The 72,089-nt window shown below is 39.7% G+C and overlaps 1 protein-coding gene and 3 long non-coding RNA genes across 5 annotated transcripts; 3 read left to right on the top strand and 1 right to left on the bottom strand.

Moving 5' to 3' along the window:
- Positions 1 to 992: 992 nt before the first annotated feature.
- Positions 993 to 6,635, top strand: LOC105925161. Its single transcript, XM_036129411.1, has 5 exons — positions 993 to 1,009; positions 4,461 to 4,795; positions 4,919 to 5,077; positions 5,266 to 5,358; positions 5,851 to 6,635. The coding sequence occupies exons 2-5, from the start codon at positions 4,535 to 4,537 to the stop codon at positions 6,172 to 6,174; spliced, it is 837 nt and encodes a 278-aa protein (XP_035985304.1). The 5' UTR covers positions 993 to 1,009; positions 4,461 to 4,534; the 3' UTR covers positions 6,175 to 6,635.
- Positions 6,636 to 25,122: 18,487 nt separating this feature from the next.
- LOC118558851 lies at positions 25,123 to 32,899 on the top strand. The gene is made up of 2 exons (XR_004928517.1): positions 25,123 to 25,221; positions 32,282 to 32,899. It is a non-coding gene; the product is annotated as an uncharacterized LOC118558851 (long non-coding RNA).
- Positions 32,900 to 36,135: 3,236 nt separating this feature from the next.
- LOC118558853 lies at positions 36,136 to 48,742 on the bottom strand. Its single transcript, XR_004928520.1, has 3 exons — positions 48,610 to 48,742; positions 36,774 to 37,132; positions 36,136 to 36,301 (listed from the first exon to the last, which is right to left on the bottom strand). It is a non-coding gene; the product is annotated as an uncharacterized LOC118558853 (long non-coding RNA).
- Positions 48,743 to 63,652: 14,910 nt separating this feature from the next.
- LOC118558852 lies at positions 63,653 to 65,132 on the top strand. Of its 2 annotated transcripts, XR_004928519.1 has the most exons (4): positions 63,653 to 63,968; positions 64,455 to 64,548; positions 64,753 to 64,852; positions 65,099 to 65,132. It is a non-coding gene; the product is annotated as an uncharacterized LOC118558852 (long non-coding RNA). The 2 variants fall into 2 exon arrangements; XR_004928518.1 differs by having other exon boundaries at positions 64,455 to 64,852.
- Positions 65,133 to 72,089: the final 6,957 nt, after the last annotated feature.

Genomic DNA, 72,089 nt, shown 5'->3' with positions numbered 1-72,089 from the left:
AAGAAAATAAGCACTTTAGTTACATCCTCAGCAAACCTGAAACGGTACGTTGAACTGATAGCATTTCAAGGTATGTGCAAGCAAATCAAAATTATAAATATGCAATCTAACGCATAGTTTTTCAGTGTTAAAACTGATAAAATAATGTTTGCCTGTGGTTCTATAGGGGTAGTGGCAATAAAAAAAAAAAATAGCTCGCAGCAACATATGGAAAAAAAGAACTATGAACTAGTTAATTTTTGGAACTGTGAACTTAGTTAAAAATTTTGAAGTATGAACTAACTAGTTACTTTTAAAATGTAATAATATATTTTTTAAACTAGTTCATGCATAAAGTGAACTTTCCCAACACTGTTGGTTGGACATAGAAGAACATAAGTTACTTTACTGCTAGTTTCTGTTTAAATTGTTTGCAAAGCCAAAAACGTGGAAATTACATGACGGTTGGCAAAAAAAGGACATTTATATTTGCAGCTGAATATTAAGAAAGACCCTGTCAAACGTTTTAAATAAAAACAAGAAAAACATTGACAATTAAAATGTATATTGATGTTTCTTCTATCCCGCCTGTGTTCCCATCCGTCCAGCACGGACAGATGGACCAATGTACACCTTTTATTCAAAGTCAAATTAGACTGAAGTCGTTCCATATTTTTACAAGATAACACCTGCTATTGATGGAACACACACGTGAGTTGCATTGCCAATATTGTTGTAATTATACTTAAGTCAGGATTGTTTATACTCTTAATTTTTCGAAATGTTTTCATGACTCAATCTGAATCTTCAAATATTCATATCTATGTGGATTTATATTTATGTTGGGAAACAAGCATTCTCCTATAATGCTTGTAAAGTGTGTAAATATGTTTTTACTCTGCAAATCACATCACTTTAAGTGGAACTTTCTTTTAATTAAAACAGTATTTGTCCTTTACAGAAGTGCTTGTGGCAACTGCCTTGAGGGATCTTCACAGCTGCTTTGGCAGTTGGCCTCAGTACACGGGAGGTGAGATAAAGTAGACAATATATATACACACACACACACACACACACTTACAACTTATACCTAAAATTTCCACTTAAAATAATTTCTTGCAGATGCAGTGGACCTGTAAGCAGTGTATTTTTTCTACAGACAAAAGAGGACAGTTGTTAAAACACTATCGCCTAAAACATGGAGGCTTTACTCGGCAACAGCCTATACCATGTCTTTCATAACAATTGCTTGTGCACTTTCAAATCTTTTAATGCACTCAAAGTGCATTTATCGGTTTGGCACTGTCAATCAGACATTGGACAAGCGAGTAAACCCACAGTTGTATTTCACTGCCAATTATGTGAATACACAGAGCCATGCACTGAACAAGAGTTTTTCACACACTTGCGCAGCCATTTAAAACTTAAGCAAAGAGTTCTGTGTCCATACAACGGCTGTGATTTTCACAGCAATGTATATTCAACATTTAATGCACACAAAAGTAGGGTACACAGAGCGAGCGCTACAACACATTTTAAAACCGAAATAGTATCAAACATTGAACATAAAGATCAGTTGGCTGAAGTGGAGAATGATATTTCCTCACAGGATGACTCTGATTGTGAATTTGAAGAGTCTGTAGATGACATACAGGACTTGGAAAGTCAGCTGGAACGTAACCTTGCTGCTCTGTTTTTGAAAATGCAAACAATCCTGCATATATCAGAAAGTGCTACACAAGAAGTTATTCAGCAGATCAATCAGATCCACTTACTTTCACAGCCATTACTTCAAAGTAAAGTCCAGGAGATTATCAGTCAGCATTGTGGTGATGTGGATAATTCCATTGTGAGTGACGTTATAAATGCAGTTTCACAAAGTAATGTCTTGCTGAAATTCACCTCTACAGGAGGGTCCTTATCAACAGCTAGCAGGAGAGCATCTTATATACAGCAAGAATTTCCTCTCGTTAAGCCTGTTGAGTTTCGTCTTGACAGAGATAGTTCTGTTGTATATGTCCCCACACTGAAAATGTTGCAGGCTTTGTTGAGAAATAAGGATATTTTGGATAAGGTGCTGCATTTAGAATGTGGTCCTTCACCAGAAGGATACCACTCATTCAGAGATGGCTCTCATTTTAAAGAAAATGTCTTTTTGAATGTGGAAGAATTTAGGATTGCTCTTGGGCTATATATAGATGATTTTGAGGTTGCTAATCCACTGGGAACATCCAAGAAAAAACACAAACTATGTGCCGTATATTGGGTACTTGCTAATCTTGACTCCAAATATCGGTCAGCTCTTCACTCTATACAACTTGCACTTTTATGTAAGGTCAAGACTGTGAAGGAACATGGCTATGCAGAAGTTCTTGGTCCTCTCATTCAGGATCTTGTTACTCTTGAGGAACATGGTGTGTATGTTGAACAGCTAGCAGAAAGTGTTAAAGGCACTGTATTGTATGTAGCAGCAGACAACTTGGGGGCTCACAGTTTGGCAGGATTCCAGGAGAGTTTTTCAGCAGATCTCTTTTGTCGGTTTTGTATGTGTAAGCAAGATGACATACAGGATAAGGAGGTCAGATCAGGTCTACACCAGACAAGGACAAGAGAGGACCATGACAGACATGTGCAAGAGGTTATACAGGACCATACTATGGCTAGACATCTCGGTGTAAAAAGAGGGTGTCCGCTGAATGAAAACTTGAAACACTTTCATGTGGTGAATGGTTTTCCACCTGACATTCTGCATGACTTTTTAGAGGGTATAGTACCAGCAGAAATGTCACTGTGTCTTCAGGACTTTATGACCAAGAAGTATGTTTCTTTGGACTCTTTGAATAAGGCTATTAGGCAGTTTCGTTACACATTCTCAGATAAAGCTGACCAACCACAGATCATTCCAAAGACCTTCATTGCTAAAAGAACCATTGGGGGCAACGGCCACGAAAACTGGGCTCTCTTGAGACTTCTTCCATTGATGGTAGGCCATAAAATCCCAGAAGGAGACCATGCATGGGAGATACTGATGCTTCTAAAAGATATACTAGAAATAGTAATGTCATCGCACTTTACTGAAGAATTAATCCACTTTCTGGTTTGCAAAATCTCAGAACATAGAGAGTTACTGCAGCAAACCTTTCCGACCTACAAACTCCGTCCAAAACATCATTTCATTGAACATTACCCTCAAATGATAAAAACCTTTGGCCCACTAGTCGATGTGTGGACGATGCGTTTTGAAGGCAAGCACAAATTCTTCAAAAAGGTTGTGCGTGACAGTCATAATTTCAAGAATGTAGCACACACCTTGGCTGTAAGACACCAGAAGATGATGGCCTTCCATTTGGATTCTGCTTCGTTCTTTAAGCCTTCTGTGGAAATTGATAAAGTGAGATCAGTTATGATTTCATCTTTTCCTGACAATGTTCAGCGCTCACTACATCAGCGAAACGCCAAGCAAAGTACAGTGCTGGTTGCATCTTCTGCCTGTGTTCACGGTGTAAAGTACACTGCTGATATGATCATTTCAGTTGGCTGTTGCTCGGGTCTACCAGAGTTCCAGCAAATAACACGTATTGTTGTTATCAACACAGAACTCCTGCTAGTTTGCAAGGTTTTGAACTCATGGTATGTTGAACATTTACGTGCTTATGAGTTGTGCTTTAGTGGGGGAGGATCTCTCACAGTCACCCAGATGTCTGAACTGAATGATGTTTTCCCCTTATCATCCTATAGAGTGAAAGGCAATGTGTATGTGACACTGAAGCGTTACATATTATGCTGAATGATATTATGTGGAATGGGTACTAACGTGATCTTCACTCTGTCTAGGACCATGGGAAGCTATAAACTAAGAATTATCATTAATGAAGGGGACATACGGAAAGTGTCACTGGATGGGAAACCAGAAACGGTTGAAGAGCTGAAGATAAAAATCAAAGAAAAATGCAATCTGCAGGATGACTTCAATCTTATGTATGAAGACCCTGACTTTGGTTATTCCCTCTGCAACCTAGATGACATAGAAGACTTGCCAGCTACAAAAGCAACTGTGAAGGTCATTTCAATGGTGACACTGACACTGGTGCCTGCTTCCACCACCAGCATTTCTGATGTCTCAAATGTCTCAGATGATACAGAGATCCTGTCGACATACAGCTCATCGTCATCAACAAGACAAGAGCAGTGGCCAGAGTTTTTTGAGATTCCAAACTTCTCAGTTGATGTAGAATTCAGACTGAGACAGGCTAATCTTCAGTTTTTACGAGACCAAACTTACCTGAATGTACCAAGAGACATGAAGCATGGCATTTTGGAGAAGCTTGCTGAAGCGATCTACAAATTTGATGCCTATCCAAATGCAGAACGAATCCATTCTGTTGCATTGGCGCTCATAAGCAAAAATCCCTGCCTGAGAGAACCAGGCTCGCCAGATGGGTGTTCTGGCTGGAAGAATAGCTTGACATACAAAATGGGGAACTATCGCACTAAACTGAGAAAAGCTGGATGTGCAGAGGTTGCTATTAATCGGGGGGAAAAAGGCACCCCGGAAATGGCATCAAAAGGCCTCAAAAGACCAAAAAGATTTGAGGTCAATTACTTACCAGACCTCCCTGACGGGCAGAATGAAGATAGACTAGAGGTTGAAAGAAAGCTCCTGGTTGAAGAAATGAAGAAACGTAACCCCAGTGGAACTTTCATTGCATCTAAGATGGACCAGACTTTCCCACTGCGGAGACGGGAGATTGTGGAGGCTGAACCTCCAGTGAAAACCCTGAAAGAACGCTGGCCAGCTCTTTTTACAGAGAGACAAGTACGTACTGATATTCAAATGCTTTTTTTTTTGTATTCTGTTATGATTAAGTGTGCATTGATTGTTTTAGGACTGGTAACCAAAGCCAGTCTACTTACTCACATTTTTTTCTTTGTCTTGTAGGTGTTTGCTGAGTTCAACAGAATAGCTACAACAAACCTGGAGAATGACTTTTTTGGTGCTGTTGACCGCTACACACCACACTTTGTCACCATCTTCAAGTCCAAGAAAGGAAGTGTTGGAGAGAAACTGGCTGAGATTGTGCAGCAAATTGATTCAAGGGTCAGTCTACAGACTTACGTTTTTGCTGTGGATTAGATCTTCAAATAACTATTTCAGTCAGGAACTGTTCTCTGCACTGTTAAGCATAAATGGTGACACCTTTTTCATGTGCACTTTTAAAAATGTGTTTGTATTGTAACTTTTGAATGTTGCATAATCCTGAACTTTATGTGTTTATCCACTTCTAGAAACCAGATGTGACAGCAGTGCGTACCCTTGTTCTCCAAGGCATCCCTGTTCTGCTTGGTGATGACCCTAGTAACTTCTACAACACCTCCTTTGTAAGTTCTCATATCTTAAAAAAGCACTTACTGTATGAACTCTGAGTTCAGAACAAAGATGGGCTGCATGCTAACTGTGACAGTTCAGTGTATGCCAGCAGTGTGAGAAAAGAGATAAAACAACAAAAACTATAAACAAACGAGGAACCAGCCATTCAACTAACTCCATTTGTAGTCCATGTCACATTGTTGAACTGCTGAGTGCAACAATGCTAAGCCCACTTGCTCTGCTGTAATTGTGGGTTCTGCACAAGAGGTAGAACATTTCTCTCCCTCAAAAAGAATAGTGGTAACAGCAATAACATCTAAATACATTTTGTATTAGGATAGAGCTTAATTTCATTCATGTTTTTTAGTGGATGTCTGTCAGCTGGGTGTGAAGTGAAAACCTAATAGGCTGGAAGGAAGTGTTGATTTGACAGATGACTTGATAACAATTGATAATGCCAATCAACATTTACCTGAGTAATGTTTGTGTTTGGTTGGATAAAGGATTCTGACAGTCAGGAGGCCTGGGCCCAGGTATCTGTTGGGTTGCTGACTATCATCAGTGAAGATGCGCCTATCTCTCCAAATCATCTCCATCTTGACCCAGTCTCTACTGCCATCATTCTTGAAGGAGGTATTGTAATGGACAGTCTCCAGAACCTACCTCAAGCACTGTGCCTCTTGTTTGGGTTGTCCTATGCACTGCACTTGGACTACCCTAAAACCATGAAAAACACATTCAACTTCATTCAACGAGTGATGCTTGGCCTGGGAGGCAACAAACTCCCCCCCAAACTTCAAACTCTTAAAAATCTCCTGTTGAGTTAGGATGGTAAAAATCAATAGTGACATTTGGAATACAGTTTTGTTTATAAAAGTGAGTCCAGCTGCTTTTAATTGTTAAGTAAATAAAGGCACTCCTTTCATATTGTTTTATATCAGCCCCCGGGTCCATCAGCAAGTTACATTTAGAGGCTGCAGGTGTATGGTCATTCATACATGCGTTAAATTGGTTGCCATAGTTATAAACTAACTGGATGTCACCTGTACTTAGGGTTAGGCAGATTGATTCTGTCAGCACTTGATTCTTTACCAAGTTTGGTCTTTAAACTTTGTTATTACAAAAGTAAAGCACTTGTTCAGGATTATCTTAAAATAAAGGTCAGGGTTGGAATTTTCTTTCCAAAAATGACAAATTTATGTCTTTTTATAAAGCCAAATAAATTGGTTGCCTATTATTACTGGAATATTATTGAAGAACACTTTTGTTACCGATATGTCTATAGGTAGATAGGCAAACAGTCAGTCCAACAGAGTTCGTTGTTCACACCCCTTGGTGTTGCTTTCACTCTGTACTTGAAAAGAAAAAAGTTTTTATTTTTTATGTTGTATAGTTTTTATTGTATATGCAGTGAAATAGGCATGTGTGTGTTCTGGTTCTGTGAGAAGAGATATTCTGTGGTTGGCACTAATACCTTGACATTGATAATTTTAGTCTGAATGTTGTCTTCAAGTGGTACTGATCACTTATAGTAATGATTAACATTTTAATCTCCTCAAAACCAATTAGTATCTCTACCAGCTGTCTCAGGTGCAGATTCGACTGTGAGTATATTTCCCAAAATTCATACTCCTGTAAATAATCCGGTAAAAAAAACAATTACTTAGCAGTGAAGTCAAGAATTCATGGGCCAAAATTTGACTGAAATTACAGGGTGTATCTGGGCCAAGCACACGATAATAATATTTAAGATGATAAAATACATTCAGAATGAAATTACAAATGTCAAAGTAATGCATACTTCATACCAGATTCAAATGGTTTTAAGTCTTTGATTTTAACATTGTAAACTAAATGACAATGGTTGAGGTTTAAGGAATAAACCTGTTTCAACTAAATTGTGGTTGTGTGTTAATTATTTCTATTTTATGATACTTTATACTTCTTATCTGGTACATTTATGTGACAAGTGTATAGTGAGTTGGCAAAACAGAGTTAACATAGGTGAGCATTTGGTGTTTGAGATTGTTATTCTTCTTTAGAATAACAACCTCAATGTCTTTATTACTGTAAATGGGAAAAGTTAAAGTGATTGTTTGAAGTAATTCATTTACACAAGTAACAGTTACTTGGTCTTTTCAATAGGGGTTTGCATGGTTTAATCAAGTAAATCAGAATCCCTCTTCAAGTAACTAAAAACAAGATATTCTAAGTTGCGGGAATTGTCACATTAGTTAGTCAAACTTAAATAATTGTGTTTAGAGTACACACAAAGTAAAGTTCACATGACATTACTTGGTTGTCTGAAATAATAATTCTGAGTAGTCTATACTAAGTCAGGAGTACATCTAAAGTTAATTGTCAAGTACAGCGCACAAAATGTCTTTAGTTACTTAAACTGAAGAGTAAGTATACTATACTAAACTGGGATTTGTAAATACAACATGCAATACCTATTCCACTGTACTTAGTTTTTTAAGTGCAATCGGTTTGCATGCTTTTTTTAAGTAAGGTTAACTAATCGGATTTTACAGTGTACTTAAATGTATGTATTTTTTATGTTATCCTTGTAAGCTGTTCTTTTGACCATGGTCTCGGTTTGGAGGCACTGATCGGTGACAAAGGGCAACCTTGGCGGAGTCCAACTCTCACCGGAAACGAGTCCGACTTACTGCCGGCAACGCGGACCAGACTCTGACACCGGTCATACACAGACCTGACATTCCTTATTAAAGGGCCCAGTACTCCATACTCCTGGAGTACCCCCCACAGGATCCCTTGGGGGACACGGTCGAATGCCTTCTATAGATTCACAAAACAGATGTAGACTGGTTGGGCAAACTCCAATGCCCCCTCCAAGATCCTGCTGAGGGTGTAGAGGTGATGCAGTGTTCCACGGCCAGGACGAAAACCACACTGCTCTTCCTGAATCCGAGATTCGACTATCCGACGGACCCTCCTTTTCAGAACCCCTGAATAGACCTTACCAGGGAGGCTTAAGAGTGTGATTCCTCTGTAGTTGGAACACACCCTCCGGTCCCCCTTTTTAAATAGGGGGACCACCACCCCAGTCTGCCAATCCAGGTGAACTGCCCCCGATGTCCACGCAATGCTGCAGAGCCGCGTTAACCAACACAGCCCCACAACATCCAGAGCCTTAAGGTACTCAGGGCGAATCTCATCCACCCCTGGGGCCTTGCCACCGAGAAGCTTTTTAACAACCTCGGCAACCTCAGCACCAGAGATGGGAGAACCCAACCCAGAGTCCTCAGGCTCTGCCTCCGCAATGGAAGACGTGTTGGTGGGATTAAGGAGGTCTTCGAAGTATTCCGCCCACAACGTCCCGAGTCGGGGTCAGCAGCACACCACCCCCACTATAAACAGTGTTGGTACTGCACTGCTTCCCCTTCCTGAGACGCCGGATAGTGGAGCAGAATTGCTTTGAAGCCGTACAGAAGTCTTTCTCCATTGCCTCTCCGAACTCTTCCCACGCCCGAGTTTTTGCCTCAGCGACCAGCCGAGCCGCCTGCCGCTTCGACTGCCAGTACACATCAGCTGCTTCTGGAGTCCCACAGCCCAAAAAAGCTTGGTAGGACTCCTTCTTCAGCTTGACGGCTTCCCTCACCGCTGGTGTCCACCAGCGTGTTCGAGAGTTGCCACCACAACATGCACCGACAACCTTGCGGCCACAGGTATGACTAGCCGCCTCAACAATAGAGGCGCAGAACATGATCCATTCAGACTCGATGTCCCGCGCCTCCCTCGGGACGTGTTTAAAGTTCTCCCGGAGGTGGGAGTTAAAGCTCTATCTCACAGGGGACTCTGCCAGACGTTCCCAGCAAACCCTCACAATATGTTTGGGCCTGCCAGGTCTGACCGGCTTCCTCCCCCACCATCGGAGCCAACTCACTACCAGGTAGTGGTCGGTGGAGAGCTCCGCCCCTCACTTCACCCGAGTGTCCAAGACATGCGGCCGCAGATCAGATGAAACGACAACAAAGTCGATCATTGAACTGCGGCCTAGGGCGTCCTGGTGCCAAGAGCACATGTGGACACCCTTATGCTTGAACATGGTGTTCGTGATGGACAATCCATGATGAGCACAGAAGTCCAACAACAGAACACCACTCGAGTTGGGTAGTCAGCGGCTTGCCAGGTCTGGGGCTGACGCCTCCGCTCCCCCCAGGAGGGGCGGGGGGCAGGGGTGGCAAGGGTAAGGTGGGGGAGGGAGGGGGTTTATTAGGTATTTAGGGAGTGAGGGGGGCTCTGGCTGGGTGGCTCGTACGGGTCTTTGGGGGGCCCGGTCCAGGGGGCGTCTGGTCCAGGGGCGGGGCCGGGGGTCAGGCACAAGCAGTCGTATAGTCGATTTGGGGTGACCCCCCCTCTGGTCAGTGTTGGATGCGAGTGTTATGTGGGAATGTGTGTACAGCGTCTTTTTTTTTTTTGTTTTTTTTTTCTTTAAATCTGTGTGTGGTGAGTGGGGCACAAGGGAGGGATGGTGTGAATGAGTTTTCTTTTTTTTTTTTTCCCAGGTATGGGTGTGGTCCGCTCCCTCTCCCAAGAACATCTCAAGTCTCCGCTAGGTGCGGAGCCCATCCCCCCACGTCCTGCCCTCCTCCGCTTCGTTGGCAGGCGCCTTGGCCCTCTGGCGCGTTGGTTGGCTTCGGGTTTGGGGCGGGCTCCCGGGCATGCGCCGGCCCACTCCCGGCGGCCTCTTCGCGGGGCCTGGCCGGGAGTGGGCCGTCGCGGGGGCGGGGCGCCCCTGGGGCCTCTGGCACCCAGGGCCCATGGCCGGGACCACTTCAGCGGGGCTAGCTGCCGGCAGAGCCCACGGGCTCGTCCCTGCGGCTCTTGAGGGCGTCGGCATTGCGGTGGCTGGGGGATTTCCTCGGGGTCGTCTCTGCTCATTCCTTGGGGTGGGGGTTGCAGATATCCTGTGTCGGCCCCTCCTGGGTGACCTGCTTTAGGGACCCCTTTGGGAGTCCGGGGTTATGGGTCCCCTGACTCCTGCCTCTGTGCTCGGGGAAGGCGGGCCTTTGGTTCTCCACAACCACTATCAAGCTATTTCCTTCTGGATAATTTTCACCTAAACTAGTGCACTCTCACAAACTCCCACAGGTGCTGGGTCCCAGGTATTAAATGTTCACTTATATACAGTAATCTTTTTATTTATTTATTTATGTTCTTTCACTTTTTTTTCAAGTATCACATTACACATGTCAGCTTACATAATAATATATATGATTTAGCAATGGCATCTAGGTGTTATTCGATTGTATCTGTTGCTTTATGTCTGTTTGTTGTGCTGTTCTTTTTTGTATTTTGTATACTCTTTCCAGGTGACTGAGCAGACGGAGAAGGTTTTATCATTCTCTCCCTTTTGTCTCTTCTTTCTTTCACCTCTACTCTTTTTTTTCTTTTCTTTCTCTTTCACTTCTTGTTCTTCCTTTACTCTCCCATTGTAATGTCAATATAATTTGAAATTCTCCTTGCAGGAATCACAATAAAGCTATTTACAAGCATAAATTAAGTAGAGCACTATGGCGAAAGCTGTTCGCTCCACTTGTAAAAGCAAAATCTGTCGAGCTCTATCTGGCATTGAGACATCAATTCCTATTGCCACATTGCTAGACAGGACACTGGAAAAAAAAAAAAAAAAAGAACACCACTCGAGTTCAACAGTCAGAACCCGTCCCCCCACACGAATGCGGAGGGAGGCCACCCTCTCGTTCACCGGGGAGTACCCCAATGTACAGGCACCGAGATGGGGGGCAACAAGTATGCCCACCCCAGCCCGGCGCCTCTCATTGGGGGCAACTCCAGAGTGGAAGAATGTCCAGCCCCTCACAAGGAGACTGGTTCCAGAGCCAGAGCCATGCGTTGAGGTGAGCCCGTCTATCTCTAGTCGGAACCTCTCAACCTCGCGCACTAGCTCAGGCTCCTTCCCCACCAGAGAGGTGACATTCCACGTCCCAAGAGCCAGCTTCTGCAGCCAAGGATCAGAACGCCAAGGCCACCGCCCTCTACTGCCACCCGTTGCACCATGCACCCGACCCCTTTGGTCCCTCCCATAGGTGGTGAGCCCATGGAAAGGGGGACCCATGTCACCTCTTCGGGCTGAGCCTGGCCGGGCTCCATGGGCAAAAGCCCGGCCACCAGACGCTCGCCAACGTGCCCCACCTCCAGGCCTGGCTCCAGAGTGTGGCCCCGGTGACCCGCATCCGGGCGAGGGAACACGAAATCCATTTATGTTGCTCGTCATAAGGGGCTTTGGCTCCTCCAAAACACCCCAAAGTGGCTCAATAATATTTAGATCTGGTGACTGTGCAGGCCATGGGAGATGTTCAACTTCACTTTCATGTTCATCAAACCAATCTTTGACTAGTCTTGCTGTGTGTATTGGTGCATTGTCATCCTGATACATGGCACCTCCTTCAGGATACAATGTTTGAACCATTGGATGCACATGGTCCTCCAGAATGGTTCGGTAGTCCTTGGCAGTGTCGTGCCCATCTAGCACAAGTATGGGGCCAAGAGAATGCCATGATATGGCAGCCCAAACCATCACTGATCCACCCCCATGCCTCACTCTGGCTATGCAACAGTCTGGGTGGTACGCTTCTTTGGGGCTTCTCCACACCGTAACTCTCCCGGATGTGGGGAAAACAGTAAAGGTGGACTGATCAGAGAACAATACATGTTTCAAATTGTCCACAGCCCAAGATTTGCGCTCCTTGCACTATTAAAACTTATGTTTGGCATTGGCACGAGTGACCAAAGGTTTGGCTATAGCAGCCCGTCCGTGGATATTGACCCTGTGGAGCTCCCGACAGACAGTTTTGGTGGAAACAGGAGAGTTGAGGTGCACATTTAATTGTGCCATGATTTGGGGAGCCGTGGTTTTATGTTTTTTGGATACGATCCGGATTAGCACCCGAACATCCCTTTCAGACAGCTTCCTCTTGCGTCCACAGTTAATCCTGTTGGATGTGGTTCGTCCTTCTTGGTGGTATGCTGACATTACCCTGGATACCGTGGCTCTTGATACATAACAAAGACTTGCTGTCTTGGTCACAGATGCACCAGCAAGACGTGCACCAACAATTTGTCCTCTTTTGAACTCTGGCATGTCACCCATAATGTTGTGTGCATTGCAATATTTTGAGCAAAACTGTGATCTTACCCTGCTAATTGGACCTTCACACTCTGCTCTTATTGGTTCAATGTGCAAATATTGAAGATTGGCCACCAGGCTGGTCCAATTTAGCCATGAAACCTCCCATACTAAAATGAGAGGTGTTTCAGTTTCATTGTCCAACCCCTATATATATATATATATATATATATGGAAAGGCAAATGTCTGCAAACCCAAATCAACTGAAGCCTTGTAGGAACTATCCCTTAGTGATATGAATGAACTTAAAATTCCTTTGTTCACTGACTTAAGTGGATGATATCTGTAAATTTGACTGCAAAATTACTGTTGCTCCTCCTTCTGTACCATTGCTCTGTTAACTCAACAATGTTAAATATATCTTCTAATATCTGTAATTTGTTTCAGTCAGTCTTGCCATATACAATGGAATCACAATACAAAAACTTGAGTCTCATTACAGCAAAAAGGTTGATGGTCTGAATTTTGTTTCAAAAAGGGATTTCTGTGTGAAGTTTCAATGATATCTTTAAATGCATAGGTTTTCTCCAGAAAAATATAGGTATGTGCAAATGCTCACTCTAAATTGACTGTAGACGTAAACCAGACGTTCTGCATGATTGTATTCTTCATGCGTCTTTTTGAGCTGATCCAAAGAGCTCTTACATTGTCTTTTTTCTACATGAGTGGGGAAATATTTAACACAATCTGTTTCTTTTTACCTGCAGGATCTCTTCATAGGACTGTCTGATAGAGTCTTGGAGGGGAGTATTCCTTTCTTGAGCCTCCTCCACCTTCCTTTTTGCTTTTTTCACCTCCTCCTTCAGCTTTTTAAGCCTCCACCGAGCCCGGGCAAGTTCTCTCTCATATTCCTCCACCTGGCTCTCCTTTTGTGCTTCATCTGCTTGCAAAGATAGGATCTGGGAATAGAATAATTCACATATTAAAAAAAGTGGGGGAAAAAAATCCCATTTTTGCTTACAATCACTTTGTGAGGAAATTAACATTTGTTTCAAATTTATCTGCAAATTAAGCACTCTCCCAGAATGGAACCATCAGAAATGTATAAAAACATTAATCAACAAATGTGTAATAATCAGCAGTACTATCCTGAATTTATATTTAAATGACATTTTTTTAATTAAACAATTTTATACATAGAATAACAAACCACTTGTGTTGTTCCAAGCACCTGTTTTCATCCTATCATCCTATGTTGTAGTCTTTGTGGTTGATAGGCAGATAAACTATTATTTCAGTTTAGTGATTGGGTGGCCCTCTTTAGATTTACACTAGGCTTTGGAGAGTTAACCCGTACGAGATATCTCATAGCTGAAAGTAAAACTAATCAATCATATAGTTTCTCTAAGTGTGTGGAGTTTGGGATTATAACATTTCTGACAGGTTCCATTCACTGAATGGTCCACCAATCAATGTCATCTGAGGTGAGTCTGTGTGTTTTCATTATAGAGTTAGCAGAGTCTGTGAGTCTGAATGCTGACATGTCAGAGGTGTTAGCTACAATCAGGGATGAAACTAAAGGGGTGGTCAGGGAATAGCCTCCTCTGGAGTCTGAATTTACACCAGAGTGCTGTCAAAGGTGATTGACATGGTCAATACAATAGATACTAAAGAAACAATTATTCAAAGGTATTACTTTGGGCCTGAAGAGAAACTGACACATTTTCATCTTCCTAAGTTATTGTCGTTCTTCAAACAGTAGTACCTCCATAACACAGACAACCTCACCCCTTTGCTGCAGAGGTTCACTTGAGCGTTCATGGCTGAGAATCAAAACAATGAGGTAATGCTGGCAGTTCAAGGCTACATCCGAATATGTCTAATGCGTATGGACTCTTTAGCCAACACGGAAGCAGCGGTCGCCATGATAAATGATGTCTGAATAGTACAGTCAGTAGGGAAGGAGGTAGGAAAAGGAGCATGTATGCTCCTCTCACAGCTAATGTAGCATAGGAACCTCACGAGGTCCCTTATCAGCACAAACAAGCTATAAGTAATCTCACGATTCGCTACATGATGTACAAACACAGCCCACCTCACAGTGATTACGTATGAGTTAAAGATGTTCGAAATTGGCACAGGAGTCCTAAGCTCTTTTCCTATCGATGATAGAGTTGTTAGTATTAACCACATGAAAGGTCAAGGAACAGGAGCTGAGAGCTAGGAGCACAAAAGTGCTTCACATTGATCTTAATGCAAACACGGAACCTAAGCTCAAAGCTTCAACAGGAGTCACCACTGGTAGGACAAAACATATATATTAAAACGTACAGGATTTACATTAGTTCTATGTCTCAGTTATTTGGGTTCCAGACATTAATTTTGTGATGGAAAATTTTCTTGTCTGCTTCTAAGTTTAAACCTTGTGCAAAACATGTTGTCACCTTTAAGAGAATGGCATGTCTAGTCTACAGATTGTGTTTGCAGAGATAGACGTAAGGTTAATCAGAGTTCATTTTCCCTGCGTGTCCTTACATGGTCATAAAGCCTTCTTAGAACTTTATTACCTCTGTGTGTGTTTCAAAGTGTGAGGGTATGATGGTCATTTAGAGTGGGAGAGGAGAGCTGGGTCCTCCCAAGGCTCTAGAAGTGGTTAAAGGTCATGGGCCAAGATGGAGCTGTTATATGTCATATGAGGCTCTTTGTTTGCTCATCATAGAGGTGCCTCCTGTTTGTGTACATCTGTTCTCTATAAAAACACAGGGTTTGTCTTACTAGGTGTGCATTTGGAGAAGAATGCATCTTAAACTGCCTTCAATAAAGACCGCTCTCTGTATTAAACGAGTATCTTCCTTCTTGATAATCATTTTCCATGACAATATGTACTGTTCAATTTAGTTAATCTACTACCTCCAAGCTCTGTGTTTTTTATGCTTTTGTTCTGTATTTGTAGGATGACTCCTCCTGTTGTTTCATCTCCTGTTACTGATTGACAGGCTCCATCTGGTGGTGGACTCTCAGAAGGGCCTTCAATTTTACTTTTACAAATATGATTAGCTGGAGGCCGCTTGGACTGCACTACACCCCCAGAAACTGCAGTCAATGACAGCTGAGAGGGAGATTTAAACGCTGGCTCTACCATTCAATCAAAGCTGCTGATTGTGTGCAGTATGCCATTCTCTTGTCTGCTTGGCTTTGCGTCACCTCCGTGAATTTGTGACATTTGACCTTGTGACTTTTGCAGCCAAAAGAAACTTTCATTCTTGTGGTTTAAGCCAGTGATTTTTTTGTTTTTGCTCATTGCAAGATGTTTTCATGTAAAGCAGAATTTTTCTACACCATTTCTCCACACAGCTGCAGCCCACTGGCAATCTTAAACTTGAATGACAGTAGTGCTGTGCAAGTAGGGGTTGAGGGGTTTCTGCAAATGGTAGCAGTACCAATTGGAAGAGCCAGAGCAGCTTTATTTTTTCACAGATTATCTGTCTCATATTTCATTGCCATGATATAGACAGTTTTAACAAATATGTAAAATAAATATTTTCACAAAATTTGCTTACTGGAGCTTTAAAGGTAGAGTCACAGATATTTCTGGAAATATAAGTAAGAAACTGCCACATCCTTTTTTGAATAACGGTGCATGTGCAAGACCATCTTACCTGCTCTTCCACTCCTCGGGGGGGGGGGGGGGGGGGGGGGGCTTTCTCTTCTTTTCATAAACTTTTCAGAGTGTTGGCTTCTTATGACTGTTAGCCAATTTCAAATTATATGATGAGAACAGTGGCGCTAGAATAAATGGCTAACACAGAGGCTAACTGGATGCATAAACACTAGAAGTGCACAGCCAGTCCCATTTGCACTGCCTTTCCCTTTTCTTAATACATAATGAATGGACTACTCTCAGCATGGAAGGACTGTTTCACCCAGTATAACAAAAAGGGTTAGTGAACAGGATTACCAACAATAGCTTTAATGGAGACACAAATGACTTCCAAACAACCTTAAATGGAGACATAAATCAGCTTAAAAACATTAAATGGAGTCACAAATGAGGTCCAAAAAACACTAATTGAAGATCTCAGCGATATCACTCTGAAGTCCCAAGTATGGCTTCTGCCTATTTCTCCTAGTGAATTTTAGGAGAAACATGTATGAAACATTTGAGGTTAAACTGATACAAAAGTCAGCTTGGTGTTAGATCACAACTTTGTCTCGTGTTTGTCTTCTGAGACTAAAAACAGCAACATTTGAGCAACAAAAACATTCCTCTGGGATTGCTTTCCACTATACCAGGGGTGTCAAACTCATTTTGGTTGAGGGGCCGCATACAGCTTAATCTGATCTCAAGAGGGCCATACGAGTAAATTCATTTCAATATTAAATAGAACTAATAAATGTGGACTTGTTGATTTTTATATTAAGTTAATTTCACTTTTACACAATATATTATGAATAACCTCAGCGTTTTTAAGAAAAGTATGTGCAATTTCAACAATACTTTTACTCAGTTAAACATTTACTTGTGCATTATGCATAAGAACTGATCACAGTGATTATACAATGTTGAAAAACATTTATTCACATTTTTTGGAACTTAAAAACACTGTCCTGCATGACAAACTACATCAAACAGATAAAAATTAAGAAATGATTTGAATTGTTCCACACCTGAAGCTTAATCTGCTAATTAAAACACAGCGCCCCTCGTGGACAATATAGGAACTGCATATTTCCAATTAAACAAAGTACATGTTTTATCAGTATTTGTTTTATCATTCTCTTCCTTTTATCTTGTCCACTTGTGAAAGTGAAATCTGATGAGCTCTTTGTGGTATCTTATTGCCACATTGCCAGACAGGACACTGGAAAAAATATATATATATATATATATTTTTTTTTATAATGTTAATGCATTTAGCCACAGGGCCGGACTAAATTGTTCGGTGGGCTGGATCCGGCCGTATGTTTGACACCCCTGAACTATACAGTCCATCTGCTTAATTTATCGCAGCTGCTCCTCAATTCTGCCTTGATCATTTCCAATTGTGAATCTGCTCTCCTTACCCTGCTTATAAGCTCCAGGCTTTTATTTCCCTTGTGCTGGTTTCTCTGTATAACTTTCTGTTCAGTCTTCCCATTGTTCCCCACCAGTTTTCCTGCTCCCTTTATTCTTTTGGATTTTTTGCCTTCTCCCCTGCTAACTTCATTCTGTATTTTTCCATCAAAATATCATCCTACTCGTATCATGTGGCTTCTTAGTTCTTGTCTACATCTTGGTTCAACAAATGCTTCACAAATATTGACATTAGTTTATTAGTGAATATCACATAAAGCAATGTTATACCTGCTACAGTGGAAATTACTTACAACCATGTTGTCCTAGGTCTTCCTTCAAAAAGACTGTTTCCAAAATAGGCTAAATGGTTCCAGGTAAATGACTAGCTCTAGAAATAATTAATTGTTACCTTTTGACTTTCTTCATAGCAAAGCTGTCTGGTTGCTTTTATCTGCTGAATCAGTTTCTCTTTGTGTTTCTCTAATTTCACCAGGGTATCCTCTAAGTCCTTACAGTCTGATTGCTGCTCTTGAAGTTCCAAATTCTCCACTGCCAATGCATTTTCCAGTTCCTATGACAAAACATAAAGATACACAGACATTAACAAGTTAGTCCGACTTAAAGAATTTTCAGTATCAGGAAAACAGCAAAATATAATAAGACTAGACTCTAATCATGTATAGCCTAAAGATACCACTCTCCAGAGAACTTTATTTTTAGACTTTGGGGTTTACACCATACTCAACTCACAATGAAACAGGAACCATATTTCTAGGATTTGTCCTGCATTTATGTTAACTGAGCTGTTGTTCAAGTTTGAGGCGCTAGATCAAGAATAGGCCTCGTGGTATGAATTGATCGGAAGCCGTTCACTGGATTTAGGGAAGGCAAGGCAAGTTTATTTAAAAAGCACTTTTCAGTAATAAGTTGATTCAAAGTGCTACTGTGCTGTACATCAACAAAGTAAAAAAACAGCAGAGGAAATCAAGCATTAGAGAGACAGGGGACATTGCAGAAGAAAGCACATTGCATTGGAATAGTAGCAGATGGGCAGATACGATATAAGACAAGTTGGGCTACTTCGACATCGACATTTAAAGGCAGCTCTAAACAAATAGGTTTTTAACCTTTGTTTAAAGGAACTCAGGGTTTCAGCACTTATGCAGTCCTCTGGGAATTGGTTCCACATAAGTGGAGCATAAAAACTACATGCTGCTTCTCCGTGATTAATTGTAGTTCTAGGTATGCAGAGTAGGGTAGAGTAGAGCAAGAAGACCTTAATGGTCTGGAGGGTTGATATACTGATAACAAGTCTGTGATGTATTTAGGTGCTAAGACATTCATTGATTCATATACTAAAATAAGTATTTAAAGTCTATTCTCTGAGATATAGGGAGCCAGTGTAAGGACTTTAGGACAGGGTGATGTGCTCTACCTTCTTAGTCTTAATGAGGATGCAAGCAAAATATAGTAGGAGCATTCTGGATCAACTGCGGATGTCTGATAAACTCTTTTGGGAGACCTGTGAATACACCATTGCAGTAATCTATTTGATTAAAAATAAACTTGTGGATTCGTTTTTCCACCATACCCAACAGCATTTAATGTGTTAAAGTATTATCACATAAGTTTTGGTGTCTTAAGGATTATTAGAATTCTCTCAAAACCAAAAACGTGTGACTGAGAATGGATGGAAAACCTTTTAGAGACAGGGACGACAAATATAATAGCATGCTATCTACAAAAAAAAAGGTCAAACATCACCATGAACAATTTGATGAGTGGAGTAAAAAGATGAAAGAGGAAGAGGTGTTTGGTGAGCATAAGGGGCCTACAAAATAGATTAATTCAGGCTAAAGAAAAAAAATAGTTAGAAAGGAGGATAGTATGACTTGTGATCTGAGAAATTCTACAAGATTTAATTTCAATAACTGTTCTTTGAGTGAACTTACAGAAAGAGGGTCTTGCCAAAAAGTCGGAAATTTAAGGGGAAGGAAGCTCACAACTTCTATAAAAAAAACAGAAGATCCTAACATCTACCTGTGCTGCCTTCCCTCAGAGTGAAGTTCTGTACCAGTTAGATCAAAGCATTCTGCAACTGGTTTCTCTCTGTAGCAAAATTCTTTCATGGGTAAAGATACTGGGACAACACATTTAGACAATAACATGACAACTCTAATAAACTTGAAAAGGAAATTAGTCTTCATATTTGTAAATATGCAATTCTGTTGGGAAAAGAACAGAACTAGTTCACTAAAAGTTTTACCTTAGATCAATTGAAATATGTGTCACAATCCCCATGTCTTTTTTTAGGTTCCTGGGAATCATGCAGCTCTGTTTTTGTTTTCCACCTTTGAGTATTTGTCAGTCTATAGATTTGGTTTCTTTCTTCTTGCTTATTGTCATTAAAAATATTTTCATTATGCATTCAGTTAGTTACTGTTGTTTCAGTTTGATATTTATTTTCCTGCCTCAGTCTTTATTTCTGTTTAAGTGACTTTATTTGGTCATAGTCTATCCATTCACCATGGTTTCATATTTTTATTTTCTCCCACTGTCCCTGTCAGGTGAGTGCTCTCTCTCTCTTCTTCAGCTTAATTACCATTACACCTTTGACCAGTACTAATTGCTTTGCCTGCCTTCCCCTCTGTCTCCTCCTCTATTTATTCAGCCAAATCATGCCCTCTCATTATCAGGTCCTCCGTTATGCCAACCCCTGCACTGGTCAATTCTTTGTCATGTTTTTGATACCTGTTTTAACTGCCTGTAAGTTTTTGCTGTTTTACTCATAATACCTTTCAAAATAATTTTCAGCTCATATGTTTTTAATAGTTTTGTTTATCTGAAATAATGTTACATTTACTTTCACATAATGTAACTCTTAAGATCTTACCTGCATTTTGTTCCACCAAAAACAATTGAACAACACCTGACAATAGGAACAGTTGTATAAATTTAGAAGCAGACTTAGAGATTGTGTGGGTTCACTCAGTGAATATGACCAGAAATAAATAATACGACCAAAGATAACTTACTAATTCATTGTTGTTAAATAAATATTAATGCACTCTGCACAAGCCAGTATTTCTTTGATTATTTTACTCTTATTTCTGCTTTTATTTGTTTGTATTTGCTTTTAATTTAACATCTCCAATGCCATAAAATAACTACAATCAAAAAATTGTTATACAAACAAATTGGGAAAATTGAGATGTTTGTAACAAAATTATCAATAAACATATTTTGTTTTTTAATTTTCATTCTTTCCAAGTACCCAGAATCAGCTCACTGTTAAAATAACTAAAAAAAAAAAAAAAAACATCCTATGTACCGTAAATGACACAGATGGGATCAGGTTTTGATTGCATGCTTCTTGTATGCTGACAAAATTATGAACTATCTTGTTTCTGAGCTGTCCTTTTCCAAGTGCTGTCTTAAAACTCTACATCCTAAAAAGCCACCTTCTTCCAATGGAAGACTCTGGTATGTGCTCCATTACAATTTCTTTGTAATTTATTCCATTTTACTTTTATTTTGGACTCTTTGAAGCTACAATATTGATGGAAAGATTGACATTGTTTAAATTGGACAGTGTTACATAAGGGCTTTGTTTCCCAAGATCATGACCAATGTCTTGTCTATAAATAATTGTTTTATAAATTTTGGTCCAAAATATACAAACATTCACTTCTTGTTACGATGTCAATGTCAAAATGAAAGGATTCTGCAACAATAGAAATAGTGACATGAAGTCATGTGAAATGGAGCTCAGGCGTTGCCAGATCTTAGTAGTTCCATTCACTGAGAAATGATTTTAACACTGCATTACATTTCCTAGACTCAAAAAAGAAGCAAAACAAGTATGAACGTCGGTCAAGCTTTTGGGCATTGATACCAACTTAATGAAGCAAAATAGCTAAGAAGCCACACAATGGTAGTCGGCAGCTAAGATTTTGGTGCATCAGCTCCATAAATCCAAAACAACTAATTTAATTCCTGAAATTAGAACCCAATCTGGACAGGTCAGTACAAATCCACAAGAAATAAATGAGAGTATTTTACTCTGACCTCTATGAATCAGAATCTTCAAAAATTCCTGAGCTGTTTGAAACTTTTTTCGAAAGGATGCCTATTCCGACGTTAGATCCTACATTTAGTGAAGAACAAATGGAAGAACAAATTACTGCAATGCAGAATGGAAAGTCTCCAGGACCGGATGGCTATACAGTTTCATTTTTCAAGCTCTTTAAAGATAGTTTATCTCCGTTGTTATATGTTCATTGAATCATTTAATTCGGAATGTCTTCCCCCAACGCTCCTTCAAGCAACTATATCTTCATTATTGAAGCCAAATAAGGATCCACTTGAGTTCATAATATTGCTCTATTTCCCCCATTAAATTTGGACTTAAAGATACTGTTGAAAACCCTGGCTCTCAGGCTAGAATGATGTTTACCTCATATTATTTCTTCTGCTCAAACTGGATTCGTAAAGGGTAGCCATGGCTTTTTCAACTTGCGTAGGTTTTTCAACTTATTGCACATTGAGTAATCTACAACTCCTAAAACTACCTTATCACTTGATGCTAAAATGGCTTTTGACCGGGTGGAGTGGGATTATCTGTTTTACACTTTAAATAAATATGGATTTGGCCCTGAATTTATGTCTTGTCCACCACAGGATGAGACAGGGGTGTCCTCTGTCCCCTCTTCTATTTGTGTTGGCAATTGAACTGTTAGCAACCAAGCTAAGAGCAGAAGATAATGTTAAGGGTATTTACAGAGCTGATCAGGAGCACAAAATATCTTTATATGCTAATGACCTCCTGTTGTTTGCCTCGGATCCTTTGTGCTCTCTTCCTCATGCTCTTACCATTTTTTAACATATTGGTAGTATTTCGGGTTACAAGTTAAATTTACACGAGAGCAAATTACTTAGTGTGAACTCTATGTCCAGGACGATTTCATTTACAGACTTTCCTTTCAAAGTTAAATTAGATTATGTGAGTTACCTGGGTGTCAAGGTTATTCACAAATATAAACATCTCTTCAAAAATAATTTTGTACCTCTTTCTACCTCAAAAAACTAAGTCAGACCTTCAAAGATGGAATAATTTCCCATGATTGTTAATAGGCCATGTCAATTCTATAAAAACAAACATATTACCCAAGTTCCTTTATTTATTTCTCTGCATTCCATGTTATATCCCAAATAAATACTTTGATACATTAGGTAAATATGTTTCTACATTTATTTGGAATGGTAAATCTCCCAGAATATGTAAAGCTTTTATGTAAAGACCTAGACGAGTGGGCGGATTGGCTCTGCCAAATTTCCAGTGTTATTATTGGGCAGCAAATATCCGAAACATTCTATATTGGATAAATAACTTTTCTACAGAAACCCCAGCTTGGCTTCAGATTGAGTCGTCTGATTGTGTTGTCTGATTCTCCCTTTAGAAGTATGTATCTATAAATGAAACCCTCTACTATATAACTCTGAGAATCTGGGTGCAGTGTAGTAAAAGATTTGGGCTACATTCTATGTCAATCAAAACTCCTATTTGTTCAGATCACATCTTCCCACCTTCTATGTCTGATTCTGCTTTTAAGATCTGGAAAAGAAATGGATTACGTAATGTTAAACACTTTGTCATTGATGGGACATTCACATCATTTACGCAGTTTATGGAAAAGTTTAATATCCCATGCACACATGTTTTTCACTATTTGCAGCTGTGGCGTTTTGTGAAGAATATATATGCCTTATCTCCTGAACCACCCGAGGAAACAACTCTGGATAAAATCGTAGGTACAAACATTCAAATATTCTTATTCGTTAAAGAGATCTATTCTATATTATTAGGTCTACAATCTCCTTCCCTTTCCATTATTAAGTCACATTGGAAGAAAGATCTTGCAGTAACATTAACAGATGAACTCTAGCAATCTGTTCTTCGCAGGGTGCACTCTTCTTCTATATGCGTCAGACAAGGGCTCCTTGAATTCAAGGTCCTGCACCGGTTACATATTACAAAAGAAAAGCCATGGACTGAACTCCGCTGTTACCGATGCAAGTCAGAAATGTGTTCCCTTATTCACACTTTCTCGGCATGCTTGAAACTTAATCCTATTGTCCAATTGGACTTCTATATTCAACACACTTTCCCAAATATACAATGTTATATTTGGCTGCTCCACTCTAACTGCAATCTTTGGAGTTACACCTACAGATGTTTTACATTCCAAACATAATTGAAACACAGTAGCTTTTGCCACATTGATTGTGAGACGTGTTATACTTTTGAGGTGGGAACAGGATGCCCCTCCTACACATGAACAATGGCTTGCAGAGCTCATGAGGTTTTTGCATTTAGAAAAGATTAGATGTACATTGGGAGGTTCAACTGCTAAATTTGTCAAGACATGGCAGCCATTTTTACATTCAGGATGAGTACCTCATCACAACCAAATCACTGCTATATTGTTATAGTTAGCTGTGAAGTGAATAGATTTTTGTATTTTCCCTTATCATTATATTTTTTGTGCATGTTTGCTTGTTTGTTTGTTTTTGTATGTGTGTATGATTTTTTTTCTGATTTATGTAGGGGTTTTTAAACAATGTCCTGTTGAAAATTAATAAAGTTAAAAAAAATTGTCCAGAATGCGTAACTCACCGAAATACATGTTATTAGAAAATAACAAAAAGAACATTACAGAAAACTCCCAGCATTCTCTTCATCACACTGTCCTACAACTACAATGTCTTCAGTCAGAGACTACTTCAGATCCACTCTGAGACAAACCACTTCAGAAGATCCTTCCTGCCCACTGCTATTAGTTTCCACAACGCGTTGAAAAAATGTGTATAATGGGAGTTACAACCTTTAATTTCAACTTAATTTTAGTAAAGTACTTTTTGTACACTTTTACCTCCTAAGTTATTTTAGGTTTGTAATTATCAATTCAAATCCATTTCATATTTCCAAGCTTAAACATATTAAACATCCAGAACAGAGACCAATAAGAGCAGGACTGTCAGATTTAATCATTTATTCTAAAGTTAATTTTTATGTCCAATTATGTGAAATTGTTATCTGACATCATTTGGCAAAACAACAGTTTACAAACTGATATTAGATTTCATTCAAAATGAATTGAGCGCTGTTAAAAAAGGAAGATGGATGGATGGGTCTCTAAGAAAAAAAGCACCCAAATTCCCGAATAAGATAAAATGTTAAAAGGCCCTTTCTACATGATAGAGCTAAGAGTTTGAAGACTTAAACACATCTAATAAGGAGTATCAACATGTTATAGTTAAAATAATTTGTAAAATGAAATTTTCGTTAGATCCTACAACCCAAAGATAAATCTATGACATCACATAGGAGCACTGTTGGAAATGCAGTGATGGAACGGTCTCAAACTGAAAACACATTAAGCACACACTGATACACATCTGAACCATGTCATTTTGGCATTATTGATACGAATCATGCAAACATAAAAGCGTGCATATGCTCCAAAAGCCGACAGACGGGGAAAAATAAAGAAAAAAAAAACACAGACATGCGCACACACCAGAGGCAGGTGCTGCGGTCTTACTCTGATCTCGGCTGCCTTGGCCAGGACTCCGTCATCCATTTCTATGACGTCTGTGTCTCCAGGAGATGACCAACATATAAAGCAAGAATGCTTAAGCAGGTTCGAGAAAGAGCGTTCATTCTTCCAATATGCTTTTCCTCCATCATCCTCTGGTTCTTGTGTTTTTTCTAGTTTTTCTAGCTGCACTGCTGACTCCTCCATTGCTGCCCTCCCTGGTTGTTGCTTCACTGCAGAGGAGGCGGAGCTGCCTCTGTGCGCGCGCGCGCGTGTGTGTGTGTGTGTGTGTGTAAAAGAACATTTGAATCAGCGTATTCAGGCTAATTGCACTACTTGAAGAACAGAAACAGGAAAACGAGAGTCAGTTAGTCAGGGTTGGTGAAAATAGAACAGAACGCTTGTCCAAGCTATTGATTGCATTTGTTTGACTTTCATGCCTCACATGATTTTTCTTCCACCCCCTTTTCCCTCCAACCGTTAGGCTGTTCTGCACTGTCTCACACCTCAATCCAGTTCTCCCTCCCCCACCATTCATCGCTCTCACTGGCCTCTGCAGTATGCGTCAGTCTATACACTAGTGAGTCATTCATAAAAATCACACTGATCATTTAGAAAAATATAAATCACAATGGCCACCATAAACCAGCATCTTTTATCTTTCACTTATAGATTTTTAAGATAACTTTGTGGTTATTTTCTGTGAAAGATGGAACAGGATTCCTAATAGCTGATATTACTTGTCTTGTGTCCATGAGTGTCATAATACGTTGCTATAGGAGGGGAACAGCATGCTGCTGTACAGATTCATGACCTGATGGCAGTGGCGGTTCTACACTGAATTACTCCCTGGATTACCCCTCCGACACCCCCCCCCCCCCCCCCCAGAAGTTTTGTTTACTAAACTTTTCAGTTTACTAAGCAAGCAGCTTATCATATATATCAAAGCAAATATTGAATATAGGTATACTTTCAGATACAAGCTAGACCTAAAATGAATCAACCTTTTCACCCTATTAGCTTAAAGATGTCAACAAGCCTTGGTTTGGACTGAAATCCTTGAATGTTTTATATAATTCAATGCAAACACCTATTACCAACCCAGCCTTGTACCTGTACCTGGCACTGTCTTTTAGGTGGTTGCTGCTCCTCCATCACCTAATTCTTCTCCTTCTCTTTCTGCTGTCCCTCCTCATATGTCTCCTCCTCAGTCCTATGACTGGCATTATTCTGTTACTCTCCATAAACTCCATGCCATGACCTCAACCGAAACTGGCCTCCTCAGCTACAAATGATAACAGCAACAATAATGAACATTACGGAATGTAGTGTTAGAACACAAATACAATTAAAAAACACAAAATAAGGAAAGCACCAAGCAAACAAAAAAACTCAACTTATATCTACTTTTCTTGGGATTGTAAAAAATAGTAAATACAGGAACACTAGAAAACAGGATGTAGCCTACAATTATTAAAATATTATGCTTTGAACACAGACTCTGTAAGTGTGGATCGACAATGGGGATCAACATTCATTTTAATTAAAAAAGCATAGTAGGCTAATTATTTATACACATATAGCGTAACCTTTACTGTCCTGTGTGCCCTGAATATATCCTAAACACTCATAATATCACTCATAATTCAATAAAGGGCTGCGGCCCTACAGTTAAATAACAGTGGTGAAAACTTAACTGGTTAATTTTGCACACAGGCTGCATCCCGCAGACATTTTCTCTATCATTTCTTTCTCCTTTCTTTCCAGCATCTTTGCTACTGTAACTTGCTCCAGTTTCTTTCTTGTTTGTTTTCTTTGTTTAATTATGAGGGGCCGTTTGAATGCCGCAAAATATCAGATTGACTCAGAATGATGTCCTATTGTGGCACATGCCGCCTGCGGCTGCATTTTATTATTGGGTAGAAAGGGAAACAAAACAATAGTTCGACCACAGACCGGTTCGGCTTGAAACAGACTGGGTGGTTGGGAAGCCTCCCGAACCTGCCTGGCACCTTGGTGCGACTGCACCGTAGAGTGGATCCCCTGTTTAGCCTCCAGCCTGTCAACCTCTGTGTGCATGGTTGCAGCATCTTCTAACTGCAAGCAGGAGGTGCATGCAGCTGCGAGGGGCGCCAATTCCTCACACAATTCTATGCTAGATAATGGGAAACCGCTTTTGGAGCGCAGATTATTTTCAATTTTGTTTACATAAACAGATATGTTTGGTTCTCTGTTTGTGCGCTCTCATTCATTAGAGTAATTATATATATACATATATATGTGTATATGAAACAACTGAAAATATGTCTTATATTCTAGGTTCTTCAAAGTAGCCACCTTTTCCTTTGATTACTGCTTCGCACACTCTTGGCATTCTCTTGATGAGCTTCAAGAGGAAGTCACCTGAAATGGTTTTCACTTCACAGGTGTCCCCTGTCAGGTTTAATAAGTGGGATTTCTTGCCTTATAAACGGGGTTGGGACCATCAGTTGTGTTGTGCTTAAATCAGGTGGATACACAGCTGATAGTCCTACTGAATAGACTGTTAGAATTTGTATTATGGCAAGAAAAAAGCAGCTAAGTAAAGAAAAAGAAGTTAAATTCAATTCAATTTTATTTATATAGCGCCAAATCCTGAAACATGTCATCTCAAGGCACTTTACAAAATCAAGTTCAATCATATTATAAAGATTGGGTCAGATTAGACAGATTGGTCAAAAATGTCCTATATAAGGAAACCAGTTGATTGCATCAAAGTCCCGACAAGCAGCATTCACTCCTGGGGAACCGTAGAGCCACAGGGAGAGTCGTCTGCATTGTACATGGCTTTGCTGCAATCCCTCATACTGAGCAAGCATGAAGCGACAGTGGGAAGAAAAACTCCCCATTAACGGGATGGAAAACCTCCGGCAGAACCGGGCTCAGTATGAACGGTCATCTGCCTCGACCGACTGGGGTTACAGAAGACAGAGCAGAGACACAACAAGAGAGACAAAAAAGCACAGAAGCACACATTGATCTAGTAATCTGTTCTACATTAGATGGTAGTAGCGGGTGAGCCATCTTCTCTGGATGATGTCACAGTTAACAGAACGCCAGACCAGGTGTACCTACTATGAAGAAAAAGAGAGAGAGCAAAAAGTTAAAAGCTGAAATGACGACAGTCATTTCAATGTAATACAATGCAAAACTGGAGAACAGTAGACTGAAGAACAGTAGAAATCAGTAGCGTGAGCAAATTAGACCCTGATGTCCTCCAGCAGCCTAGGCCTATCACAGCACAACTATAGAGATAGCTCAGGGTATGAGCCACTCTAACTATAAGCTTTGTCAAAAAGGAAAGTTTTAACATTAGTCTTAAAAATAGATAGGGTGTCTGCCTCACGGACCAAAACTGGGAGTTGGTTCCACAGGAGAGGAGCCTGATAGCTAAAGGATCTGCCTCCCATTCTACTTTTAGAGACTCTAGGAACCACCAGCAGACCTGCAGTCTGAGAGCGAAGTGCTCTGTTAGGAACATACAGGGTAATCAGAGCTCTGATATATGATGGAGCTTGATTATTAAGGGCTTTATACGTTAGAAGGAGAATTTTAAATTCTATTCTTGATTTAACAGAAAGCCAATGAAGGGAAGCTAAAATTGGAGAAATATGATCCCTCTTGTTGATTCTCATCAGAACTCTTGCTGCAGCATTTTGAATCAGCTGAAGACTTCGAACTGCATTTTGTGGACTTCCTGATAGTAAAGAATTACAATAGTCCAGCCTTGAAGTAACAAATGCATGGACTAGTTTTTCAGCATCACTCCTGGACAGAATGTTTCTAATTTTGGCGATATTCCTGAGGTGAAAAAAGGAAACTCTGGAAATCTGTTTAATGTGGGACTTAAATGACATGTCTTGGTCGAAAACAACACCAAGATTTTTAACTTTATTACCTGAGGCCAAGTTAATGCCATCCAGATTAAGTGATTGATTAAGAACTTTATTTTTTGAAGACTCTGGCCCAAAGATTACAACTTCTGTCTTGTCAGAATTTAAATGCAGGAAATTTAAAGTCATCCAGCTTTTGATGTCATCAAGACATGACTGCAGTCGAAGTAACTGATTGGATTCATCAGGATTTATGGATAAATATAGCTGAGTGTCATCAGCATAACAGTGGAAATTAATCCCATGCTGTCTGATAATTTTGCCAATCGGAAGCATATATATAGTAAATAGAATTGGTCCAAGGACTGAACCCTGTGGTACTCCACAGGTGACCCTAGAGTTTGAGGAAGATTTATTATTAACATGAACAAACTGGAATCTGTCCGACAGATAAGATTTAAACCAGCCTAATGCTTTTCCCTTAATCCCTACAGTATGCTCAAGTCTTTGTAGGAGAATATTGTGATCAACTGTATCAAATGCAGCACTGAGATCTAACAGGACAAGTATAGACACAAGTCCATTATCTGAGGCCATGAGAATATCATTGGTGACCTTCACCAGAGCTGTTTCAGTGCTATGATGAGCTCTGAAGCCTGACTGAAACTCCTCAAGTAGGTCATTACTTTGTAAATGTTCACATAGTTGATTAGCAACTACTTTCTCAAGAATTTTAGATAAGAAAAGAAGATTAGATATAGGTCTGTAATTTACTAACTCATCTTGATCAAGAGATGGTTTCTTAAGTAAAGGTTTAATAACAGCTACTTTAAAGGCCTGTGGTACATATCCATTTACCAAGGATAGATTAATCATGTCTAAAATAGAACCACTGATCAGAGGGAATACCTCCTTAAACAACTTGGTTGGGATTGGGTCTAACATACAGGTAGAAGGTTTAGATGAAGCTAAAATTTTAGATAGCTCAGTGGCCATTATTACTTTAAGAAATGATGGTCCTTCATCAAGCGCTACAAAGAAACTGGCTCACGCGAGGACCGCCCCAGGATAGGAAGACCAAGAGTCACCTCGGAGGTTATTCACCTTAATGCGGCCCCAGTAACGCTGTGCCTCTTCTAGTTCCGTCACGTCACATAATCATCACAGTAACTTACTGTATTTTCCTCTTTTTTTAACTCTTTTGTGATGGCCAACACCTGTGACCACTTTTTCACTTTAAGTTTTCACATACATATACTGCAGCATAAATACATTGGTTTGTTTGTTATTATGACAATATTGAAAGAGATTAGTTCCAATTGTAGCGCGCACATTTGGTTAACTTTTGAACATTTAATTTTGTCAAATACTATTTTTTGTGCTTCCTTTTCTGGTGTTGTGGGGAGTACCTTCAACTGGGCTGAAGCAGAGGACTCTGGCTGGCACACTCCAAACACAGATTGACTGACTGATTGGGTGGTACCATCTGGAGTTCCACTAGGGGGGGGGCCATGGAGTCCTCATTCTAACTTTTTTGCATAATCTTTCTTTTGCTTTTGTGATTTGTTTGTTTTGTTAATTTTGTTTAATTATTAGTCATTTAAATTTAATCCTTAATCTAAGTGTTTAGTTATTTTTGTTGTATTGTAGATGTTCGCATTCCCTCTTCCTCAGTGTGTCAGTCTGGTCTGATCAGCCAGTATTTAAGCCCCCTTTTATGTTTGTTGAGTGTCAGGTCAGTTTGTTTGTTTGAACAGTTAGTTTTTTGTTTAACCTTGATATTTTTTGCCTTCAGTTAGTTTCTTCATTTGACCTCTTTTAAGGGCCCTATAATTATTTGGACTTTTGTTATTTTGGGGAAATAAAACCCATTTTCCTGAAAATGACCACTGTGTCCTCTTGCTCAGTCCCTCACCTCTTTATACGTTTTCATACTACTTTACTTTACTTTGTTTATATATTCGGTCTATTAATCGGATAAGCAGCTTTTAAGCTTCTTTATGAGAATACTAGGGAACCATCTAAACCCTATATCCGATTTAGCTAGGAGCTTTTTGAACATTTTAAGAAAGGTCAAGGACTTTAAACCAAAGCTAATATGTGTGCCTGTTTGTTAGAAAGGCAGCTTTAATATTGTATGCAGAAGAAGATGAGTCTTCCTCTGTATATAACAAAGCTTTTGAAAGCTACATTCTCAAGGCCACAATTTTTTGTGGGGGCTGGTGCCGGGCCCCCTGGACTGATCACCGATGTAAGCCATACGCAATTTTTACCGACACGTTTGTAAACAATTGTCCTGAAACAATCCTCTGCCCTTAAAAGTTACAGAAATTCTGCTCACATAGGATCTGACATCACAGCCCCCAGAGATTTAAAAAAGGAAATCTCACTTTATCTTCTTTACAGCTGCAGCTGTGATGTCATCTCCCTCTGTGGACCTTCTCAAAAACACCCATTCAGATTGGGTGGAATCACCATTTGTTAAAGAATTGACCTAGCTGCGGTCACCCCAGGTTCCTGAATAATGTGGTGTTTGTATAATAAACTTATGTAGTAATAAAAAGACTCTTGAAACCAAAACTATATTTTAACATATTTAATCTAAAAGGCAGATGTTTACATCTTCAGTACTGGACTCTCATACAATACAACGTGACGGGTAGATTTCCGGATGCCAGAGAGCCCCATTCATTACTCATACAGACATTAAGTAGAACCAACTTTGTACACCCATTCAAGGGTGGGCACAGTATGATGTCAGTGTTACGTTCATCACATTGGTGGAGAAGATCATACTATAATGTAGACATGTCCAAGCTGACACATCTTCCCCTAATCAGTCATACTGTCTAATCTAAGCATGTCAGGCTCTATGTCTCCAGAGTCTGTTGTCAATCTGTAATTTATATGGTAATTGCCTTTCGCAGCCCAGTCTCTGTAATTTTATAATCCGTAACAATAGGCTTGATCCATATAAGCATTGTGAGTGGTCCATAATCTAGCTGTTTTAAGCGAACAGGTCAAAGCATATGTGACATTTCAAATAGACAATTTGAAATGTCAATTTATTTTGTGGCTTGACATTGGGTTAAAGATGATCTTGATGTCACACAAGCTCATGTTTTTGTTGTAATTAGCAACCGCAGCGGGTCTGGGTAAAAGACTTTGGACCTCTTTTTTAGATGGTCACCGCTAGTTGGTAGATCAACCAACATTCTCCTCTAGAGAAAGCTCTCTTTTTTCAGACTCTGCTGTTTTTCTTCCACAAAGTAACCTTTGTTCTGTCTTCCTAGGATTCAGCTCCGCTCCAGCCACCAGCCACCTGCCACCGAGCCACACCACCCGCCTACCACTTCTCCAGCTGCTACCCTCGTGAGCCTTCCTTCCTCCTTGACCAGCCCCAGCTTCCAGAGACACCACCTCTCCCTGCTTCCCTAAAGGACTAAATAAACTGTTGATTGCACCTTTTTCCCACGCCTGGTTCTCTGCACTTGGGGTCCAGCTCCTTGCTCATAACACATCTTCTGCATCTGTCCTAGGGTTTCACCTAATGGACACCGAAGACTTAGACCTAGACTTAGACTTAGACAACTTTATTGTCATTTTGTATGTACAGAGTGCATACAGAACGAAATTCCGTTGCATACAGCTTACGACAGTGTATTGGGATTTCAAACACAATGTCAAGTGCAGCAGTGATCAGATGTAACAATGCAGGTGAAAAAAGTGTGCAAGAACAGTGTGCAGAGAATTGTTCAACCATTGTTTATGTGCAAAAATAATTTGTATGCAAAAGTGTTGCGCAGTGCACACAATATGTGCGAGAAAATGCAGTAAATGTTGAGTTGTGTACTATTTAAATAAATAAACGTTTGGCAACATTGGTAGTGCCAAATAAAGATGCAAATGTGGTGCAGAGTCCAGTTTAGAGTTCAACAGTTCAACAGTTCAACGCAGGGAAAAAGCTGCTGCAGAACCTCTTTCCAGATGGCAGCAGGGAGAACAGTCCATGGTGGGGGTCTCTGATGATGTTACGGGCTCGGTACACACAACGCTGAGATGAAATGTCCTTAATGGAGGGATGAGGAGCCCTGATGATCCCTTCTGCTGTCCTCACCACTCTCCTCACGTTCTTCCAGTCAGAGGCGCTGCAGCCTCCACACCACACAGAGAGACAGCTGGACAGAATGCTCTCTATGGTGCTTCTGTAGAAGGTCGTGAGGATGCACTGCAAAAACGGATCTAAAAATAAGTAAAATGTTCTTAAAGTTAGTGTATTTGTCCTTGATTTGAGCAGGTAAATAAGACTATTTGCCAATGGAATGAGTATTTTGACCCCTAATATAAGATAATTAGACATCCTGCACTTGAAATAAGATGATGGAGATGAGTTGTTCCTATTTTAAGTGCAAAAATCTTATTCCATTGGCAAATTACCTTATTTACCTGCTGAAATCAAGGACAAATGCATTCATTTTAAGAACATTTTACTTATTTTAAGTTCCGTTTTTGCAGTGTGGGCGGGGGCAGGTGGGCTCTCCTCATCCTCTGTAGGAAGTACAAGCGCTTCTGTGCCCTCTTCACCAGTGACATGGAGTTCACAGACCAGGTGAGGTTGTCTGTTATGTGCAGCCCCAGGAATTTGGGGGTCAAGCTTTATTTCTGCCTCTTCATCAGTAATTAATTAATTTATATTTGCAGATACTAATGTTAATAAATCCTGCCATCCTAACTTACACATTGCTATACATTCATATTGGCTGGTGAGGTTCTTTACTTTCTTGACAAAACTGTTATATCCTCCTCTGAGCTCCTCTGCTCTATTATCTAGACCTCATCCTTATAATCTTTGTTTGACTCCATTTCCATAATTTTAAGTAAATTGATTTCTCTCACACTAAATTATTTGCTTCCTGGAGTATAAAAAGTGGTTAAAAATGGACACTAGCAAGTCCCACTATCCCCTACAAAGGACATCGGGAAAACGTTGCATTCTGACATGGTTAAGATTATTGCACATTTCTTAAATTTCACTAATTTAAAATTAAGACTTTCACATTTGAGGGGGAATTATAAGAAACAGGTATGTAATTTGTTAAGATGACTGATCTGTCATGATTTGCTATTGAACCCGAACACACCACAACAAAGTAAATTTAACAGTTTATTGAAATAGTGGATTGTGGAGGATGGAACCAAGAGTCTGTACAGAGCTGAAGCAGGAGGATGGTGAAGGCAGGCACTGGCAAGCAGGTAGGAACCAGAGCAGACAGGAGACCTGGAACCAGGCTTGACCAGCAGCACAACAGAATGGAGGCTTGGAACAGACTTGACCAGCAGTATGACAGAATGGAGACTTGGAACCTGGTTAGACCATCAGCATGGCAGAGTGGAGACTGGAACCAGAACCACAACAGGATTAACAGCACGACTGGTGAATACTTGCAGGACCGGAGAGAGAGCAGGACCAGAACCACAGCAGGCGGGCGGAGATGAAAGGAACTCGGGCTGGACAAAAACAGGTGAGGTGAGCAGTTGTGAGCAGAAACCAACAGAACGAACCGACAGGGGAGGACTGAAAGCAGGGAGCTTAAATAGGGAGGCTGACAGGTGTGCTGAGTGCTGGCTGATAGTGGCTGACAGGTGTAGGTGATTAGTGGAGCATGGGATCTGGAGCTGTATGGGAGGCTGAGAGTGCCCTGAAATGTCCATGGTGCAGCAGGCAAGGCTGCACCATGACATGATCAGCATAGTAGCTATTGGGGGGTTTACTTGGTGCCGTCTCTCCTCTTCCCTTGGGTGGGGGAGGCAGATTTCATGTCTTGGCCCATCTTGGACTAACCTGACTCAAGCCAGACGCATGTCGCTCCGCCTAGCTTCACTCACATACATCTGGGACACCGCCATAGGAATTGCCTTTGTTGAAGGCTGGGCCTTATCAAAAATTCTTGCATATGATTGGATAAAAACTTGTCTGTCATTTTTATCGACATGCTATTTCAACCACTCACACCGAAGCTAACCCGTGACGCTGATGAGAGCGACGCAGGAAAAAAAACACTTTTTTTTATGTGTTTGCGGCTCTAGAGGCACGCGTTTTATTGACAGTGAGCTGACAGGAAGAGGGGGAAAGACAGGCGGCAAAGCGCCGCGGGTCGGAGTCGATCCCGGGCCGACCACGTTGAGGACTAAAGGCCTCCTAACATTGTTCATGCTAACCGCTCACCGCTCCGGGACGCGGACGCGGACACGCCCCGGAAAACAAAACTTGCCAAATCCAGTCGGGAGAAGGGCGAAAACATGGTTTCCACCAACAAAAGCCTTCAGAGCCGTTCTCTGATGTTCTTTTAATGAAACAATATTAGGTAGATTGGGCAACATGGAAGAAATAGCAGCATCAGTGTTAACGCTTGCTTCCTCGACGAGCCGCCATTGCTATCAAAACAGTCTCACGTCATGGTCGCGTCTCCACTACGTCACATCTATGAAATTCCAGCCCTGCGTCCTGATTGGCCAGACAATAAAATTGGTTGGAGAAATCACTTTCAATGGGCGATGTCCCAGTTGTATGTAAGTGGAGCTAGGCGGAGCAACATACGTCTGGCACAAGTCAGGTTAATCTTGGACACCTTTACTTTGAAAGTCCCTTTGGGCTTCTGGAGTTTTAGTTCCCCTGGCATCTGCCTCGGTGCTCTGGGGGACAGTTCTTTGGCTCTTCACAACCACTATTCAAGCATAAACCTAACTTGCACAAGCGCACTCTAACAAACACCTACAGGTGCTTGGATCCAGGTACTTACAGACTCACTTCCATACAGAAAACCCCCATTATTATCTTCAGCTGTCACCCCTGTGGGATGATGCCAAATAATGTAGAATCAACACGGTTCATGCAGAGGTTGGTCACGAGATTGACCTCTTCACTGGAGCTGAGAACTCCTCCCAGTTTTCTCGGTAATGCCTAGTACAGCTGCTGGAATTTATACACCTGTGGCCTTTTGTATTAACAGAAGTTTTGCTGTTGGGGAAAAACAAAACTAGTCTTTTTTGCTGTCTTTTTCAACTATGTATAGTGTATTTAAACACAATGCATAAAATCTGAACGTTTCTTTTGGAAGATTAGAGTTTGATTCTGTTTTTATATTTTTAGCCCGTGTTGTGAAATATTTTGCTAGCTCAAAACAATCACCCAGAACGTAAACCAAGTTAGGTATTCAGATCATTACTTACCACCCTGTTGAAACTAAGGATTCTTCCCCAGTCCAACCGCAGAGACCCGAGATCTGTGTCTGTCAAGTACAGCAGTCATCTTGCTGCAAAGAGACAGAAAAATCTATCTCATTTTCCCCTTTTCCCCCTTCCATCATCATCATCATCATCATCATCATCATCATCATCATCATCATCATCATCATCATCATCATCATCATCATCATCATTTAAACTGGATCTCAGTCCCTGTCCAATATAAACAACAATTACCACACATTTGAACACAGTCATAACCTTCTGCATTGATCTTTTTTGCTGTTCTGACTCCTTTTGTCCTTTTTTCTTTTTGTAACCGGAAGTTTGTCGTGGTAGTGAGATTATCTTTGCTGGTATTACCATGGAAAATGCAGGTGGAGAGGAATTAACCTTTTCTTATCATCAGATTTGTAATTTCTTCTTTCATTAAGAAGCATTTCTCCATTCAGGCAATCACTTTCATACTTCTTCCACTCCTACAAATATCTTTAATTTGAGCTTTTTTCAGAATCTTTGTTTGTGTGTGCTACACCTCACCTTTTCAAAACTGCTAAGAATATGATCATCCTTCACATCCATACCCCAGTCAGTGTTACTAGTTCGTATCATAAATGTCTCTTTTCCCGACAGTGGAAACACACATGAGGTCATGACTCCTCTTTCCTTTTCCTCGGCTACATCTCCTACCTCGCCCCATAGCTTTTGAATTGAATTAATGGTCCTGGGCTTGTTTTTTATTCAACGATCTTGAATAGGGGGGAAGGCAGAATCTCTCTGCAGTTTTTTTATCCAGAGTTCCACTCAGTTTTGTTGTTCACCGGGCACTGATGGCAGGGACTTTATCAGCCAGACTTAATCAGGTTGCTGTGCTTCTTCTCCCACTGCGTCCAGCGTCTCTGTGAAAGGGGAGGAATGGGCATTGAGCTCAGAATTAATCAGGACTCCGGTCAGGGTAAAAATAGAATAAAAACAGAATAGTGCAAAAAAGCTTAGTCTATGTTTCAGTTCTTTAAAAGTACGTTTTTTGATAATTTTAAAAACAAAAACATAAAACTTTTCAGAAGCAGGAAATATCTTGTCGTCCCCCTCCCCTCCATCTCTTAATTGTGTGCCTTAGAGGAATTACCTCTAAGTCAGAGAGGCTCAGCTCTGTCCTGTTCCTCGTTACCACTCACCTGATTCACCTGCATCTGTCAGTATTTAACCAGCCTGCAGACCAGTCATCAGTGCCAGATTATTACGAGCCATAGGTTAGACTTATTCCAGCGTTTTTCTGATTTTGATTACCTGATCCTGACCAGTTGCGCCTTTCAACCTCTGAGCATGCCTGACCCCTCCTTGACCTGTTTGCCTGTCTCTGACCTTCTGATCTCCGCCTGACCTGACCGCCTGCCTGTGTACCAAACCAGACCTGCGACCTGACTTCCGAGCTTGCCTGTCTGTCCGCTTGACCATGTACCGAACCTGGAACTGTGCCCCGAACTCATCCTGGATCTTCCGGATGGACAGAACTGTGAATGGATCATCCGCAGCCCAGATGGGCTTAGTATATTTTTTATTTATTTGGCACAAAGATTTACTTGCCATGTGGCAGCTAGCCCTCTGAAATTCACTCGCCAAACGGGAAATTTACTTGCATTTGGCGTCTGGCGAGTGTTAATTTTGGACCCTGGGTACAGCGTTCTAATTCTTCCAGTCTATTAGCAGCTTCCCTTAAGAGGTCGGACACTGAATGTCTGCCTACTGAGTTTGACATTACTAAACAATGCTTCATGTCGGGGAAAAGCCATGTAGATTTGACCGATACAGTAAAATGCTAAACAACCAATGGGCAGAAGTTGAGCCCTTAAGACACAGCCCCTCCTCATTTGCATAATGAGGCAGAAATGCATACAGAAATGTAAAAAGGACAGGCAGAAATAAATAGCATCATAGAAATATATAGGGTAAAAAATGCAAAGGAAGAATAAAACAGACAACAATATTATAACATGCACATAAATAAATACTTAAAAAAAAGTAATTAACAAATAAAGTTGAAGATTATAACGGACAATAAATAAATAAGGTAATTATTACAAAGGCGAATAAATAAAGATGCTAATTAAAAGAGATATATACATTTTAGGGCTGTCAAACGATTACAAATTTTAATTGTGATTAATCGCATAATGTCAATAGTTAACTCGAGATTAATCGCAAATTAATCACATATTTTATTCTTTTATTTCTGAAAGTGTAATAGCCTGTTTGTGTCATGATTTGGGTTTTTATTATTTGCTTATGTTCTGTTTTGTCTTTATGGTGATTTTGGTTCTGGATTAGTTTAAGTTCTGTTTTGGTTTAGTGATTCTTTTATGTAATCAATTCTGTCTTAGGTTTAGGTTCTGTACTAGTTTTGGTTAATGGAATAGTTTGGGTTTTAATGTGGTTTGATTTTGTACTTTTCTTCTGGCCTGCTCTGATCACTTGTCACCAGCCTTTATTCAGTTCACCTGCCAGCATTCTTTTGTCTTGCTCTCACTCCCCTTCACCAGTTACCATTCAATCAGCTTCAGTTTAGTTGCAGCCATTTTGTCTTCCCTGATCAGCTCCACCCATTCTTGTAATTAGTTTCACTCTGTTCACCTGCTCACTCCCCTACTTATATCTGCCTCTGTCTCCTGCACTCGGCCAGATCATTGTCTTTACAAGCCTTTGGTGAGTTTTGTCCAGCATCCATAATGTCTGTTGATATTACCCAGTTGCCTTTTTGACATCTGAGCCATCCTGAACCTGTTTTTCCCTGCCCTGTCTGACTGCTCACTCGTTTTGCCGACCTGATTCTGCCCTTGTATTATCAGAGCTTGCCTTATCCCTGTTTGTATTCCTGCCTGTTCTGGACTGCCATTTTGTGTACCGTTTTTGGACTGTCATTCCGACACTTGAGTTCTGCCTGCCCCTGTATTGTCTAGATCGCCTTAATTAAACCAGTTTTTTTTCATTCATCTCCTTATCCGGCCTGAATACTGGGTCCCTCTGTCTCTGGTTCATGACAGAATGATCTGGCCCTAACATGGACCCATCGGCCGACAAACAGCGGCGGTCTGTTGTGCAGAATTCGATTTCTCAGTTCGAGTCAGGCGTGCGGGAGTTGCTTTTCCGCCTAGGTTGCCAGGTCCCCTCTGAAGCCTGTAGGCCGGGGCCTCCTGAAGCCTGTAGGCCGGGGCCTCCTGAAGCCTGTAGCCCGGGGCCTCCTGAAGCCTGTAGCCCGGGGCCTCCTGAAGCCTGTAGCCCGAGGCCTCCTGAAGCCTGTAGCCCGGGGCCTCCTGAAGCCTGTAGCCCGGGGCCTGCATCCCCTGAACTCTGTTACCAGGCGCCTCCTGAACTCTGTAGCCAGGCGCCTCTTCTAGCTCGTAGTCCGGCACCGGGTTATGCTCTCTCTCTCTCCAGGCGTCGGGTCCGGTTCCGCCGCCGGCCTCCGAGAGACCTGCTCCGCCGCCGGCCTCCGAGAGACCTGCTCCGCCGCCGGCCTCCGAGAGACCTGCTCCGACGCCGGCCTCCGAAAGACCTGCTCCGACGCCGGCCTCCGAAAGACCTTGAAGGGCCATGCTTGCTTCGTCGACTCCGCCCTCGAAGGGCCCTGCTTGCTTCGTCGTCTCCGCCCTCGAAGGGCACTGCTTGCTTCGTCGACTCCGCCCTCGAAGGGCCCTGCTTGCTTCGTCGACTCCGCCCTCGAAGGGCCCTGCTTGCTTCGTTGTCTCCGCCCTCGAAGGGCCCTGCTTGCTTCGTCGACTCCGCCCTCGAAGGGCACTGCTTGCTTCGTCGACTCCGCCCTCGAAGGGCACTGCTTGCTTCGTCGACTCCGCCCTCGAAGGGCACTGCTTGCTTCGTCGACTCCGCCCTCGAAGGGCACTGCTTGCTTCGTCGACTCCGCCCTCGAAGGGCACTGCTTGCTTCGTCGACTCCGCCCTCGAAGGGCCCTGCTCTGTAGCCAGGCACCGGACATACCGACACGCCGGGGCCATTTCTTTGGGACTCCCTCCAGACTTATTGGGGTCTGTCCATTGGACAGATCGCCCTGTTTGGGTTGTTTTTGTTTGGATTTTGGTTTGGATTCTTGCTTAGACAGTTTTCTTTTTTTTGACTCTGACCCTCCGTCCTGTACCTCCCTCCACCCGCCCGGTCTGGTTTGTTTTTTTGATTCTGATTTATTTATTTTTTTCTTTAGGGCGTCTGGAATCCGCCCTTGAGGGAGGGGCTCTGTCATGATTTGGGTTTTTATTATTTGCTTATGTTCTGTTTGGTCTTTATGGTGATTTTGGTTCTGGATTAGTTTAAGTTCTGTTTTGGTTTAGTGATTCTTTTATGTAATCAATTCTGTCTTAGGTTTAGGTTCTGTACTAGTTTTGGTTAATGGAATAGTTTGGGTTTTAATGTGGTTTGATTTTGTACTTTTCTTCTGGCCTGCTCTGATCACTTGTCACCAGCCTTTATTCAGTTCACCTGCCAGCATTCTTTTGTCTTGCTCTCACTACCCTTCACCAGTTACCATTCAATCAGCTTCAGTTTAGTTGCAGCCATTTTGTCTTCCCTGATCAGCTCCACCCATTCTTTTAATTAGTTTCACTCTGTTCACCTGCTCACTCCCCTACTTATATCTGCCTCTGTCTCCTGCACTCGGCCAGATCATTGTCTTTACAAGCCTTTGGTGAGTTTTGTCCAGCATCCATAATGTCTGTTGATATTACCCAATTGCCTTTTTGACGTCTGAGCCATCCTGAACCTGTTTTTCCCTGCCCTGTCTGACTGCTCACTCGTTTTGCCGACCTGATTCTGCCCTTGTATTATCAGAGCTTGCCTTATCCCTGTTTGTATTCCTGCCTGTTCTGGACTGCCATTTTGTGTACCGTTTTTGGACTGTCATTCCGACCACTGAGTTCTGCCTGCCCCTGTATTGTCTAGATCGCCTTAATTAAACCAGTTTTTTTTTCATTCATCTCCTTGTCCGGCCTGAATACTGGGTCCCTCTGTCTCTGGTTCATGACAGTTTGGGCATTTTAATATGCAATTTTGCAATAAATAACACTAATAAAATACATGCTTGTACAAAAAATATTTTTATTTTATTTTTCAAGCACTTTTCAGAATTGAAATGAAAATATCCTAGTGCCAAATGTTAAAACTCTGGACTATAATGGCTAATAGACTAATCATGACGCCCTGATGTTTACACAATGTGCAAACAAATGTGTAAATAAATACCTGCTTTCATGCCGATATATTTTTTTGCCTATTAAACAAAGATAGACATGGTATTATGCATAAACATACAAATTATTAATAAATTGTACATTTCATTACAAGTTTTGTTAATTTTTTTTACTCTCTCACACACATCTAATTCTCAGCTTTCACACCAACAACAATAATTTCTTTGAATATTTTTGCTTGCTGTTTATATCCATATTCAGAGTTTAAGCCTGGAAAAAGGTTTAAAATTTCCAGGTCATTCCAGTCTTACACTTTGCTTGCAACTGGGCCAGGAGCTTAATACTGAAATATTGCCAGCGGCTGAAAGAGACTGTTTAGCAGCTGTTAAGTAACTCCAGGTACTTAATTTGGCAACGTGATTCAGCCTTAGTTTGTCAAATACAGAAACAACAAATTAATAAGCATTAAAGTACGGTTTATGGGTTGGGGTTTCTGCAATGTTATCAACGTGCAAAAACTCATCTTCAGAAACAATCTCTGCTTAAAATGGTGATCTGCACCGCCTAATCTACTTTCTGTAGTTATCCCCGGTTATTGCTCCGTAAACTGCAGAAAATACGTGCAGAGTTGCTCTGTCTGCCTTTACTACCGTCGGCTCCTATGGCGGAGGGATATTTCAGCTGGATACACTCAAGGTGTCTAGTGCAGGCAGGTCTCATAATAACCCCTATTTCGTCACTTATTTTAGAGCCCAATTAAGCGATTTCACTTTTAGAAACCTGCCCAAAAAAAACGCAACCCGTGATTCGTGAAATTTAGAAGCGCTTTTAGAAAAAAGAAGCCCAAAGTCGCATGAAATAAACGGTATTTGGCAAAAGTGAGCACGGGTCTCTTTCGCTACAGTTCTCTAGCACTCTTGAAACTACGGAAAGCGCAGAGGGTAAAAGAAACACAGTCCGGAGAGCACGGCGGGGGGAAAAACATTAGGAAACGGTGTGTGTGTTTTGACGCGCGATTAACGGCGACAAAAAAAATTGTCTGCATTATGGTCTAACAAAGTTAACGCGTTAATAATGCGTTAAAACTGACAGCTCTAATACATTTATGTCTCACTGTATAATTTAATTTCTACCTATTAGTAATTATTATTAATTAATTATTAATTTGGTGGCAATTAATTGTATGCTTATTTATTTATTGAGAATTTATTTATTTCTGTATTTATTTTTAAATATGGAAGACTTGGTCCTCCATACCCGTCGTCCTCTAAATGGTAAATGGACTGAACTTATATAGCACTTTTCCAGTCATGCTGACCACTCAAAGCGCTGTACACTATAGCCAAATTCATCCAATCGCATTCACTAATGTGCACACATTCAAACACCAATATGCAGCTCAGTAGGCAAGTTGGGGTTAAGTGCTTTGCCCAGGGGCACATCAACATGTGGCAAGGAGAAGCTGGAATTAAACCCACATCCTTCCAATTGCAAGACAGCTACTCAAGCCACAGTCGTTCTCTAAGTGCCCCCCTGTTGAGAAACCCTAGCTAGGCTGGGGTTAGGTATGCACTTGTAATGGTTAGGTTTAGAGTTAAGGTCAATGTAAGGCCATAGAAAGGGCTATGAATAGAAGTCCAAGTAAGTCAGTGCAAAGTCCTGAATAAGTATGTACGTGTGTGTGTGTTTGTGTTATGCATTTAATTTCATATTTAGCTTAATTTCATTTTACTCTCTCTACCACAGGGACAATGTCCTATGGAGAATAGCAGCATATTTGTACAGCACTGTAACCCATGGTAGCTGAGGCATTGTTTCTACTCACAGATGGTCTTTTGTTTTCACCAAGTGAGGCCTGAAAGTATTTCTTGACAACATGGCCCTACAATAACAAATATCAAACACGACTACATATTCACACACAAAGATATGTTCAGCATTCATCTCTTTGAACAGTGCATTATGAGAATGAAAGGTAAACATGCCAAACAACAAATTTTACCTTAAGTGAGATTTAGTTAATATTATGAAAATGACCAAACTTTTAGAAATTTATAGTCTCAAATAACTATAAATGTATATATGTATATATGTATATATATATATATATATATATATATATATATATATATATATATATATATATATATATATATATATATATATACATCTCCACTTTACTCAAGAGCTATGCAGTGTTAAAAGGTACACAATTAAACAGATAAGTATATCATTAAATAAATGAATAACTGTGAAATTACAATGAAATATATAAAAAACATTAAATCATTGTAAAATTAAATGTCCCATTATTAAATGTATAATTTATTTAATACACCAGTAAAAAAGTAAATGTGCCATTAAATATACTTTTTTAAAACTGACATTAAATAATTGTCATTTTCTAAAATAAATTAATTTATACACACATATTTCATGGCTTTAATAAAGCACTGTGATAATTAAATTATTTATACTGTCCACTACATCCATCAGAGTCAGTGGGCGGGATTAAGGTGGCTTCTATAGAGATCATGAAGTCTGATTGGCTGCTTTACATAGCAAGTCAAGACAACTTATTCCAAGTTTTTTATGAATGTGAGGTTAATATTTACGCTGGGACATGCAGACATAACTTCAGTAATTTATCAATTTATTTACAACAAATTCTGGGCGGGCAACTCTAACCTTTTACAATCCATAGATCAGTCAACATATTCTAATACATTCAGAGAAAGCATTAGACAGTGTTAGTCAGTCGATGGGGCTAACATTGATCCTGTCTGAAGGTTGTGAAAATATTGACCTCCGAGTCATACCAAACTTAGAAGAAGTTGTCTTGCCGTGTAAAGTGGCCAATCAGACGTTAGGGTCTCTATAGAAGCCCTCCCTCCCCCAATCCCAACCACTGAGTTTGATTTAATTTGACACTTTAAATAATTATATGATGAGTCTACTGCATGGAAGCCATAAAATCAATAAATACAGAGTGTAATAATTGCATGTGTATTCAAATAAATTTATGATTAAAAATTACATTTAATTTTTAATGTGATCAGTGAAAAAGTTTATTATTTAGTGGTTAATTCCATTATTTAACTATCAATTTTATAAATTGATGGTATATTTAATTATTTAATGATGTATTAAACAAATAAATGGTACATTTAATTATTTAAATATATATTTATTTATTTCATGATGAATTTAGATGATATATTTATCATCTAAAGACGCTTTTCTTTAAATATGTCAGCAGAGGGCGGTCAAACTGCAGGTAATGCAAAATGCTGAGCGTCTCAAGAATGATAGAGGCTCGGCTGACCCTGGTTCGACTCCGGTCTGCAGTCCTCTGCCGCATTAAAAAAAAAGCAGTTGCAACCCCCACCCCCACCTCCTACAAATCAGGACGGTCTGTTGACGTGCTATTGATCCTCTATTCATTGTCAACCAGACCAGCTGTCAGTCACTTCCATGTCACTGCATCTCTAACGGCTGTATTTTAGCAGCAAAGTTCCACTCTGTCTGAGCTCACTAATGACATTTGGTAGCTCATTGCTACATCCAAGTCTGGGAATAAAAAAATACAGAACATTTGTCAGTTCATGATGGTCTTCAATTTGGTTCGAGAAGGAGGAAATGATAAAAAAAAAAAAATAACAGCTTGGATGTGGACATTGGAAAAGTAAAAAAAACAGCCAAATATAGGGAAGAACATTTCAGAAAAAAGTGAGAACAGGCAATAGTGAAAACATAGAGATGAAAAATAAAATGGAGAGAAAATGAAGCAACACCATCATTACTCATTTCAGACAGACAATGCAGCTCTGCTTTCAGAGACAGATTTTAGTTTTAAATAACTAAAAATACGACCATATTGTTTAGCCCCCAGGGCAGACTCATACAGTACAGAAGCTACGCCAGAAGGGAGGGGGGTCACACATCCAGCAGCCAACAGGGATCCAATAAAGGTGGAGGGGCTAGGATTATGCAGCTCAGTCAGACTAGGGAAGATTATGTCTGACCACAACAGACTCCACTGGAGAAGCAGATTAACAACTATTTTGAAATAGTTTTATTGGGTGAAAACAATCAGCTTTTTGATTAAGGGCTGGGCATTAAATGGCTCACAGATGTAAAAGCGATGGGACCAAAGGATAATTCTTTTCTGTAAATCCCCTTAAATAAATGGGTTTAAACTGCTATCTATTAGTGGTTTCATTTTAATTGGCTTATTTTTTACTTATTAGGAAAGGGTTTCATTGAATAATAAGATAAATTAAACATATTGCCCAACACATAACCAAACATTGTGAAAGTGTCATAACCACTAATCCATCACTGAGAGACAATTTAATAATTTACAGGAATAATATGATTTATTCTAATGGGTGTTGAAACAGTTGTTAATCTACCTAACACTTGAGACAGTGTGACTCTCCATAGACATAAATAAATGACAGAAATGTCAACAAAGCTGCATAATTATTTGTTCTTCAAATATATTCAAAAGCCATGTTTTGCACTAGGTCTAAGTGTAATTCTCTTAGATATTGAATAAAAATATGTGACCAAGTATTTCTCTACAACAGTAAAAAGTTATAGTTTAAATGTTATACTTAGTTTTTACATTTAAACTAGTTATAGTTACAGTTATAGTTTAAATGTCCTCGGTTTGAATTAGACAAAGTCACTTTTTATATGTTATTTAACATGTCCTTTTCTCCTCTATCTATGTTTGCTTTGATCAAATATATGACTGAATTTTTTTCTTGGCTCCCCAGAGTTCTGCTGCCTTTTTTCTTCACACCTAAATGTTTCAGATTATAAAATAAATGTTAATGAAAAACTAAAATAACCTGTGTAAACATATGTTATCAAAAGCAGTTAAGTGTTTTAGCACACTCTGCTTTGTGGAGTTATTTTAATTCAGCAACATTGTAGGATATTAGTGCATAACTGGCATGTTTAAGGTTATTAAACAGCATTTCAACCCGATTCTGAGTAGGTCTCTCCAAAACATTATTTTCTTATTTCAGCCATAAGAGGTAGCCTGTGTGCTTGGGATCATTGTCCTACTCCATAAACCAAATCAGCATAAGGTCACACACTGATTGCTGAACTTTCTCCTTCTGGTAGACATCAAGTCCTTCCATTCATACATCCATACACACCACCACTTTCATGTTTGACTGTCAGCATGATGCAATTTTTGTAAAATAATGTATTAAGTTATGCCAGACGTAACAGGATGCACACCTTCCAGAGAGTTCCACCTTGGTCTGGTGTGGTAAGTCTTGAGAATCAAGGCTTTGATGCGAACAGAGAGGCATATGTTTCGGTTTTACCTGGGTAGTCTCCCATAGATATACATTTTGCCCTATGGTGGAATTTAGAACAATTCAATTTTATTTATATAGACCCAATTCACAACAAATGTCATCTCAAGGCACTTCACAAAATCAAATTTAATCATATCATTCAGACAGATTGGTCAAAATGTTTCCTAAGGAAACCCAATAGATTGCATTGTGTCTTGACAAGCAGCACTCACTCCTCCTGAAAGAGCGTAGAGCTACAGTGGCTTTGCAGCAAACTCTCATACTGAGCAAGCATGAAGCAGCAGTGGAGAGGAAAACTCCCCTTTAACAGGAAGGAAAACCTCCAGCATAACTAGAGAAATAGCTCATAGTACCCTAAGCCACTGTAACTATAAGCTTTGTCAAAAAGGAAAGTTTAAGCCAGTCTTAAAAGTAGACAGGGTGTCTGCCTCACAGAGCAAAACTGGGAGTTGGTTCCACAGGAGAGGAACCTGATAGCTAAAGGATCTGCCTCCCATTCTACTTTTAGAGACTCTAGGAACCACCAGCAGACCTGCAGTCTGAGAGCGAAGTGCTCTGTTAGGAACATACGGGGTAATCAGACCTCTGATATATGATGGAGCTTGATGCTCCTTCTCACATATAAAGGGCGGCTTTATATGTGAGAAGGAGCATTTATAAATGCTATTCTTGATTTAACAGGAAGCCAATGAAGGGAAGCTAAAATAGGAGAAATATGATTTCTCCTGCTAATTTGCATCAGGACTCTTGCTGCAGCATTTAGAATCAGTGGAAGGCTTTGAGCATTTCCTGGACTTCCTAATAGTAAAGAATTACATTAGTCCAGTCTTGAAGTAACAAATGTATGAACTAGTTTTTCAGTGTCACTCCTAGAAAAGCAAGGTTTGAAATAGGCCTGTAGTTTGCTAGGTCGTCTGGGTCCATGGAGGGTTTCTTCAGGAGGGGACGTATGACCACAGCTTTGAGGGCAGGTAGAACATGGGTGGTTTGAAGTGAATGGTTAACAACCTGAGTGGTGATTAGGCTGAAGATGGAGGTGTGTGATGTAAGCAAAGTAGTTGGGAAGGGGTGTCTGCAGCAGGCTGTTGGCTTTATTTCTCTTATGATCTTCTCAATGTAACTCTGCTGGACCTCAGACAAGCAAGGGAGGGATGGCAGACTCCCCAACAAGGTTGGTCGGAGCAGGGGAAGAGGGAGAGGAGGAGCTGGGAAACATAGAGCAGATGTTGTTGACTTTAGATCTAAAGAAGTTGTAATGTTCTGTTTTGGTTTATTGTTTGGTTAAGTTACTTCTCTCCTTCATTTGGGTTTATTTCCTTTGTAGATTCTGTCTTGTTTTAGGTTCTTGTTTAGTCTGTGTATTGTTTTAAGTAATCCGGTCTTTGTATTAGTTCTTATTCTGTGCTTTGCGTAATTCTCGGTCTTAGGTTTATCCTTCTGTCAGTGTCGTTATTGTTTCCACCTGCCTGTGGTTAATTAGTTCCCTACGCTCACCTTTTTGTCTGTTTATTTAAGCCTCACTCCCTCCTCAGTTATCTGTCGGTTCGTCACACTCACATTCCCATGCTCCTGTTCCTCCTCGTCTGCACTCTCTGTTTTTGGTAAGAGCCCCAGCACCTTGATTCTGTTTTGGTTAACCTGTTTCTGTTTATTCTGCCCAGTCTGTTCGCCCATTACCGATCAAGTGTGTTTGGATTTCTGCCTTACCCCTTTTGGATCCCGTTTCTGTTCCCCTTTCCTTCAATAAATCCTGTTAAAAGTATTACTGTTTCGGCTGAATATTGGGTTCGGCTCCACACCATTCATCACAGAAGTCAATGAAGCTATTGCATTGCTCACCTGTAGCTTCAGTTAGTGAGAGTGCTTGTGGCTTCAGGAAGTGATTTATTGTGGAGAAGAGCTTCTTGGAATTCCCAGTGTTCTTATTATTGAGGTTGGAGTAGAAGGTCGACAGTGCAGCCCATAGGGCCTGGCAATAGACTTCAAATATAAACAGACATGGTGACATCCAGCGACAGTATCGCAGAACTATCACAATTCCGGTTAATTGCTTAATTTAATTTCTGTTTTAATTCATGCAAAAATACTCACCTTTCAAAAGGTCCCTGAACTCTGTGGATCACCTGAAATATAAAAAATATCCTCCATTAGTAAACTGTGTATGACTTGGAAAAGGAAGAACTTAATTTTTTATAGATAAAGAATTTTTTTGTTAAAATTCCCAGTTTGCACGCATCCTTTACTTCCAGCGTCTAAGGAATGACACTGAAAGTTGGATCTCTTGACATAACAAGTGCATTTTTAAAATAAAGCAGAATAATTAAAGGCTACCATTTTGTAGAATATTCTTGTATTTCACTTTTACTTGTCCCCATGTTCTAGTGGGTCCCGTGTAGGCTCTGATATAAAAGAACAAAGTAAATATAAAATTATAAAAATGCAAAAATACATACTGTAGAAAGTGATAGAACAATCTAACATGGACAGCACTTATGCATTTAATTTGTCTGCTACTTTTTGCCAGCCCTCTCTCCTGGCTTAAGCAGACTTTGAGGTGTTCCCTGTCATTTTAATTAATGACTCAAATCCGGCATAACCTTCCATTAAAAGCTCGTGTTGTGCTTGGGAGAAAAACTGTGGGCGTTCTTTGGCCATGCTGAACAGCCAACAGCAGCGTTGCTGATCATTGTTTCTACTATCGATACATTTCCCCTTTTAAACAAACGCATGAATGCTCAGTTGTTTCAGATAACTCAATCCAGCCATACTAATCGTAAACAACAGGTGTGTTGGAAGAACCCAATTAGCTGGATCATGATTAGCCGGATGAAATCATCTTGGATGTGTCATTTGATCTCGGATGTTTTAAGCATGATTGTATAGTGGTTTTGATAATCCATCTTCAACATGAATTGAATACAATCTGGTCTTTCTTTTACGAATGAAATAAATTAGAAAAATAAATACATAGAGCAGTCAAAATTAATTAATTCATTAATTCATTAACAGCATTCACTGGTGGTTCACAGAAAATAAAGCTAGCCATGTCATGTCGTCATAGAAACAACTAACAAACAAACTGACCAACTGACGAACCTAACTGACAACACAAATTACTGACATTTATTGTAACATAATTACCCGAAAGGGGTGGTCAACAACACACAAATAGCGCAGTTAGCTCCACCACTGGTCCACTAGTATCTCTGTGTACTGTAACCTAATTCTAAGCTAGCCTTTGAACATAACCACCAATACTACTGAGAAGAGAACCGAATCTGATAGCTTACCATAGCAGAGCACTGAACAGACTGTGTGGAATTTTCGGCTTCCCTTCAGATGCTTGAATCAATCAAGGTATCTGGTATAACCAAGTCTCAGAGTGGATTTAACTGTAAAGTTAATCTTACTGACTGAACCAAATTTTGTCACACATCTGTTTCCAGATGCTGTGACTTATCCTCATGTTTGCTTAAACCAGATTTCTTGAACGAAAAGTCCACAGTTATGCGCTTTCAAAACTAACTTTCAGTCCAGGAAAGTTGGAGGCTCAAATATTTAACCTAAGATGCTTTGCATATTCGTCTAATAAGACATTTTAAAAGCTTATTTTGTGTTGTGTAGAACAAAATTGTCTCCAGATTTAACTCCTAGTTAATCTGAGGTGTCACCCTATTTATGTGGAAAGGGGGGTGATGCTCTTAAAGCCAAAAGTGCTAATTTCCCTTAAAAGAAAGGTGAGAAGCACAAGCTAAAAAAGCTAGTAATTCCTTAAAAAGGTGAAGCCTTGCGCAAAAGCTAGTAATTCCTAAAGAAAGGTAAGCAGTCGCTACAGAGCTCGTAAGTCCTAAAGGTTTGTGATTTGTGGCGGAGTGTTGCACCGAGAAGACAGGTGTGGATGAAATGTCATATGGGGTAAAGATTTTTCTCTGTGGATGCTGTATTGGCAAAGCAAAAGTACACAAAAGGTACAGAAGCTTCACAGTTACATGTCGATAAGAGTTTAGCATATTGAAAACCAGTAACTTTAAAAATATAGCTCTCTAAGTACTATTAGCCATTAAAACAACTTATTTTATAGTAATTTTCACCATATTACCATAATTTCTACTTGTGATCGATCCTACAGCAACACTGCCATCAAGTCAGCTACTGTTGCCAAAAATGTCAAGAAAATCCTTAAATTAGTACTTTCGTTCTGTGTTTAACCCTCTCTTTCCCAAATAAAGCCTTTTAAGGTAATTAGGTAACGTCTGATACTAAATATTTAGGTTTTTTTCATCCTATATATAGTACCATTGACTTAGCTTCTTTGTCTTGCAATTTCTCTCCTTGACAAAACCACTACTGGAATTATGGCAAAAATATCTTGTGTACTCAATCTGTCTTTGACATAAAACGTTATCCTGTACCACTGCTTCTGTGTATTTTCAGTATTCTCTTCCTGTTCTCTCAATCTACAATCTTCAAGGCAGATGGCATCTCAAACTGACCCAGATACTGCTGGGGTGTCTTCCAGGTGAACGATTGCTGCAGAGTTGACTGGGGTCAATTAGTATTATTGTTGTTGTTATTATTATTATTATTATTATTATTATTATTATTATTATTATTATTATTATTATTATTGCAGAAAACACGTGACCTTTTCTGTAAATAGGATTTGTACCATATAGACATTTACTTGTTGGATGAGTTAGGTCCCACTTACAAGAAATGTCTGTCTGTAGGCCTTTTTGGATCATCAGGATTGCATGATGAATAAGAATTACACCAAGATTCAGTTCACTGACATTAGGCCTTTCATTCTATTAGCTCTAAATTCCTTAACTTGGTCTCTAAATACATGGGCCCCATATCAGGGCTAGCCCCTGCTGGGAGGGCATATGGGCTGCTTTGTTAGAAAGAAGGGAGTGTGTGTGCAGAGTTCACCATTCCCTCACTTGCCCATGGAGTTAAACAAATTGATTGGCAGGCTAGTGATTCTCTTGGCACTGTGGTCCTCATTCTTCTACAATAAAAACTTAAAATGTTCTGTGGAGTTCAAACTAAGACGTCTGCATAAGGCATGTACTAGTTAGTATATTCTAAAAACGTCTAATTCTAAACTAAATTTACACCATTGTTAGCATGTCAAGACGCACATATGCTGCTTTGCTGCGCTTTGCAACACGTCCAGTGTGTTTCCTCCTTAACGCTGCTCTCTGCTGAGAGGGAGAGCTATCCGTCAGTGCCGGAAGAACAGAGTAGTTGGACGACACTGCCCTGTTTCTAACCCATCCATCCATTCATCCATCCATCAATCCATCCATCGTCTTCCACTTATCCGGGGTCGGGTCGCGGGGGTAGCAGCATCAGTAGTGAGGCCCAGATGTCCCTCTCCCCGGCGAAAACTAATTTCGGACGCTTGTATCCGGGATCTCGTTCTTTCGGTCATGAACTAAAGCTTATGACCATAGATGAGTGTAGGAACGTAGATCGACTGATAAATCGAGAGCTTTGCCTTTTGGCTCAGCTCTTTCTTCACCACAACGGATCGGTACAGCGCCCGCTTCACAACAGACACCGCACCAATCTGCCTGTCGATCTCCCGCTCCACCTTCCCCTCATTCGTGAACCAGACCCTGAGATACTTAAACTCCTCCACTAGGGACAGCACATCCTCCCCAACCTGGAGAAGGCCCTGTACCCTTTCCCTTGGTGCTAATATACAGCAGTTCAAAAAAGGCCATATTTTGGCTGCAGTGCTTGCTGTTCTCCTATGAAGAAAAGATCAACTAGTACACTAAATTCAATAGATGGGTTGAAAATATCCAATATAAAATACAAAGATTTCCAGGGCATGAAGTATAGTTAAGTTGACTTTTTCTTGGTGTGTGTGTGTGTGTGTTTGTGTGTGGCAGCAGGTGTAGAGGGGGGGCCCAAAAAGACTGCGTTGTACCAGGCACTAGCAAAGCTTTCAGCTGGCCTTCTCCTTGTCATAGACTTTTATAAACGTAGACGCCTCGTTGGGCAGGTTCTGCCAATAGACCAGTTCACGCGTGAGACATCACGAGCTACATCCACGCTACATCCGGGTCACGCTGGTAGGCGAAAACAGTACTGTTTTACAGTACTAGTCATTGTTCTACTTAAATAATTGTCTGAATTAAAATTAGGATATATACTTAAGTCAAGATGTAAACGTTCGTTTCGTAATAATAAACGTACATGTACAATGTATGTAAACCCTCTGGCATGAGTCTGTGAAAAGTGATTAATAAGACAAAAACACCAAAATAATCCTTTATGAACAATGTTTTTTTTAACCTAACGGTGGCGGGTCTTCCTCTTTGCTGAGGCGCCGTCTGTGTCCGACTCCGCTTTCGTATGTTACACAAACATGTCTGAATATGTCCCGATATGGAATAATTGTAGCCGTCAAGTGATTTTATAGCTTTCATGCTCTCTCATGTGTACTGGCTGGGCGTGTTGATAAGGTAGGTGTATATGTCGCGGTACGGAACACTTGCCAGGCATTTCACAAACTCGCTCCATCCCTTCCGGCTTTTGCTGTGAGGATCTGGCAATCTGATACCATCAACCATCAACTTATTCTTATAACGATCTTGTGATACGTTATCTAAAGAACAAAAATATGTCGAGAACTCCTCAGTTTCTTTGTTTGCGTCTGCCATTTGCCTACCAGTCCGGCGTGCATGTGCAAAAAACCAGGATCAAAACAATAACAATGAATTGGTCTATGCTGTGGATGCATCAGAGCGTCCGCCATGCTGAATGTGGCAAATCTGCAGTTAAACTCAGTCACTTAAACAGTATCAGAGTGACTTTAATCTCAGAATATACTTTATATTCGTAATATTTTTATTTTTGTAATCTTACAAGTTTATTTTCATATACCTTTTGTTGTGTTCAAGGTGCTGGACCCAAAGGGCAGACAACCAGGCATGGGGAAAGGAGCAGTTGACAGTTTATTTAGTTCTTAAGGGAACAGGTACAGGTGGCTTCTCCAGAAGCGGGGCAGGTTGAGGAGGATGGAAAGCTCATAGGAGTGGCAGCTGAATAGGTGGAGGGTGGATGGTGTGGCTCGGTAGCAGGAGACTGGTTTGGAATGAGATCCTAGGAAGACAGAGCACAGGTTAGGTTGCAGCAGGAAATAGCTAAAGGCAAAATAAGATTGCTTTCACTGGAGAGGAAGGCTGGCCGATCTACCAACTAAACGGTGACCATCTGGCAGCGAGCACACAGGAGGCCAGGCTCTAAATACTGCTTCTGATGAAGATAGGTCACAGGTGTGTGCAGCCAGCTCCTCCCCGAGCCACACCTATCAAAGAGAGAGAACACACCCAAACCACACCCACACAATCTCACACACCACACCTTTGGCTTCATTCTCCTGATTTTATTCTTGTAAATAATAAAAATAATTAAAAGAATCTAACCTGGCCCTATTACTCCAGGACTAAGATAGTTCTGCAAACTGTGACTATTCTGGAAATGTTCCCTCTTAATTGTCATAATATGACGTTTTTCCCATAATATTACCCATTTCTCATTATATTTGTCTTTTTTCTTTACTTTATTCTCCTATGCCTTTTTCTCATATTAGTAATTGTATCTCTTTAATACTCCCCTTTAAAAGTCTGTTGCTAATCTTTGTCTATACCAGCTCTTAAAAGGTTCACACGGTTTTATGAAATAATGAAGACCACAATGTTTAGATTTAACCGATTGATTTTTTATATTCATAACACATACGCGCGCGCACACACACACACACACATATATATATATATATATATATATATATATATATATATATATATATATATATATATATATATATATATATATATATATATCAGTGACGTGCAGTCAGGGGAGGCGAGTGAGGCCAGGCCTCACTTGTCATCATGGAAAAAAAGAAATTATATAATAACATAATATACATTTTTATTCACTCAGTCATTTGTAATAAGTAATTTTTTTAATCTAATTTCGTCATTTTTTATCATATTCTCTTTAAAATCGCAGACTTTTTGCTATTTTTCATCTAAATCCTTGGTGGCGCTTGATAGCGAAGCCGGTGAGGCCACAGCTATCTTGGCCTCCCCTGGGATTGCGCAATCCCATGTTAACTGCGCTGGCTTCCATTCTGTGAATGCATCTTCCTGTCTCTAGATCATAAATTCAATTGTTCAAACAGTTAAGAACTGATTTTCCATAATTAATGTATGTGGATTATGAATTGTGTTTTGGTCATCATACTGTGTGCAGGTAACATGTTTTCGTGTGCTGCTGGGCAATCATACACGGCAAAGAACAGGTTGTAGGCGCAGGGCAGTCAAACGTTTTTACAGTAGCAGGCCACACACTATCAGGTAGGAGGGTGCACTTATGCCAGTGCCCGAGCCCCGGAGTGGAGAATTTTGAAAAATAGAGTCTCCCTGATGTATTTTGGAAGCTTTCAAGACAGGTGATTATTTAAACAATAGAGTCAGAGTGCATGTTTCAAATTGAATAAAAGGCAAAAATGTGAATGATCAATTCTTCAAAAACAACCTTTTTTTATTATTATTCCTAAAACATTAGTTTTTCACATGATGTTATCATCATGTTTTGGTAATCTCCATTTGCATAAAATTAGTTTAATTTGAATTACTAGCACCACATAAAACAGATCAGATTAGGTGAGGTCTATTCATCTTATTATTATTCACCGTTCTGTTCTAAAAACGATCGTAACATTTCGTCACGAACAAAGTGGAAATTTTATGATAAAAATACAGGGTTGGAATTTGAAATTGATTTTACATGTTGAATTTATTTCAGTCATATCACTCTTTCGAAATCTCTCATCTCAGTTTAATTTCACTTGCACTCATCACACACACGATATCATATCATCGGCGAGGATTCTAGAGACGAACACAAAATGCATCCCCTGAAAAACTTTGATAATTTGCTGCTGTAATATTATATTATATTGTATGTAAAATTATAGATTTTTCAGAATAAAAAGCTAACAGATGTGCATAATTAAAAAATATCAGAAATACAATTATAGAGCATTCAGTATTGTAAGAAAGCCCAAGCTGTTTCTGGATAAATACATTACTGTATGAGTTAAGTTCTATTCCATTTTATGCCTCTTTCCCTGTAAGTTTTAAATGTCCCATGCTCCTGAATGCACCATAGCTTTCTGACGCTAGCCAAGGCATCACACTGGTCTGTGCACTGTGCTGTGTAGATGCACGTTTGATCTTCCGCTTAAGACAAAGCTTTGTTGACTCACGTCGGCTCTCACGGTTTTTTGCTGTGTGTGAATGACAAGAGACCACAACAAATAAATCAGCGGTACCTCGGATAAAAACTTTGGATTTAATGTTGTTCATTACACCCGTAGCGCTGCGACAGACTGGCGACCTGTCCAGGGTGAACCACGCCTCTCGCCCGGTGAACGCTGGAGATAGGCACCAGCAACCCCCGCGACCCCATGAGGGATTAAGCAGATCAGAAAATGGATGGATGGATGGATAACACCCGTAATTTTGTAAACAAATCTGCCAAATAACAACAGTTTTTTTTTCCCCACAAGAGGTTTAATAAAACGTTTTGATATCATTAGTTTAAGAACAAGAAACTGCGTGGGTCACATTTTAATCCGTTTTCTTCGTTGATATTCAGTTGTACAGAGCGAGGCGCGCTCCCGCGACAGTGGATGCATATCTCAGCAGGGATGCACTTTTCGGCATAACACCGGTCTGTGTTTTGATCGGAAAAGTAGCATCTCGGTTGGAACAAGGAACCCAATCACTCCTTAATGTTGCTCTCAGTGGAGACAGATGCAAATTTTTGGGATGTATAATCGGGGAAATGCAGGCGGCGGCAAGAGCTGCTATAGACGGCGATTTGCCGCCGTTGACCGGCTACTGCCCTGTAGGCAAGGCTGGCAGTTCCTTGGCCTCTGGGTAGGGGGCGCTCAAGGGGCACCGCTTGTGATCCCAAGACTGTAGACCAATTGACTTATATATTCATAACACACACACACACACACACACACACACACACACACACACACACACACACACACACACACACACACATACATATATATATATATACACATACATGCATACATCTATTATCTGGACATATATATAAACACACCTATTTATTTAGAATACTTCAAAATCTATATATGCACATCGATCAAAAGCCAATTTGGCTGCCAATATCTATCAATTAGTCTCTATATATTTTTTTACAAGTTAATCTCTATATATTTTTTTACAAGTATATGTAAGTTCCATCTGTATCTTTCTGTCTGAATACTTAAAATATATACACAGGGAACATAGACGTTCACTACTTTCTGCCACATACAATATGGCGGTGATGTTGACGTACAAACGTGCGCCCAATGAGGCATCTACGTTTATAATGTCTATGCTCCTTGTCACATACCTTCATGTCTCCTCGGTTTCCCAGGAAACCGACCGGGGCTCCATTTGAATACATCTAATTATAGCTCGGGGTGGCCTAGTGGCAGTGACGTGCGGTAGGGTTCATAGCTGGTGAGGCACTGACGTCATCAGAGTCAGATTTACAATATATACACTCTACAGAGTAGACTCATTGCATAGTGCTGAAAGAGACTGATTGAGCCAAATCAGTTTACCAAGATACATGGAAAAATATTGATTCTTTGATGGAAAAAAATAAAACTAAATTATTTGTCATTTGATTGGTAACAGTTTGTGAGTTATGATGGATTTCCGCATTTGTAACACATTCTAAAAATATAAAACACATTACGCACATTTCATTAAAATAACAAAACATGAATAATTATCGCTGTCTTACCTCTACTTAATGAAGTCCATAACGCGCTCTTTCTGCACAAAAATATCAGTCATTTTCTAGTAAAAGTTCTCTTTATCTTTCTTCAGTTTTAAAAGTCTCTCAGTCTCAGTGGAGATCACTGCCAGGGAGGAAAGTCTTCCTTGATCAGTCCCATTCCGGCTGTATGTTTAGAGTCTTTTTAGTGCTTATTGTTTAGCATAACTCGCTAATAAGAAATCCATAACTTGCTGTCACTCTACAGTTTTGGGATCCTGAGCGGTGCCCCTTGAGCGCCCCCTGAATGTTTACAGGCCTATGTTTCTGAATGTTTACAGGCCTCCTAAGTCCACATCAAACTTTTTTTAATGATTTTAGTGACCTGCTGTCTGATACGTGTTGACTATGACTGTTTAATTATTGTGGGAGACTTCAACTTTCACGTTGACAACAATGAAGACAGAAGTGCAAAAGAACTGTGTGACACACTTAGAAACTTTGGTTTAACTCAACATGTTAAACAGCCAACACACAAACAGGGACATATTTTAGACTTGATCATCACTAAAGGTCTAAACGCTTCTAACGTCAATGTAACTGATGTTGCCCTATCTGATCACTTTTCTGTTACCTTTGAAAGCATAATTACCAGTGACTCATTTAGCCAAAGGGACATCGTAAGAAAACGCACCTTTAAGGACAATGCCACGGAAACTTTTATTCAAGCTTACTCTGCTGCTTCAACCTTGGGCTGCAACTCAGCTGATGAACTACTAGATAACTTTCAGTCTAAAGTCTCAGACATCATTGACTGCATTGCTCCAGTTAAAGTGAAAGTTTTTCCGGGAAGAATAAATTTCCGTGGAGAAATGCTCCAGCAGTTAGATGTGAAAAAAGGGAATCTCGAAAAGCTGAACGCAGGTGGAGACAGAGCAGACTCCAGGTTCACTATGACATCTATAAAGAGAGACTTTACAGATATAACTTACAACTGAAAAATGCAAGAGAATCTTTCTTCTCAGAGATCATCAAGAAAAACATTAATAATGCTCGTGTCTTATTTTCCACAGTTGACAGGCTAACAAATCCTCCTGTGTCCGTGGCTTCTGAACTCCACTCCACCAGGGTCTGCAATAAATTTGCTAACTTCTTTACTGAGAAAATCCTAAATATTAGAGGATCAGTTTGTACATCCACACCAACTCTAAAACCAAAGCCGTATTCAGCTGGGACTTATCCTGACAAAATGTCCCAATTCAGCCAAATAAACTCCAAAAGCTTAGAGCAGATCATTCAGCAGCTAAGTTACTCTTCATGCTGTCTTGATGTTCTACCCACAGTTTTCCTTAAAAAAGTTTTACCTGTCATAGCGTCTGAGTTGACTCAGATAATAAACACGTCCCTCCTTTCAGGTGTTTTCCCCCAGTCCCTAAAAACAGCAGTTATCAAACCACTGTTAAAAAAGAACAATTTAGACAAACTACTACTCCAGAACTACAGGCCCATCTCAAACTTCCCCTTTATCAGTAAGATTATTGAAAAAGCTGTGTTTCAACAATTAAACACCTTCCTAACAACGACCAGCCGCTTTGACGTTTTCCAGTCAGGTTTCTGCGCTCACCACAGTACAGAGACCGCCCTTATCAAGGTTTTTAATGACATCCGTATAAATACAGACTGTGGAAGAACCACCATGCTGGTTCTATTGGACCTCAGTGCAGCATTTGATACTGTCGATCACTCCATTCTGTTAGACCGTCTGGAAAACTGGGTCGGCCTCTCTGGTACAGCTCTCAACTGGTTTAAATCCTACTTAAAGGAGAGGGACTTTTTTGTATCAGTAGGTAACTTTACATCAGAGATGACAAAAATTACATGTGGGGTTCCCCAAGGGTCCATTCTGGGTCCCCTCCTTTTCAATATCTACATGCTCCCTCTTGCTCAGATAATAAAAAACAACAACATCAGCTACCATAACTATGCAGACGACACACAGCTCTACATCACCATGTCACCAGGTGACTATGGACCAGTTCAAGCACTGAGTAAATGCCTAGAAGAAATCAATGTCTGGATGTGCCAAAATTGTCTTCAGTTGAATAAAAACAAAACAAAAGTAATAACATTTGGACCAATAGAGGAGAGATCAAAAGTTAGCACACAGCTTCAGTCGCTTCAACTAAAAACCACTCATCAGGCCCGAAATCTGGGAGTAGTGATGGACTCAGACCTGAACCTCCAAAATCATCTAAAGACAATTACAAGGTCGGCTTTCTATCACCTGAAGAACATTTCTCGGATTAAAGAACTAATGTCTCAGCGGGATCTGGAAAAACTAATCCATGCGTTTATTTTTAGTCGAATAGATTACTGCAACGGTGTTTTCACAGGTCTGCCTAAAAAGTGGATCAGACAGCTGCAGCTGATCCAGAACGCTGCTGCCCGCGTCCTCACTAAGACTAAGAAAGTAGAGCACATCACCCCAGTTCTAAAGTCCTTAAACTGGCTCCCTGTATCTCAGAGAATAGACTTTAAAATACTTCTGGTAGTCTATAAATCCCTAAATGGCTTAGCACCTAAATACATTACAGACTTGTTATCAGTGTATCAACCATCCAGACCACTCAGGTCTTCTGGCTCCAGCCTGCTCTGCATACCTAGAACCAGAACTAAACAAGGAGAAGCAGCATTTAGTTCCTATGCTCTACTTATCTGGAACAAACTTCCAGAAAATTGTAAAAGTGCGGAAAGCCTGAGTTCCTTTAAATCAAGATTAAAAACACATTTGTTTAAGATTGCCTTCAACTGTTCTAGTTAACTGAATCACCATTTTTTTTTCTATGTACATTTTATTCCTACTTGCTTTTCTGTTTTATTTTGCTATATTTTAATCATGTAAAGCACTTTGCATTGTCTTTGTACTGAATTGTGCTATATAAATAAATTTGCCTTGCCTGCTTAGAGGCCAAAGAACTGCCAGCCTCACCTACAACCAGCTCTTTGTCTTTTATGTTCGCGCAGCAGCACCGAAACATGTTACCTGCACACAGTATGATGACCAAAACACAATTTGTAATCCACATATATTAAATTGTGGGAAATCAGTTAATAACTGTTTGAACAATTGAATTTATGATCTAGAGACAGGAAGATGCATTCACAGAATGGAAACCTGCGCAGTTAACATGGGATTGCTCAATCCCAGGGGAGGCCAAGATAGCTGTGGCCTCACCGGCTTCGCTATCAAGCGCCACCAAGAATTTACATGAAAAATAACAAAAAAAGTCTGCGATTTTAAAGAGAATATGATTTAAAAAAATGAGGAAATTAGATTAAAAAAAAGACCTTTTTATTAGAAATGACTGAATGAATCACAATTTATATTATGTTATCATTATTATATATTTTCTTTTTTTCCATGATGACAAATGAGGCCTGGCCTCACTTGCCTCCCTTGACTGCACGTCACTGCCTAGTGGGCAGAAGGTTGCAAGTATCCGGTTTGATCCCCACAGACTGCCACTGTAGGTCCCTGAGCAAGACCAGTAGCCCGCTCCCCGGGCGCTGTGATAGCTGGCCACTGCTCCCTAAGGGATGGGTTAAATGCAGACGACATATTTCATTGGAATGCACAATTGCAATGTCAACACTATATTCAGGAATATTTAACTGTTACTAAATAATCTGACAAAATAATACTTTCAGTAAAGTTGCAATTTAATTTGTTTGAAATTATGTTTCTCCTCAACATGTAGATGTTAAAATAATTTAAACAATCACAGTGTGCTATTTTTAACTGGAATGCATACTATTTTAGTTTTTACACCAGAAATGAATTAAACATGCAACCAAACATTTTAAATGCCTTTTAAGCATTTAAATAAGACAGTTCTTGTCAATAAATCATTTTTACCAAACAGTACATTTTCATAAAAAATAAGCTCACCTGGGCCTTGTTTCAGAAAGAATGGCCGATTTTGGATTCAAACATAAAGTGCATTACAGTATTCAAGTCTAAAACTGACAAATGCATGAACGGCCATCTCTAAGTCAGTGCGATTTACACAAAATATAACTTTAGTCAGCAAACCCAGATGATAAAAGCTAGATTTGACTTCAGTGTTAATTTGTTTATCAAAGGTAAACACATGGTCGAATATTACACCCAGATTTCTAAGGTTTTTTTAACTTAAAAGGCATAGCACTGATGTCTGTGGTAGCAATATCACAGACATCAGTGCTTTGATGATTTAAGAACAAAATATGTTTACCTAGTGACTGTTTAACAGCAGTTATGCAGTCTACAAAAGATAAAACTGTGTTGGTCATACTTGGTTTAAGAGACATTTAGATTTGTAAATCATCAGGATAACAGTGAAAAGACGCTTTGTGCGCAGACAGAACCTCCCCTGTTGGTAACATTTATAGGGAAAATAAAAGAGGACCAAGAATGGAACCTTGTCGTACTCCACAAAGATAAGGGGCACAAGAGGAGGATAGATTGTTAATCACGACAGAGAATGTTCTATCTTTCAGATAAAAAGTGAACCACTTCGGTGCAGTGCCACTAATAGCGACAAAGTGTTTCAAACGAGACAAGAGGATATAATGGTCCACCAAGTCAAAAACTACTAAGGTCCAATAAAACCAGGCTCACAGGGCACTTACTATCTACAGAGAGCAATATCATTATGTATTATCAGTAAGGCAGTCTCAGTACTGTGCCTCAATCTGAGACCCAATTGATTTTTTTCAAATATAAGAAAATAATTATTCTAAGAATGTCTGTAGTTGTTTTAAAAAAAATCTAACTTTTTTGAAAGAAAAGGTAAATGTCAATTCGGTCTAAAATTAGATAGAATTGAAGAATCAAGGTAAGGCTTGAGGATGTTACATCTCTCATGCACAAGGCTTCTTCAGTTCTGATTATTGTGTTATAACAGACTTATAAATTAACACCAAGATGGATGGTGGAGAAGGAGACCAGTGAACTGTACCAGACTGGAGCAGGTGGATGATGACAGCTGGAGCTGGTGGACGCAGAGGAGCTGGAGCAGGCGGACGTGAGGGAGCAAAGGCTGGCGGACGTGAAGGAGCAGAAGCAGGGGGTATAGAGCTGGCTGAGGAGAGTTTAAGATGTTGGTGGACAGGTGGGCTGAGTAAGTCTAATTAGAGGTGGCAGATGGAAGTGATCTGGAGTGGAGTGATGACTCGAGGTAACTGGGCTGTGTGTGAGGTGTAAAAGTCTGGAAAATGTCCAAAAAGAAGCGAGCCAAAACTGTACCCTGACACACTGTTGTAAGCCTGTATAACAATACTACTCAAAATCAAAGAGCATCAGCCACTCAGTGAAAGGTGATCAAAGCAACTGTGTGATTTTCCAGCTATTAGACATTATAACCAACACAGCTTCCAACAAACTGAATAAGTGTTTACATCTCTGCTGTTTTTGCAAAGTTTTTCATTCTTGTAAATTGTCTGTTAAGATTTTTCTGCACAAATACACACTTATGTTATGCATACTTTATGCATTACCCTACTCAGTTGCACATTCCTTACTCCACCATCATTTTTAATCACAGTAGAGTATTTTTTTCAGAGTTGTAAATTTGTTATCTCTGTACAGTATCTTTTTCTTATTTTTATGGATTTTACCTCTGTATCTGAGTATTTCCATTTGTGTTTCAATTTGTTGCTGGGACACCGGAAATTTCCCACTGTGGGACAATAAAGGATTTTCTACTCTATTCTACTCTATTTACTGAATTGCTCAGCCAGACATTACTGACTGAAAAGATATGTCAGATTTACGTTTTTTGCATATTGTTCAGGTGAGTATTGTTAAATTATCTTCTACACCTCCTTGGCTGCTTCACTGCACAGGCCTATAATCTTACTAAATTAACTTATAGAAATGACAAAGGAATTAGTAAAGATGGATTTGAAAATATCTGTTTGGTGAGGAACTATGATTGCAAAAATGCTAAAGAAAACAGGTGACTGTTTAGATGGTATAACCCTTTAAAACAATAGCTGTGTCTCAATTCGGCGGCTGCGTCCTTCGAAGGACGCGTTTTAAGGCCGGTGACGTCACAGCGATGCGCGGAGGCTGTCCCATTTGGCCAAAATTTTGAGGATGCTTAGAATGCAGCCTTCAAATGCGTCCTCCTTTTCCCCGAATTCTGAGGATGCATCGCTACCATCCTTAGTGGCCTCGCCTGCCATAAGATTTCCCGAGGTGCTTTGCTCGCTTTTTTTTTTTTAGTAGTTGAAGAAAAAAAAGAAAGAAGGCGGATTTTCATCAAGACTGGAAAGCAGCAGCGGCGCTGGCAGTAGTGCTGAGTACAGCTTTAAATGTAAGTAGTTTGTTTTTATTTTTTTAACTGAACATTATTAAAATACATGACGGTAACGGAGCCACCGGAATTTGTAGGACCAGTTAAAGCTTAGAGCTAATCTGTTGATACGAGACGTTCATCAACATTAAAAGCCTTCATAAAAATCTCACAATTTTTGATTTTAACCTACATCTTATTGTAACTGCGCTGATAACTGTGTCCCTCACAAATTCGATCAATTTATTCTCATACAGTTTATTACAAATGATTAGAACTGTCAAAGCTTAATGCAGCTGAAGAAATAACATCAGTCCAGCTGTACTGGGCTGTCAATACTGCAAAAGTTTTGTTTGAATACTCAATAACGTATAGTTAATTTACAGTACAGTATAATAAGGTTTAAAGTATAATTCACTTGAAGAACAACACCGGCGTAATTATACAGAACAGTCATTTTGCCTGTTGACATAAGAGAAATATGCTTTACATGTTATTTTGTTCTAGGGAGCAGGGAGCATACAGAGGAGTTGATAAAACTCCGTGGGCAAAATGACCACCTCTTTACCAGGGCCAAAAATACTGCCACAGTCTGATGGAGGTAAGAGTTGAGACATAATTCCATATACATGTTGCATTTGTATGTAAAAGTCACACAAGTTCAAAGAAGTCCTGTTCAAACACCAACGTACAAATATAATCTTTTGATCACATCAAATGATGCCCAGATGTCACTTTTTTTAATCTTATAGTTGTGATAGTAGTGATCCTTGTGTGTTTATCTCTTCTCATTTCTCTTGTTTAGAACAATCCTGCAAAAAACGGGTCTGGAGGGTGAAGTTGAGCCACAACAGGCCAGAAAAAAGTGGGACAACTTGAAAAAAAAAAATACAAAGGATGTTCAGGTTTGGGTAATGTAATGAAATACACACACACACACACATATATATATATGTGGCCAAATATATATATATATATATATATATATATATATATATATATATATATATATATATATATATATATATATATATATATATATATATACATATATAGATATATATATATATGAAACACTCCTTTTTTCTAGCTTCAAAGAAACACTACAGAAAATTGCATCTGTTGACACAAATTGTTTTCCTCTACTTTAGGAATGCAAAGATCCAGGGACAGGCAGGGGGTCAGTGGGAAGCCTGACTGAAGCCCGCTCCGCGCTGCCAGGGGCCCAGCAGACGACAGCGTAGAGGAAGGCTGAGGCCACCACAGAGTAATAAAAGGTCTTAAGCAGAGGCCTTCCCACTCCAAAGGACCTCAGCCTCCTCAGGAGGTGGAGGCGGCTCTTGCCCTTCTTGTATAGAGCATCGGTGTTATGAGTCCAGTTATTGTTGATGTGAACACCCAGGTTTTTGAAACTCTCCACAGTTTCTATGTCCTGCCCCTGGATGTTCACAGGTGAGTGAGGTGGGGGTCTTCTCCTGAAGTAGATCACCATCTCCTTGGTTTTATTGGTGTTTAAACACAGATGGTTCTTCTCACACCAGTCCACGAAGACCATGATGACCGACCGGTACTCCAGCTCGTTCCCCTCAGACACACAGCCCACAAAGGCAGAGTCATCAGAGAACTTTTGAAGGTGGCAGCTTGTAAGTAAAGTCCGAGGTGTAGAGGGTGAAACGAAATGGAGACAGAACGGTGCCCTGGGGGGCCCCCGGTGCTGCAGAGTGCCACCTCTGACTGACAGCCGTGCAGCCGCACGTACTGAGGGCGGTCAGTGAGGTAGTCGATTGTCCAGTCAGCTAGATGTTTGTCCACTCCAGCATCCTCCAGCTTCTCCCTCAGCAGCAATATATTTCTCTTTTGTGGAATATTAGTCAGTGATGGCAATACATTTAGTCTATTGGTGATGTTGAAACAACTTTCAAAAAATTCTTAAAAAGCCATTATTCATCCTAATATTACCAAAATACTTAAAGATTAAAATTCCTGTACAAAACAATTTGATTGCCCTAAGATTCCATGCTTTTTCAACAAAAAACTGTAAAATATAATTTTAAAAATATTGGCAGTACCAACCTAAATTCATAAATTTCTATAAAATTCATGGTTTAACATAAAATTATCAAGATAACTCAGATTACCCTGTTTATAGCACCAACAAAAATGGTGTGTGGTCCATGCCAGTGTGCAACCTCTACTTCCTGTTGACCGCAGCCATGCATAACATCAACTTCTGATGACATTGCATAGCCTGGTTAATTAATTTCAAACCAGTGGATGGAAATAATGGATGAAAATAATTAGCATTTTCTTTTTTGCAGCATTTTCAAAGTTCGCTCACAATTCACATGACAATTGGATAGAAACATAGCTAATAACTTAAGAAACATACAATAAAAGAGAGAGAACCGCTACTTGTCAACTGCTAAGGGTAAAACTCTGTGTATATTCTGTATTATCTCTGAAAAATAATTATATTGAGTTCAAATGTCAACTGCGAATTCATTCAATAATAATGTCTCTTTTTAATAATAATAAAAATGTATTTCCTAATGTGTACTAAGTTTAGCGTAGATTCAACATTTTGGAACATGTACCAGCATATATTCTTGAAAATGTATAAAACTGAACGTATACATCTCATCCCATATTGGTAACTTGAGTTTTGCATAGACATTATGAGATCTGGTTGAAATATGGTCATTTAAATTTTGTGCCAATCTTTGACAAAACAGTTTTCCATGTATAGCGTTGACATTTTTTGAATATGTAAAACATTTTTCATATTGCTCCTTTTGCTGCATCTATAGATAGCATGACACTAGGCACTAAAGTAAAACTGTAGGAGGAGATGTCAAAATAGGATTTTCCCGACGTAACAAAATTAAACTCTAGTTAAGTGAAAGTCGGCATGACCTATATCACAAAATGCAGAATCGCCGAAGGAACATGGTGATACAAAGTTTTTGAGTGTGTGCTGTGTAGTTTGGGAGTCAAAAGTCAAAAACACATTGTCCTGTATAACAGTTATTGAGGGTCTGAATGTTTGTCTGAGGAGCTATTGTGGGTTGTTGTTTTTGTTTTTTTACTAGACAGCTATATCAGAATATGTCCAGCATTTTCTGTTTCTTCTGACTTTTAGTTGAGAAGAAGAAGAATGAAAAAAATATTGTAAAATCACAGCGTGGTTTCCTGCTCTACATGGAGCAGGTGAACAGCCGTGCCTTGCACTGGTGACTGGGCAACCTGGCAACATTTAAATATACTACAGTGTGTTCCTTTCTCCCCAACTGCGTGTGGGAAAAGTTATTTGCTGTCTATTAAAGGTCACTACACACAAACTGTAGATCTATATTTGTGTGAATGTGTGTGTGTGTGTGGGGGGGGGGGGGGGTGGGGGGGAGGGTTGCCGGGTGGGGGTTCAGACTTTGGATGACCAGCTGCTAATGTTGGCATTCTGCAAAACACTGACCTGAGTGACAGCAAGAACCAGCATGCGTTCCATTTTCCAGCTTAGCAAACAGACCCCCTGAATTAAACTCTTTGTTTATTATGTACTGCACTCATTTCAGAATGTCGCACAGACAGAGGAGTGAAGGTTTTTTATTAATTGGAAAAAAATTATAGGCACAGCCGTTCTGCTGCTTTTCCCAAAAAATTATTACTTACTAAAGAGGGGGGGAAGCTCTGCCTTTTCAACTGTATATTAAAGGAAAAATAGAAAGTAAAGAGTTTGTAAAGATACTCTACAGGTTGTATCTCTACTAATTCTGTGGATAAGGCATATTTTATCACTTCATGTTTTAATACAGGAAGGATAAGGGATGCCCATAATTACCATGGCTATATACTTTTTCTATAGCATGACAAACAAACCCTGAAATAACTGCTGTGACTATTGGTAAGACAGAACATCTAGCATTATATGCAGGTAATATAGTGTTGTTTAAGTCTAATTTCCATAGATTTATTCCTTCTCTTCAAGAACTGATAATATTTCATTCCATTCTACTACTTGATAAAAAGGTGAATGAAAACTTACTAAAGAGAATTTCTCGTTTTAAATCTTTAAAAAACATAAAAACAAAAATGCATAAAAGATAAAAGAATGAATAAAAGATATAAATCTGGAATAAAAAGCTAGAGTATTAGTAAGTATCAAAAGCCTTCCTGAATGAAAGTGTCTTTAGAAAGACCCAGTTTAATGATTGAGCAGGGATGCAGAGGAAGCTAATTCCAGTGTTTGTGCTCCATGGGCAGAGTTGGGTATAGGAACAACTAACATGTACACTGTTATATTTACTCAAGTAGCTTTTAAGAAAATATTGTAATAGTGAAAGTAATTTTAATGTGAAAGACTTTCATTCTTACTTGAGGAAATTTATGCAAAGAAAAACATACCTTTTATTCTGTAAACATCGGGCTCTGTGCCGCTCATTACCTTTACTTTTGTTTTAAGAATACAATTATCTTTCATAGTGGAAAGATTGCTCAACTTCTTGTCACCTGACTTTGTGTGACCAATCAAGTGAAGCCACACAGTCACATTACCACACACACAAACTCTCTGTGGGTAGAAGGCACGGAGGTCATTGCCAAAGCCTGTGGATATTTCAGCTCACAAGAACTCAGCATCAAACTTGAGAAAACACATTGCAGTAAGTATGACATATATCTTTGATTTAGTTCATAAATATCTTTACAGTTACAATGCTATAGATAACTTAATGACGGTAATTGACTATTGGATGTTACATTGTGTAAAACTATAAAAATATTGTTTGAAATTAGTAGGTGCACACCCTTGCAGCATTTGCTAATTTACACTAAATTTGCTACTGTAGCTGTGCCCAAATTCAGAGGGTACATCCTTCAAAGGACCCCATCTATGTGGCGCACATAGATGGGGTCCCCTTTAAGGGATTTTGAGACCGTGAAGGCTGGAAGTGAGCAGCTGTGAATTTGAACGGGCTCTAGCCTTCGCCAGCTTTTCCTGCCCTTACTGTAGCATAAATGATGTTGCCTAGCAACCATAAAAATCAGTAAAATGTCTTTAGTATCATCCTTTATTGTATGTAGTTAGAACAAACACATTGTACAAACATTCTGATTTCTTATGTCATCATCAGTTAGTCTTTACACAGATAGGTAGTATAGGACAATTGAATACTATATTCTTAAGCCATAAGACATAAGAACTTCATATTAAAGTTAGAAAGAAAACATCTATAAGTAAACATTATTAAGATGAAGATGAGTTATCCTAATTTTTACTAACCACAAAGATGTCAAAATCAAACAGGGCCGTGCTTCAGCATTCTTTGTTTTAATAATTTTCAAAGAAGAAAAGGCAGTTCTTTTAGAAAAAGTTAGCGGTAATATTCAAGATTTAGCCTTTGTGCATTAAACATTTGACAAGAAAGATCAGGTTGTTGATCATGAAATATAACTTTGTATCAACAATATGAATAAATCAATTTATATTTTGACAAACTAATGTAATTACTCATTGATTCATTTGTTGATCCACACCAACAACCTGATAAAGTATACCCAGCTGATAGATTCCAACAAAAAATGAAAATCATCGTCCTCTGATGACCCTCAGATGAGTGTGAAAATCACTGATATCTTCTCTCCATGAAAAGTAACAACCAACGATTGATAAGCTTGTTTTAAGTTTTTGGTCTGTGAAGCTATCCAACCATTTTCTGTAGTTGAGGCACCATTCTTCAAGACATTGATAGAATCTCTTCATCCCCAATGTACTCTGATGACCAAGAAAACATTATCCTGCAGAATACAGGAACCAGCACAGAACATGAAGAGCATAATTAATAAAAAGTTGAGTGCTGTTGTTGTGCCATTACACGCTGTTTTAAGTTATTTAATGTTTAATAACTCTTGGTCTGTTAGGTATTGTCTGGTGAATATCAGCCCAAACAGCTGGTATTAGAACCATAGTTGAAAGGAATGATTTCAGCACTGACATTCTTTTAACAGCAAACTCTGCACACATATAGAATAAAGGAGTGACAACAGAAATCAAATGAACATCCAGAGAACATCACTATATAATGCTGTTTATCTGAATTAATACTATATTTAAATCAACATATCCTCTCTACTTGGCTAGTTAAACTTAACTAAACTACTAAGAACAAAGTAAGATTAAAGAAACTAAGGAACTATGTACACACAAAAGTAAAAAAGGACAAATAAAATAGTTGAAAACCATTATGCAAATGATTCAGTGGCATCTGCTATTACCCTCTAGCATAGAGAAGGGGAGTTTTCCTCTCCACTGTCGCTTCATGCATGCTCAGTATGAGGGATTGCTGCAAAACCATCAACAATGCAGACAACTGTGCACTGTGGCTCTACACTCTTTCAGGAGGGCAATATCTGTTTCATGTTTATTTATTGTATTTAATGGTGGCAGTTTTATTTTACTTGATCTTTTTAGCACATTTATCCCAAAGAACAATTCCCTTATAGGAACAATAAAGTATAATCTGAATCCTGCTTGTCAAGACTCGATACGATCTGTTGGGTTTCCTTAGACAGGAAACTTTTTGATGGATCTGTCTGTATGACTTGATTGAACTTGACTTTGTAAATGGCCTTGTGTGTGACATGTGTTGTGAATTGGCGCTATATAAATAAAATTTAATTGAATTATATGGTTGTTGTCCTCTTTTTCATACTGTGCTAATTGCAAATATATTTATTACCAGGTTGTGTGCTCCCAGTGGGTGAGGGAGGTTCCACTCAAGCCCTGGATTATTCTACACCTGGCAAAGTGGAGTCTACAGATAGCACCTGTATGCCTGCTGTAACTGAATCATGCTCACATGTTGTTACTGGATTTAAGGATTGAGGACGGTCAAACTAGCATCTGCACATGACATTGGCCTTACTCCTCTAAAGTTGTCAAAATCTTCTGCACAGCTAAAACTTTTAACCCGTCTGTGAAATGTGTGTTGTTGTTTTTTTGGCATCTTTTCTATCTTAACATTTATCAGGGTTTGCACATAACATAACTTCCTTACCTCCTTAAAAGAGATATTGATCTATTTTTGCAAATTATGTTTTTCTCTGGTATCTAATTTGCAGTGTTTATCTGTATACACAGTCTTTTGTTGTTGGCACCTTCTTTTGACAGTTAATGACATTTTCGCAGTGGCATTGCACTGCACAGGAATTGTAATAAAGACTTTAAAACAAGATGTGGGCAGACATTGCATAACTAAATGTCATGGTCGAATTAAAGTAGTTGGAATATTGTTTCATATATACCCATTGAACTAAAATATTAGCTTTGGCTCTCATGAGACCATTTTAATTGTGTCATTATTTCTCCTTGCCTCAAGTAAATAGGAATAGTAAAGATTAATGACTCTGTTGTTAAAGTGTTTGACAGTATAATAGCTGTTAATGGTATCTTTGCAACTAGTCTTACATGTTCCACATTACTTGAGTACTTAAAATGGCCTCATGACCAATCACATATGACAGTGTAATGTAATGTTAACACGTACAACTAAATAGCTTTAGTTGAGAGGTTTCTAATTGGATATGTTATGACATATTTATGATGGGTTATGATTTCTTGGTTTATGTCAAGTTGTCATAACAAAGACATTTTAAACACTCAACTTTTTAATAAAAGTGTCATAATTTACCTCACACGGGGCATTTCTTTCTTTTTTTTCTTTCTTTTTTTTCAAGGGAGTGGTGGCTTAGTGGGTAGGGCATTACGCTTGTGTCCCGGAGGTTCCGGGAGTTCTGGGTTCAAGTCCCACAGACTGCCACTCTGGGTACCTGAGCAAGACCATTTACCCCAGATTGCTCCCAGGGTGCCACACAGTGGCAGCACACTGCTCCCCAAGGGGATGGGTACATTCAAATTTAATTGGAATGTATGTTGCAATGACAATAAAGATTATTATTATTATTATTATTAGTAGTAGTAGTAGTAGTAGTAATAATAACAACAATAATAATAATAATAATAATAATAATAATAATAATAATAATAATAATAATAATAAAAAACTGTTGCCCAATATACTAACCAAACCTCCAGAATCAAACCTGGAAAAACTGTCTCAGGAAAGTCTAAATACGAAAACTAGATCAGAA

The sequence above is a fragment of the Fundulus heteroclitus genome, unplaced genomic scaffold (genome assembly GCF_011125445.2).
Source record: "Fundulus heteroclitus isolate FHET01 unplaced genomic scaffold, MU-UCD_Fhet_4.1 scaffold_166, whole genome shotgun sequence".
Classification (NCBI taxonomy): domain Eukaryota; kingdom Metazoa; phylum Chordata; class Actinopteri; order Cyprinodontiformes; family Fundulidae; genus Fundulus; species Fundulus heteroclitus.
Note: the sequence above shows the minus strand (reverse complement) of the source record. Positions and strands in the feature narration are given on the sequence as shown.

Bases quoted from the DNA above. Each gene is read 5' to 3' on its own strand.
- LOC105925161 (XM_036129411.1), top strand. From the start codon at position 4,535: ATGGCATCAAAAGGCCTCAAAAGACCAAAAAGATTTGAGGTCAATTAC. The intron at 5,078-5,265 runs GTCAGTCTACAG...ATCCACTTCTAG, and splicing joins TGCAGCAAATTGATTCAAGG to AAACCAGATGTGACAGCAGT. The intron at 5,359-5,850 runs GTAAGTTCTCAT...GGTTGGATAAAG, and splicing joins ACTTCTACAACACCTCCTTT to GATTCTGACAGTCAGGAGGC.